The sequence below is a fragment of the Carya illinoinensis genome, chromosome 4 (genome assembly GCF_018687715.1).
Source record: "Carya illinoinensis cultivar Pawnee chromosome 4, C.illinoinensisPawnee_v1, whole genome shotgun sequence".
NCBI lineage: Eukaryota > Viridiplantae > Streptophyta > Magnoliopsida > Fagales > Juglandaceae > Carya > Carya illinoinensis.
Genome location: NC_056755.1, coordinates 23,864,914 through 23,937,002, shown reverse-complemented (window position 1 = coordinate 23,937,002; position 72,089 = coordinate 23,864,914). Strand labels below are relative to the sequence as shown.

Below are 72,089 nucleotides of genomic sequence, written 5' to 3'. Positions count from 1 at the left end.
ATTTTATTCAACTTTTTAACTTTTATCTCAACTTATTTAATCTCATCTCAACGAGATAGATGCCGTTTGGATTGAGAAACATTTTCAATCTATTTCATTTCATCGCATCTCAAATTCTAAAATAATTTAACTTTTTCAAATTCTAAGATAATAATAATAATATTATCAAAATATTTTATTTAATTTTCAATTTTGATTTAATATCATCTGATCTAATCTGATCTTAATATTTATGATTGCATCAATATGTTAAAGAACACATAGTTTTTTATGTTTTTATATTTCAATTTTCAACTCAATCAACTTAGAAATGGATTGTCTTTTTTTTTTTTTTTTTTTTTTCAGATTTTCGAAGTAATCTTTGAGTGAATTTTTTCTACATTATAATACAGTTTAGGTAGTGAATTAAGATGAAAGTTAGATAAAATATTATTTTTTAATATTATTTTTATTTCAAAATTTAAAAAAATTAAATTATTTATTATATTTTATATAAAAAATTAAAAAAATTAAAATAATGGGATAAAATGAAATATGAAAAAAGGAAACCTTCTTATATCATTTCAAATGCGGATCCCAATCATATCCGTTACCACCAATTACATCAACTGAATCGAACTGGAATCATGCAAAAAAGTGACTTTAGCTCCACAATTTGCAAAAAAGAAAAAAAAAAACAAAAGAAAAAAAAAAAAGTGCATAAACGAACAGGAACGCGCATTTGAGTTATGGCTCTTGAAGTTGCGTGAGGCCTGGGGGATCCAAAATTGCACCAGAAATTAATTTCATTAGCGGACATATGCACTGTAGTAGCACTTTTCTACATACGACTCAGTTGACGCAATGACTCTCTCCCTCCCCCACACCCCCTCTTAAATTCCCTCACCTACCCCCATCAACCCCTCCTCTGATCACCATCCCTATGATCCTCAAATATATAGACTCTCTCCCCTTCGTTCTGAAATAGCTAGATGCATAAACACTAGCTATATTTGTAGTAAATCCAAGTCTTGTGTTTCTCTGCTGACAAGTTAAACAGTGTACAGTTCGCAAATGGCTCCTTCAGTTACCATAAAACTTCTAAGAACCTTGTGGATGCTCCTTGTCCTGTGTATGTGTACCATGCTTGCTCCCAGCTCTCAAACAGATCTCTCACAGTGGGAGTTCTTAAAGGTGCCCTCGTCCGAATTCGTCGACTCTGTGAAGAACACCATCGACGCTGTACAAGAGGTGACCTCCATTTTCTCTCCCTTTGTCAATGCTTTTGGCGATTTCCGCCTTTCCAATGCTGTTTCCGACTGTCTTGATTTGCTCGACTTATCCGTCGACCATTTGAGTTGGTCTGTCTCTGCTATCGAGAATCCGGAAGGTACCACTACTTTAATCGTTCTCAGTCATTTTTGTTTATTTTCTTGTATTTATTTAATTTTATATATGCATTTATGATTATGAATGAATGAAGTGTAATGGAAGTTTTCCACCGCCACCGACGCACGACCACCTGCAATGAAAGAATTGTATTTGGGTTGGGTCATAGATGTGGATAGAGTGCTTAAAAACTCACCCAAAACTTAAAAGGGTTCGGGTCCTCTTTTATTCTATTTCCCATTAGTAAAACAAACTAAAACTGCTTATCATGAGAGAGAGGCGATATTTAATTTAATTTATTTTTTTCATTTACAGGTACTAATAATAGCACTGGAGATATGAATTCAGATTTGAAGACATGGTTGAGCGCTGCATTAGTTAACCAGGACACATGCAATGAAGGATTGGAAGGCACCAATGGCATTGTGAAAGAATTGGTGAGCGGTGGCCTTAACCAAGTGACCTCTTTAGTGCAGCAACTTCTTAACATGGTGCACCCACCAATTTCAAAAAGCCCCGGGCGTAAGCTCAAAGCAAGGAAAGACCAATTTCCTTCATGGGTAAAATCCGGGGAGCGGAAGCTCCTTGAAGCTTCAAATGGGATAAAGGTTGATGCTATAGTAGCTGCAGATGGGAGTGGGAATTACACAAACGTGATGGATGCGGTCTTAGAAGCTCCTGATTATAGCCTAAGCCGCTATATTATCTACATCAAGAGGGGCGTGTATAAAGAGTATGTGGAGATCAAGAAGAAGAAATGGAACCTGGTGATGATTGGAGATGGTATGAATGCCACTGTCATTTCCGGTAATCGGAATTATGTTGATCTTTGGCCCACATTTCGGACCGCAACCTTCGGTAAGCATCTTCCAAGTATTTACTTATTTAATTTATATTCTATTGCTGTCCCTCAGATATATATTACGTTAAATCATCACTTATATATATATATATATATATATATTTATATATATATTTTTGAAGTATTCTAATTCCCGGACATAACTGCAGCTGTCAGTGGCAGAGGGTTCATAGCGAGAGACATCACATTCGAGAACACAGCAGGGCCGGAGAAGCACCAGGCAGTTGCGCTGAGATCCGACTCAGACCTATCTGTGTTCTTCCGGTGCGGCATGAGGGGATACCAGGACACCCTCTACACGCACACAATGCGCCAGTTTTACAGAGAATGCCGCATCAGTGGCACCGTCGATTTCATGTTCGGCGACGGCACCGTGGTGTTTCAAAACTGCCAAATTCTGGCCAAAAAAGGTCTGCCAAATCAAAAGAACACCATAACCGCTCAGGGTCGCAAAGACCCATCACAACCAACAGGCTTCTCCATCCAATTCTGCAACATTTCTGCAGATTCAGATCTCTTAGCCTCAGTTAACTCAACGGCCACGTACTTGGGTAGACCCTGGAAACAGTACTCACGCACCATTATCATGCAATCGTACATGAGCAATGCCGTGAGGCCTGAAGGGTGGCTTGAGTGGAATGCTAGTTTGCATTTGGATACATTGTACTACGGTGAATTGATGAACTACGGTCCTGGAGCAACACAAGGCAGCCGCGTGAAGTGGCCTGGCTTTCACGTGTTTAACCAATCCAGTCAGGCTAATAATTTTACGGTGAATCAATTCATCGATGGGAATTTGTGGCTGCCTTCTACTGGTGTCAGATACACGGCGGGTTTCCGTGTTTAATTAATTAGCAGTCAACAAAACTTAATCCTTTGTGGTTATTTATCTTCTTCTTGTAATCATTTAATTTATAGCGGTCATAATGGAAATTTTGGGTTGATAATAATTGATTCATTAGGTAATTATGCATGCTAGTGTAAAGGACCACTAGATATATATATCTATGACTATGGCTGGAAAGAACGCAAAAGAAAAAAGACAACTAATATGACATGAAAATTCAATGTTTCATATCCATAAAAGTCCTGCCAATTAAGTACATGAATAAAACAGAACGTCCAACTACTTCTGCATATTCTCTGGCCACACCTTGAACTCTCTGACTGCAAGTGCTTGAAGGTTGGAGAACCAATATCCTCTTCCATTGCGGATCAACCACGTAGGATCAACCTCTCTTAACACCAGATATAATGTACTAAATGAAAATGGAAAAGAGAATAAAAATTTAGAGAGACAAAAAGAGAAGGGAAGAATGACACTGAATTGTAATTAAGGACTAGTACGAGGCAGTCCAACCGACTCCAACTCCAATACAACACTTTTGATTAGACTTAAAAGACACAGACCAATTTGCCACCCGGAGAATGATACAACACCAACTCTTTTACAACTCAATTATTATTACATATTAAAATAGAATAATATTAGATATGAGTCTCAAATAGACAAGTTTTATAAGAGTTATTTGTAAATAGATAAGTCTCACTAACAATAAAGAATAGTTTTTTTATACGTTTTTAAGATGGGATTTACTTTTTTACAAGGACTTGTATGAGATTTGTTTATTTAAGATCTATACAAATCATTTCTCTCTCTCTCTCTCTCTCTCTCTTTTTTACTAAATTGTAAACAACTTGTATTATAGTTCTTCATATATCATTTTCTAGTTGTTCTTATATCATTTTCCTTATATTAATACTAGTTTGACCCCTTTATTCCTTTACTGTCAAGCATCCTAGCTAATTATTCTGCATCAGTAACAAAATATCTAAACTCAAAGCCAAACATAGCAACCATCCTTCTAATTATGCGCACCGCATCACTTCAACACACCGTATCGCTTCTACTATACGCATTGCTTCATTGCCTTCGGCACTCATGTTCACACCAAGCCAACACATCATCTTGGACTTCGTAATAACCTGACACCATTCATCTTCTCGAGCCTTCCCATTGTAGGGCATAAAGAAATTAAAGTGGCTTCGAAATTGTCAATTGTCATAATACTTCCTCTCCTTTAGAGAACCTTACCCACTGGTGGTAAAACATGTGAAACTTCCAATGATTTTCACATTTATAATCATTAATTGAGTCCCATGCCAGTGAATCAAGACTTTGGTGGCTGGACTGCAATCGGTCTATTAGAGATGGCGATTAATGAGTTACTTTTGATAAGTGCACGAGATATAATTTTGTCGAGGTTGATCAGAAATTTTAATTAGGCTCATAGGTTAAAAAGTCTATTTCAAGGCCCGCCTAATTTTAGTTGATGATTTTGGATGGTATTAATGCCAATATTTTTAGGAGCACAAATAGAGATTTTATCTGTAAATTTAAACAGGTCACCGATCCAAAATTTATTAGGGTAGATTATGAAATTCTTGTCGAGCTCAATAATTAAGTTAAAAAGTCCGTTTAATTTTTATGGGTCAAGTGAGTCTATATTTAATTAATATTAAGCTTAAGAATTTATTTAAAGCCCACAAATATTTATTGGACAAGTTTGACTCATTTTGAAATCTGAAAACGATCCATTAGAATTGCTAAGTGTTACCCATAAAATTATACGCAAGCTGTATAATATAGTTGACCCATTAAACACACCAATCCATTTATTCGATAAGGATCCAATGACAAAACCCTGGACCATGAATTAAGCCCAAGACCAATGGGAAAGGACCAACGACCCAGTTGTAAAAGCCCTACCCTATTGCTATAAATACCCAAACCTGCAGCCCGCACGCTCGTTTACTTCAGTCTTCCTTATCTAGGGCTGCCACTCAATATCTTTATATGATATCAAAGAAAATGTCTTGAGTTTGACCCTCGATCTATATATTATTATATTTAATTAAATATTTCGCTTGTTTGATCCATTTATTAAGAAGAAATCTAGTCTACATGTGAGATGGAGTGTTAAGAAAAATATAAAAAATTAAATATATTCCTTCCTATCAGTAAATGTTAAGCTTTTGAGATAAGTAGAGATTTTACACTCTCTCATCTCTGTCGGTTGCCAACTTGCCATATTTTTCATAAGTCATGGCCAGACCCTCCACGCGTAGCAAGCACTACCATTTTCAGCCAATGGCGAGTGCATGCTCCATGTCTAACAACCATGAACCGTAGGGAAGCCGTGACCATGCACAAGTTTAGCCCCATAAGTACCTCAGCATTGTATAAATCACCATAAACCATGGGCCCTGCACTGTAAGCCACCGGCAACCAACAGAGTAATTATGACACCAAACTGTAAAGCCCATAACCCCTTTGTTTCTTCAACCGTAAATCACCAAGAAGCTGTCAACGCTAGCTGAACGTCCTTTCCACCATGGAAGCCATGCCTCGTCGCACTGTCACCTATTGCACTACCGAGAGACCACCGAAACCGCCGCCAGAGCAAACTAATCCAAACTTCATTTAGCCCTTGTTTTCACTCACCCAAAACAAAGCAACCCACGTACCAATCACGTCCAAACCGACAGAAATCCAATCAGCCACAACACACACCGACCAGAGCACCAAGCACCACCCAAGCCTCACGGCTAGCCACCAACTGAGAGCCACAGCATCAAACATCCCGTGTGTTGTGCAAACCGAAACGAAGCAACCTTCCTCAACTATGCCACCCTAAGCCTCCTCCACTATTAGAATACTACCATGCATAAAATATATTCATAATATTCTAGCATATGTTTAGTAATGTGACTTATTCCTTACCTTATTCAATTTATTATGTAAATCAATTAATATCGTTGATTTATTGTATTTCCATTCTTTCTCTTACTCGATTCACCTATAAATAGGAACAAATGTAATGCATTCAATAACAATTGAGAATAGCAAAGATGTAATCCTCAAATTATCTTTTCCTTCTTCTCTCTTCTATCTCCTTTTCTATTTTATTTTATTCTATACATGGTATTAAAGTATGAGTCTTGAGTTCGAACCGGATTTTATACTATACCCCCATTTACTTAAATATTTCACATGTTTGATTCACTCATTGAGGGCCCATGCGTGAGGGTAAATATTAAGAATATAATATAAATTACTAAATTTACATATTCTTATCAGATTAAACTTTTAAAACAAATGTTATTTTCATATCCACCATGGTCTTCCACCTGAACCTACAGGTTCCACCAGGTCCAAAGCTTTATTGTTAGGACTACACCAAAGCAAGGGAAAAGATCCATTCAAGAGGACATAGGGAAGGCGAAGAAGAGATCCATTCATTTCCACAAAGAGGGGGAAGATGAGGCAGCACGGCAAGCAAAGTGTAGCTAATCCAACAGAAGGGCTAGCAGGACTATGTAGAAAGCCTAGTTGACACGTCTCAAAATCGGGTCAGAAATGAATTTTCACCTTATGCTATGTAGGCAAGCACTATACTAACCTTGCAATGATGAGAATGAAGAGCTAAAGAGGTTGGTAGCCCAGATGAAGGGCGAGTTACTGGCAAGAGGCGAATAACGGTCAAGGACAAGACCGATATGGATGTAAGGGCTTTTCAAGATAGCACAGAATTGCTCAGAAGGCAGCAGTGCCTTATGCATAGGCCCATACTCCATCTTAAAGTTCACATTTGGGGTGATTCTATGGAAGAAATTACGACTTTGCAGGCCATATCATCTTATCTCAAAGGAAAGGTCCAATACCACGTGGGAGACCTTTATTTGGGGAAGGACTGTGGATTGAAACCAAGGTAAATCGCACGAACGTGCATGCCTTGTCCCATTTGCCTATCTCTACCATCTTGCAAGGCCGTAGGGCAAATGGAAGGCCGAGATCAAAAGTCTCTTATTCAAGCATATCAAAAATATTGGATTAGCTGGTAGTACTAATCCAATATTTCTGGAACAGAGCTGAGTACCTACAGAGATGCATGTATCATCGTGTAAATTACTAATAAAGCATGAACAATATAATTATAAATCTGAAATATTTAATTACTAATCTATAATTCATTAAATCCTAAAATATTCGCTTCCAACTATATCTAATATCTACGTAACTTCCCCAAACCTTTCCACATTGAATGATTTCTCCACAACTTTGCCGTTAACACTGTGTCCTCGTAATTCCTTGGTATTCCCACATAAAGTTACGTATAAGCACCCTATTATCTAAAATACATGTAATCCACCTACTATATATTGATATATAAACTAATCGATTCTAAGAGATTTAATGATAGGAGGGGAAGATATTTTGAAACAACCCGCTAGAAATTCAATGGTGGAATTTCTATAGACTTTAGGAATTTCGTGAAAACTCCATAAGTTTTTACGAATCGACTAATTGCAAAGGTTTTAGTCTGTCAATATAGTTAGTGTTATCACGCACTACAGTGTCAGAAATGTGATTTTAATTGTTTGAAATAGTTAGAAGTGTTAGAATACGTATGGTCTGCGTCACTAGACTCAGTTGATTATTTAGAATTTTATAGCGCAATAACTCATTTTCATAATTTTGGACGAATCGAAATTGTGAAATTATTTTTAGGTGCACTTTGGAGTTGAGTTTTGGTAAACGATTTTCAATGTAGGTTAATATGAATATTTAGGATTTTTTAATACTAAGTTTATCATGAATTTTTTGAAGTGAATAGTAACCTTGATAAGCGTACTAAGTGCAGTATTTTCAAAATCACAACATGCAATGTCCAAATTTAGATTAGATAAGTTTTATTTGGACACTTGGCAAGATCTTAGCCACACATAGTGAATAGTATTAGACACTTGGCACAAAGAGGAACCATTAGATGGATTTGTGAAAGAAATCAAAGTGTGAGATCATACTATCTAAGCAAAACTTTTTTTATCTGATCAACCAAATTGAGCCAGATCAAAGAGGGTTTAAACCATAGTGAAACCCTAAATTCTTGGAATCCAATTGAAACCCCAAAAGCTTGGTTGAAACTGAAACCATAAACGGTTTCCCAAACCCTAAAGTTGGCCTTCAAACCCATTTTTATCCGATTTCTAGTATTGTGTTTAATCACTTGATTAAATTACTTCCACATGTTATTAATTCATCAAATCCTTGTTATGACATCATTATCCAACATTTAAACCTTGAAAATTTGATCGGGCCAATAAAAATTGAATTTGAGCTTGATAGCATCTCAAAACCTAACCAAACCCTCTTTAAACCACAAATTGAAGTCCACTTGGTTGATGCCCACCAAGACCAACGAACTTGGCCACCTTTGTGACGCCCCCAAATTCCGTTTGGGATTGGACGGACATTTGAAACATCGAGACATATAACGCAACATTACCTGCCCCCGTTCATGACATATAAGATACAATGTTCCTAACATGCATCTAACATTATGCAATATTCGCAGCGGATAAATTTTTTCTTTAGTAATACTATGCACCAAATTGAAATATCCCAAATGCTTAAAACATACTTCATACATAAAGACCCATTGAACAACTAAGATCACAACACTAGTCCAAAATGGTTATAATCTAAAAAGTACTAGAGATGCAACTCCATCGTATAAGTAGTAATTTACGTTACTACTATATTAACATTGACGTCGCACCGTCGCTTAGTCAACTGTGTCTAGTTGGTCAGCTTCTGATTCTCCTTCAGGGCCTGTAACAAGATCTACCATTCAGGGGGAATGGTAGTTGGGACTACCACAGTGATATTTGATTACAAATCTCAGTAAGTTAACAAAAAACTTCCACATATGCTAATGATACATGGATGATAGTAAAAGCATGAATGCATAATCAATTTCATAAGTAATTAAGACATAACTTGATGTTCAACATAGCATAACTGACATAACTTAAATTGAAACGTGAACTGAACTTGACTTGACATGAACTTGATCTGAAACTTGACTTAACATGAACGTGATCTGAAACTTATTCTTTAACTGTTTAAATACATACTCCACAGTTGTTGTGGCCCTATGTATTCTACGTGTAAATACATACTCCACAGTTGTTGTGGCCCCATGTATTCTATCAGTCACAATGCAGTTAAATACATACTCCACAGTTGTTGTGGCCCTATATATTTTATGTGTCACAATGCAGTTAAATACATACTCCACAGTTGTTATGATCCCATGTATTTTACGTGTCACAATTGCTGTATCTCACGTAGTGTATGCGTCACAATTGCTGTGACCCCATACTTCGTGTGCCACAGTTGTTATGGACCCCATGAAACTGAATGTAATTCAAGATGAAACGTGATTGGAATACGAAAGGATAGAAGCCCTGACATAACATAACATGACTTGAACATAACTTGAAAGATATGACCAACTTGAGATAGGGTTATATCGTGACATGACTTAAACACGTAACATACAATATTTCATAACATGATATCACATGTAACGGAAACATACTTAACATGACATGCTTGCAACAGTGAACATGACATGAAATATATGATAACACACATACATACATTATAGTTCCTTTACTTAGCACATATACACAGTAGACTACTAGTAAGTTAAAAGTTAACTTACCTCGATCTCCGCGTTTCTTATAAAACCTCAAGCACGATCATGAGAAACTGTAATTAGTGATTCTAAAAGTTCGAACTAAATCACTAATAATTTGAAATATGGAAAATACTAACTTAAAGAGTAAAATTTCCATTTTATCGTCTACATATAGGAAAATAACCATTTTACCCCTAACTTAAGGATTTTGCATGCTAACTCTAAAAGTCACCAAAATTTACATGTCTTATGTAAATTTTATCCTAAACTTAAATATCAATTTAGAAAAATTTAAAACTAATTACAACTATTAAAACTCTATAGGGTCGAAATTCCCATATGCTATTTCCATTGATTTTTGTTTCTAACTTGTTTTGATTAACCTTTTGATCTATGACTGATCTTCAAACCAAACCATCAAATGATTTAAAAAGATGTCCTAAAACATATATAAGTTTCTAATTCAAGATCACATGGTTAAATGTTAACCAAAACATAAATTGAGCCAAGAACATCCACACTTTGGCCTATCCGAACATCTCTTTGCATAATATTTCATATCTTTGAAACTAATATCAAATATTTTCAAAATAATATTCTAATATGTATATAAGAGGCTTAAGTTCCTCTAACAAAATTATCAAAACCATTGGAATAGGTTTAAACTACCAAAGATTTAAACTTTCTCAAAACAGAAACTGTTTTTCTTCTTCCAGTTTCTAAGTTTCTAGATCTAAGAAAATATTTAATCAAAATCTTTAATCATGTAACAAATCCTAAACCAATAATCATATACACATGTTAACAATACTCCATAAAAATTTCGGACCAATATCTATCCATTAGCTTGGTCAAAACTCCAAAATACAACATATTCTCTAGTTTATCTCCCATAATGACATTTCTTGAGTTTAAACAATATTTAACTAACCAAACGATCTTTAAATGGAACAAATAAGATATCCACATAAACTAGACTAAAAAAGGAATAACTTTTATGAAAGAGACTTTATGATAAAATACTTACAAAAGCTTCAAAATGGGCGTGTAAAAGAATACTTAAAAGCTATCTGAAAGAGTATTTGGTGTTCTTTCAATGTAAGGTATAAAGGAAGATAATTTCGTGGGAAGTGGCTGGAGGTATTATGGATAAAATATGGAAGAAGATGAAGCTGGAGTGAGAGTTGAGTGTAGGTCTCTCTTACCCAGAATGAGAGTAAAGTGTAGGTCTCTCTTACCCGAAGTGAGAGTTGAGTGTAGGTCTCTCTTACCTGGAGTGAGAGTTGAGTGTAGGTATTTCTTACCCAATAATATCTACAAAAATCAACTCAAGATATTTTTACCCAATAATATCCACAAAAATCAGTTCAAGATATTTTTACCCAATAATATCCACGAAATCAGTTTAAGATATTTTTACCCAATAATATCCACAAAATCAGTTCAAGATATTTTTATCCAATAATATCTACAGTTTTGAACAAACTTTTCGTCTGAAAATATGAAAAAGAGTTATTGCGCCATAAGACCTTAACCCACCGAGTCTAATGATACAAACCATAATACATTTTGACACTTCTAACTATCTCCAATAATCAAAAACACACTTCTGATACCATAGTGAGTAATAACACTAACTATGTAGTTAGACTAAAACCTATACGATTAATAGATTTGTGAAAATTTATGGGTCTTCACGAGGTTCCTAAAATCAATAGAAATTTCACAACTGAATTTCTAGCTGGCTGTTACAACCTTGGCAACACTTCTTGAGAAGTTTCTTTCCCCACATGGCAGACCATCCACTGCTCTTGGCTGCATCCAATAATGCCTTGATATGAAGGAGAATACACCTCATCAACCTTCATACCTCACAGCTTCTACAGCACAAGCTTTACCAGATGGATGCGGCTAAGCGTTTGGAATTAGCTTCGAGCATGTTGATGGACGAGTAACGAGACGTGTGAAAGAATTTTCTTCTCAGCAATGCCCAAGATGCGCAACGTGCATGATAACGCCAGGACGACGTAAGGACCTATCTAAATGGGTCCCTAATAAGGACAAGCAAAATTTTTAGGACTTTGGTCAAAATTTTAGGACGTTAAGAAAAACTTTAGGACCTTAAGCAAATTTGTAGTACATTAGGCCAAACCTTAGGGCCTTAAGCAAATTTCGAGGACGAAATTTATTTAAGGATGGGAGATTGTAATACCCAGTCATTCTTTCTTCTTCTTTATTTATGAGCCTCGATCTACTTGTCGAACTTAGGTCAACGTGTCGAGCCTCGTTCTATGTGTCGAGCTTCGATCTACGTACTGAACCTTGTCCTAGGTGCTGTACCTTGATGGCATGTTCTGAAAGCTATCCAGTGGATTTCAAAGTAAGATAAATATTTTAAAACTTACGGATATTTTAAATATTATGGAAATATCTAAAGGAGATATTTCCAGTATTATTAGATAAGCTTGTTTTTAAAGTAACACAATTATAATATTTTAATAAGCTCTAAAAATATTATAATTGTGGATAATTACTTATATTAAATATTTTAGTTGTTTTAAAATATTAAGAGGTTTAACCTTACGTTGAAAACTCTTATTTAATTTAAATGATTTTATTCTCTTTGAGTAATTAACGATACTTTATCATTTTAAATAATGATGAAGAAATATTATTTTATAAACTTTAGTTGTTCACTTTTTCCTTATGTTTTATCTACTTTATCATTAAGAGGTTCCTCTTTACGTTTTATTTTAAATAAAACACTCGCGCATTTTCAAATTAGTGTTTAAACTCATTGTTAGATCTTTTTGAGGATCTCGAAGCGAAGAACTGGGATTAAATACCCAGGCCCCTACCATTTTCCCTTCACTTTTTCCTTTCTTCTTTTTCTCTCTTCTCTTTCCTCTCTCTTTCTCCCATGCACGTCCACCCCATGTGTTGGTTTCCCTCCACCGTTTGGTTGTTCACTCTAGCTGCCATGCCCCACCTCCACCTCCGGCATGATCCTTCCCCACTGGAGACCCCTATCTCACCGGTGGTGAGCTATATCGACAGCTACCTCTCTTCCTTTCTCCCTCCAAGCAAATGGGTTTTACACCCATTTCCTCCACCTAGAGCCACCATACACGGCCAAAACGGCCACCAAGCACCACCAATGGCTTCACCACGTCATGAGCTTCCTCCCCATGTCCTTCTTTTCCTCTAACTCCATCTCTTTCTCCGATGGGTCTCCACAACTAACCATATGGTTGCATCGTTGTGCACCACCGTACACGGCTACCCACGGTGTTTAACCACCACCACCTTGTTCCTCTCATCACCAAGACCTTCTCCAACAAAATTCATGTCAAAATGAGCTATGTACAGCTCTCACTCTCCAAGGCACGAAATTAACTTCAAGTGGCCGATCTGCCGCTGTGAGCCACCGTCTGGCCACCACCTTGCCACCGCAGCTCCACCACATCTTCCTCTACCTTTCCCTAGCTTCTCATGAAGTTCTATGGCCTTCATCCACCTCAAGCAAACTCCCACCATTTTGAATTCACTATTTAAGGCGTCATGTCGCCGTGCTCTGCCACCTTTGACCACCACGAGGCCATCATGAGCCTTTCCAAGGCCACACCTAGCTATTCTCAAGCCCAAACCACCATCTTACGTGGTGTACAGCCACCGTACGTGATGTTACCTCCACGTACAACTCCTTCTACGCTTGATTGTGATGGGCAGCGAGCGACGCACTGGTTATTCCATCGATGGTATAACCCTCTATGTTTAGTTATTTACATTTATAATAGTTGATTGGTTGGACTGTAGACTGTGGTAGTTAGTATTTGTGGAGTTCGCTGCATAGTTGTGAAGTGAAGTGTAATTGTGAAGTGTTGGGCTTGATTGTGTAGTATATTAGACTGTGCTATGAGTATGGGTGTGAGATGGATGCCGTAGTTGTGATACGGCATGAAGTGTGAAGGGAGTACGCATGAAGCATACTTTGTGTACAACAGCAACGCATCGTGTGACGTGAGTTGTAGTGACGTGTGGTGTAGAATAAAAGGAGTGCGCATGGAGCGTACTCTGTGTTGTATGGCAATGCACCATGTGATTTGCGTCATGATAATAAGTGTTGTAGATAAGGGAGTACGCGTGGCACGTACTCCATGTCGCATAGCGATGCATCATGAGGAGTGTATCATAGCGATGTGTGTCATAGTGTGGATGAAAGAGAGTTCACGTGAGTGTACTCTGTGCTATGTCGTGATACACCAGATGGCGTATCATGAAGGGTTGGATGGCGTAGCAGAGAAGTGTAGAGTGTATGGTGCAGTGTCAAGAAACTGTGTAACAATGTCCTGAAACAATGGGGATGTGGCTATAGTCCAAGGTAACGTGTGTTGCCTTGAAGTTGACTTGTGGTTGAAGGTATGTATGAAGCGGTGAAAAGGTATCAGAGAGTGCAGCGGAAGCATGATGGGCATCTTGCTGTTATTCAAGAATTTGTCTCGAGCTGCGTGATGTGACATAGGTGTATTTCTGGATGCAGTCCGCTTGTCAAGTGGAGGGAACTATGTAATAGTGTCCCAAAGCAGTGATGATATGGCCCATAGTCCGGGGTGACAGGTGTCACCTTGTGGTTGACTATGGCTAAGAGTATAAGGAAGTGGTGGAAAAGTATCGAAGTATGTAGCAGAAGAATGATAGGAATCGTGACGTGACTCGAGATTTGTTTTGAGCTGCGTGACGTGACAGAGGTGCATTTGCGTGATGTGACAGTGTTGGGCTGAACTTGTATAGGGCCGGGAAGTAGGAAAAGTCCTATTGACGGGGTCTGAGCAAATTGGTATTGGAGTATCGAGCTTGTTTATACAAGCGGGCGTTCATTAAAATTATAAGTTACTCTTAGGTGATAAAAGGGGATGAGATACATGTGCTTCTAGCGAAATACGTGTGCCTCTAGCAAAACACGTGTGCCAGATAGGTTTACCTTATGTAATGGGTAAGCTGTCCTTAGCATGGTTACATGGTGTTTTAGCCCTAGAGTTGGCTTAAATTCATGTAGCCTAACTGGTTGGGAATGAGGAATACTTGAGCTAGGATACGTGAAGGTAGTGAAGAGTATATAGTCTAAGGTTGGGACGCATGACTCTGTCAGTCAGAATCATTCGTCGGATTGTGGAAATAGAAGAACGAGACAGAGGTCTTAGTGTCTTAACCCTAAGGTGAATCACGGGGGTTCACTTTAAGGAATAAGACCCCGAAGATTTTAGTATAGTAAATGACACATAAGAGCCCATGGATGGATAGAAAGTGTTCCAAGTGAGGCATAATTCTATTTTTAGAATAGTTACTTATGCATTAGATAAATGATGACGTAAGGTTATGTGTATGCATGTAGGTTGCCATCTGACACGCACACGAATGGATTGCATGGATTGAGTATGGCATGAAGTCCAAGTAAGTATTACGTTCATACTTTTCTAGAGTTTTCTTTATACAAATGAAGAAATGAACCTTTTCTCCATGAGACATGTATTACGAAAGAATGCATGTATGTATGGATGAATGGAATGCATGAATGTATGTAAGTAAGAAAAGATGAACGTATGAATGTATGTATGTATGCATGAATGTACATAAAAAGATAAATGCATGAAAAGACTCTTTAAGAAATGAAGGCAGCGATGTGTGGGGAACTGTCTTAAAGAAGAAAGCATGTTTTAAAGAAAAATCCCACCTCGTAACATTTTCAAACGTAAAGAAAGACGTATGCATGCTAAGTACGATATGTATGTATGAAATGATAAATGCATGAATGAAAATCTATGTTATTATATTTTAACTGTATGAAGTAATATTTACAAGTCATCGACTCATTTTAATTTTTATGTGTTGCCTCCCAGGGACAAAATGAGCATGACATGAGATTTCAGTCTTCTGAGACTTGTACTGAAATCATGGATGTTTATTTTGTTAAGTATGCTTGGATTACGATTTAACTATTTAGGATATTATGAGTTTGGTGCATAGTATTGCCAAAAAAAAAAAAATTATCTGCTGCGAATATTGCATAATGTTAGATGCATGTTAGGAACATTGCATCTTATATGTCATGAATGGGGGCAGATAACTTTGTGTTGTATGTCCTAATGCTTCGGATGTCTGCTGATCCCAAACGAAAATCTGAGAGCGTCACAAGAGGCCATTATTATCACCAGTGGTAGGGCCATATCTCAGAGCAAAATAGAATCAGAATCATCGAAATCAAAATTAGAATCAGAAACAGAATCACAAAGTCATGTCAAAGGTTTTTCAAATGTCACATTATATCAAAACCGAGTACTGAAACAATTTCATATTATTTTCACATATTTAAAATAGATTTAGAGTATCTTTGCTTAACATGTACAAATTTTCATATTTTATATTCACTCTTTTTGCATAGTTCAGAAATAAAATGCCAAAATTTATTCATGTCTACACTAGGCATGATAAAAATAATTTTCTCTTTCATAAAGATTTCATGAGTAATATAGAACAAATAACAACTAAGGTTATTTCAATTTTATTTTCATAACAAAAGATGCATATTTTTCTAAAATCAACCTCAGTTAATTTCTTTTATACAAAGTCTAATATAAGAACCTCACTTACCTAGACTTCTTAACCTTTTTCTGAATTTTTTCACAATAGTGTAGAAAAAATATCAATCGTCACTAATAAAATAAATATGTATCCTGCTTAAATCTCCAAGTGCACGTATCTTGACATTTAGGCCGAAAATACTAAAATAACCCATTTTTTGTAAAGATCTAAAATTCTCATAACACCTAAAATATCATCACTTCACAAGTTTGTCGATATCCTCCTAACTTTTCCGACTAGTACCTCAACTCTAAATTATCTCTATAGAATTAAGTGTACAACCCACAAATTTACTCAAATAAAAACTAAGCCCATGAAAAATACATTTCCACATAATATTCATTTAACAAATCCCAACTCAAGCACGAATTCGACTTTTCACCAAGTTTGAACCAAATTAAACCAAACAGCCCCCTCATCCCTAAAGGTTCAGTTTTAGCAATGGACAAAATGACTATGACACCCCCAACCCTTGTTTGGGATTGCATGGTGTTTGAAACGTTAGGACATATAACACAAGGCTACATACCTCTCATACATGACATATAAGATGCAATGCACATATTGATCTAAAAGTAAGTAGCAAATCGCAGCGAAAAAATTCTTATACTACATAGGTTGCGTGGTAAAATAAATATCATGGTACCATAGCACAATTATCCTAAAAAGACTTAATCTCATAAAAATCTTCTAAAGCATAGTGGCCTTTTTTTTTTTTTTTTTTTTTTTTTTTTTTTTTTTTTTTAATTTTTATCAAAAACTCCCAAAAATATGGGACCATCATAAAAAATGGTCATAAAAACATAATCTTTCTTTTGTTGTCTCCATGATCCCTTGTCAAAATATCAACTAACTAGGCCATTCCTACTCAACCTTATCTTTGTTCAAAATCCTCCTTAACTCCTCAAAGAGCTGTAACACTTTAGTGATAAACTAGTCGGCGACTTCCAACCTATCCAAAATGGATGGCTCCAATGAGCTTATGTGACTCCTTGGGGTCTCCCTTGGTATCTGGGGACCTGGCCTCTTGCACTTTCCCATGGTCTCCTTCTTGCATTCCTGTTATAACTTCTTCCATTTCGGATGGGGATGGTCATGGAAACTATCACGGTGAGATTTCAAGAAATCTCAATAAGCGAACAAGTAACATACAATAGATATCATAATCTTACAAGAGCAAACCATAATGAATGCATGACCATGAACTTTAATTTTGCACTTTAACCTTTTAAAACATAATGTGTAACAAAGAGCTTTTTGACCTTTTCAGAAAAAATGTATTTTCATCATTTCATTCTTGGTTCTTAAACATACATATGAGCTGGGGTTCTTGATCATATAACATAGTATATCTTGGATCTCAAGGCCTTATTCTTAACTTTAAACATATGATTGGATACCTCATGGCTCCCCTATGTACCGTGTGTTTCCCGCTAGTTATCGCATCAACCAACGACCCACTTTGACTGAGGTGACTATATCTTACTCTTAAACATACATAGTACGATAGTTCGCATTTTCCCCTTCATCGTATAGCACCCACCAACTTTAGGTACAACCCTGCTCTAGTATCTTTTCTCTTTTAGGAACCATTTGAGGTCTACCGACTGTACTTCGTTGACCCACAAGCTACCACTCTATTTTAATCACTCCAGAGTGTACAGAGGAGTTCCACTAGGGCATTCTCCTATCCTAGCAATTGGGATCATGACAAAACTTTAAATGACTCTTTTATTTTAAAAATAATTTCACAAACCTAGTGCATGTGACATGGTGTCACAGTTCTGTCCCTGAATAGTGGTGGGCTCAAGTTCAATGTGGGCTTTGATTGGCTCAATCTTGTGGTTGTGTTGGCATGTGGCCATTTCTTTCATTTTATTTTCAAGTTAATATCAAGTTGGGCCATGACCCATTTACTATTATTAGAAGTGTTGAGCTGCCTTTACTTTACAATCTGGTTAAGCTGGCCCTTGGCCCATTAGTTAGGAAAATGAGTATTTGTAGTGGGACGATGAACATGTAAGGCTTCCAGAAACTTTGAATGAAAATTTTATTTGATCTTCTTTATCATCTTCTCCCTCTTATCTCTGGGTGCTCTCCTCGAAGTGAGCAATTTCAGTGTATTTTTCTTTAAGTAATTTGAGGTGTGTTGGCACATGGCCATTTCTTCATTTGTAACACACCATAAATTACTTAAAGAAGAATACATTGAAATTGCTCACTTCGAGAGGAGCATCTCTAGAGACAAGAGGGAAAAGATGATAAAAAAGAGAAAATAGAATTTTCGTTCAAAGTTTCTGGATGCCTTACATGTTTGTCTTCCCCCTACAAATACTCATTTTACTAACTAATAGACCAAGGGCCAGCTTAACCAGATTGTAAAGTAAGGGAAGCTCAACACTTCTAATAACAGTAAATGGGTAATTGCCCAACTTGATATTAACTTGAAAATAAAATGAAAGCACATGCCAACACAACGACAAGATTGAGCCAACCAAAACCCACATTGAACTTCAGCCCACCACTGTTCAAGGACATAACTATGACACATGGACTATGACACCTTGCACCTTTCATAAAACATGTACTCATGTATGGAAAGACTTAATTCAAATCATACATCTAGTAATCATGTGCAACAATATACATTTCATGTTACGGCTTGAAAATATTAAAACATTCGACCATGTTCTTATTCAATTAAACAAAGACATTTAACCAATAAACTAGGAACAAAGAAACTATACTTCCACATATACTATGCATGGCTGAAACATGGAAATCCTAATATGCATGGATCTTTATTTATTTTATGCACTTAGAGTTTCAAACATACATTGATAATGCATCACACATAGGCATGGCCGAAACATATAAACAATTATAATGCCCAAATATTCAATCTTTTCATGAAGCTGGAATCTTCTAATACACTCGATTAAGCATCACTAATAAACATACACATGGCTGAATCATACATGTAAATATACATGTGAATATGAAATCATTTCATGGACTTATATCTTGTAACAAGTTTGGCTAGGCATCAAATATCAACACGTGCATCTAAGCATGTAAATCTGAATACTAGATGTAGCATCCCAACTCATTTTCATGGTATAAATCATGTCGTAACAAACTAATCAAATAACATAGTAACAAATACTCAAAGATATAAATATATGACATGATAAAGTATCATCAAATCAAACACAACCAAACAAGTTTACATATCATATACTTGCAATATCTGAGAGTAAGTTAAAGGTCTACTTACAAAAGCCCAATATCGAATGATAAGCAAGCTGAAAATATAGTTTAAGATTCTTGAGAATTGATCTTTTAGAATGTGTGTGAGTAAGTGTTATGTTCTTGGCTTTTCTTCAAGACAAGAAAATCTCCAACATTCAATACCCTTCCATAGGTCTAAAACTTTTATAGAATAAAAACCCTAGTTTCAAATGGGTGTTTAGGCCATGGCCCTTGTCCCTCTTAGAGGCAATCATTTAGATCCTCACCTTGCGTGGCTTTCCTTGTAGATGATGTCTCTAACTTGGCAAGCAGTTGGGATGATGGTTGAGAGGATGGATGGTGTTTGAATGGAGAGACAATGGTAGAGAGTAGAGAGAAAGTGAGAAGGCAAGAATTTTCTCCAAGTGATGAAAAGAACTTCAAGGTTTTTGGCTCCTCCCTTTTCACACATGTTGGAACTCTGTGGCACTATCACATGTACATTCTTTTACATGTAAACTCATTCTCATATATAGTCATCTCAGTGAATTCAACAAACCTCATCTTGATCATTATGCTAAGGTATTCACATAATTTCTAATGCATTTATCCAAGTTTTGTGGTAATATGGTAGTTTGACACATGTATCTGGAGAACTCTTTTGCTTAGGTCTTTATGTGTGAGTTTTGAAGAGGATTGAGAGCCAATAAATGCTGAAAATTGTGATAAGCATTCATTGATTTTTTGAGTTAGGCACTTCTTTTGATAATATCATTATATGATTTGTAGTCTAATGGTGGATATACTTGGGATATAATAAAGGTTAATTTAGGATTAACGTTTGAGCCTTCAAGCCAACCCTTTGAATTATAGACCCCTAGTAGCCAACTTTGAGCCAAGAAACACATATATCATTTTTTCTTCATATACACCTACATTATCCATACCTCTCCATATTGGAGTATAACCTATACATTGATTTTTCCTACCCTTGTTACTTCCAAGTGTGTACTAGATGTGAAATTCTTTTTTTGTGAAGAATAAAAAAAAAAAAAAAAGAGAAAAAAAGGAAAGAACACGAGTTACTCGTTGTTCAAGTGAGTTAGCTTCAAGGGTAGAAATACCAAGGCTGGGTAGAAATACCAGAATACCAGGGTGACATATACTTTTTTCACCAAATTGTTAAAAAAATAAAGAAAAAGAAAATGAAAAAGAAAAGAAAAGAGATGCATTATTTGGTGATATGAAAGGCTAAAGAGTACATCAAATGAGGAATGTGATTTATTGAGATGTTTAATAAGATTCTTTAGATAGGTACTTGGAAGTTTTTGAACTCTTATCTTTCATTTTTTTTTTTCAAATAGCCTAACCTAAGCCACATTACAACATTTTGTTTTGACCATTTTGATCCCAAGTAAGCCTATGGAAAGAATGGTCGAATTCTCATTTGTTAATATTCCTATCAAAAGATCAATGTTTGCTTGTTGCTTGTTCACAATTATCTAAATCTCTACGTGATTGTATCTATACCACTTGTCAACTCTATAGAGAGAGCCCTTACACGAAACGCTATTATGTCTGTGAGTTATGGAGTTGAACCTTTTGCTTGAGATGTTCTTGACGTTGCATGTGTTGAGGTTAGTGGTAAGATGATTATGGTTTGGAGAACACACACACTCTGTGAATTGCTATAGATGGATTGATCTTGATGGGCTATTGGATTTCTTAGATTGTTTTGACATGTGAATCTGAAAAGTGTGAATCGATGGCTTGTTTTTACTGATTTTCTTTAGTCTCTTTTATCTTTTTTGTAAAGAAATTACTAGGGAATAGAAATAAGTAAGTTGGGGGTGTAATAAGTGTACGAAAGTGTACTCTAAATACCTTATTATTAGACTAAAATGCTAAAATGTAAATAAAAATCATAGAAATTAATTTATATTCCTAAATTTAACTTTTATTTATTTTGAGATATTTCTAAGCACATTTTCTATGTTTAATTGCAGAGTCCATAGTAGAGGAGGCTTTTATCTTTTGCTGAACATTAGGTTTTTGGGGGACTCACACAAAGAACGTCACTCGGTTTTCATCTATTTTTGAACAAATATACGGGGGCTTTTGGGAAAGACACACAACAATTAATGGATGCATCTCTATCACATTAATTTTTTAATTCATTTTGAATGGAAGGAGCTGCACTATTGATCCTCGTTTTGAGCGGCACGCAATCCTTTGTGCTTTTAGGTGCAACAGAGGTCTTTTGACTTTTTGATTTTACGAATGAAATAGACCAACTTTACTTCATTTCAATTTGGAGCGGCATGCATAGGACACCGAGTCTAGTAATGGAATCACAATGGAAGGAGCAGCTTAATTCCTTCTAGCTTTAAATGACACGCAAGCTTGTGGAAAAGGAAGAGGGAACACGTGGAGAGAGAGGGAGTTGTAGTTTTTATATTTTGTTGCTTTTAGACGTAGGTAAGGGGGCAAATTTGTAGAGGTAAAATGCCATTTCTTTTATTTGTATTTTTTGATTTCTTCCATAGAAAACTAATCTTGGGTAAAGCCTAGGGTGGATATTGATTGGTGAAAATATTTATTTCAATTCATAGATTAGGTTTTATTGTTTAAGATTCTAGAATTGAATTCTCTATTTGTTTTAAATTTTTATAAGTTTGAGACAATTATATTAAATCTTGCTATAGTTTTTCGTAATCTATAGTATTATGAATATATGATTGTGACTTAAACTGTTGTTTTTCATATCATTGATGTGATCTCTTGCTGTACTACTGTTTGTGAATATAGTGTCGTCTCTAGATCTAATATTTATTTTTATATATGAAAACTGTGGTTTGTAAAAAGGGAAGTGCTTAAGCGTGTAAGCTTCCCCTTTTTGCAAGATCTCGCCCCTTCCAAATGTCGTCTCTGTGACGCCCCCAAATCTCCACATACGGACACGGGAAAATCGAGACGTCCAGATGATGACAACACGGGTCACCATCCTATTGACGAGTGCCAAGTGTATGTATATGCAACAAGTGTACAAAAAAAAAAGACGTAGCGGATAATGAAAGTCATAACTAAGTACCTGAATTTTTCTTAGTTTAATACAAAGCCGTTCAAAACATACATAATAAAATATTACAACCCACAAATATAGTTTCAAACCAAACTACAAAGCATAACTCCAACTCAGAACTCCGGCGGAGCCGCCTCCTCGGGTTGAGGAGCCGCCTCCTTCTCCTCCTCGATCTCTGCATCAAAATCTACGGTACCAAAAATGGTGCCGCAGGTAAATAAGATCTAAACACCACTAGATAAAAGCATATTAAAACTCAAGCAATATGCATGAGAGAATGCCAATGCACATAACTCGTAAAATCATATTTTTCCACGCACGCCAAAAATTCCATTTGGCCCCAAAACATATTACATTCCAAATCTCTCCAAAAGTCTCATTTGGCCCAAAACCAAAACCAACACAAACCAATATCCAATTAATCCGAATGCACCATGACCTCCCCTAGGGGTCATCCGCACACCCTGGCTCCTGTGACACACCGCAAGTAACAACCACGAGTGTGACACCTAAACGAGCGATGCCCAGTTCTGCGCCTAGCGCGTTCGTAGCCAAGCATCCTCTAGCCCTCGCCAGCGAAGGGCCACGGAGTCGGTGCGAGAGTGTTATCATCCCGTCCGAGTGACCAGAGGAGCTCCACCGAGATAATACCCCATCCCGGCTTGGGGTCGTGATACACATGCACCCGAAAATCCATTTATGCCAATAAAACAGGATTTTTCTCAATTAAATAAAATGCACGTGCATGCACCATGTAAATGCAACCACAAGGCACAAACCAACCAACCAATCACAAATCAATAAACCAAGCAACTCCATCCTCATTCCATCCAACCCCCGAACACTTCGGACTCAGTCCGGAATCAACCAACCAGCAGTCAAATAATTATTGTAAGAGCAAAATATATTTAAATCTAAAAGTAGAGTTTGGAAAATACTTACAGTGCTATACAATATTTTTTGAAAGCTCGCAGCGTTGCAAACGACGGAGGAAAAGCAACGTAACAGTGTATTTTACACTTTGGCCGTGGGTAATAAATTACCCACTTTTGAACGGGGACAAACCAAGACACGAAATTGATAGGAAATGACCTTGAGATGTTTATAAAGCTAAAGGAAGTGAGCTTTGGCCGTGGGTGGTGGTGGAATGCCAAAAGGGGCTGAACGAAGTTGAACTCGTGGGAGCTGCTCCGGCAACAGATCCGGGCCGAAATTAGGTGGGTTAGGTCGGCAAGAAGTAGAAGAAGAAGTTGTGAAGAGATGGTGGCCGGAGGTGGAGCGACGACGCCGAAATCGACAAAAAGCCGTGTGGCTTAGATGGGGCGTACGGGGCTAACGGCGGCTCGGATGGGGCTGGGATTCGGTGGGGTGGTGCGCCGGCCGGAGGGGAACCGAATGGCAGGGGTGGTGTCGACCACTGCGGCCGGACGGCAGTGGGTCAGGGCTGGTCAACGGGCGGCGACGGGAGAGAGGAGAGAGCAGTCCGCGCGTGCGCGGGGAGAAAGAGGAAGAAGAAAGAAAAAAAGAAGAAAAAAGAAAGAAAAAGAAAGAAAAAGAGAAAGAGAAAGAAAAAGAAAAGAGAAAAAGAAAAAAGGGAAAAAGAAAAGATGAGGGAAAAGAAATGAGGGCCAGTCCTCACTCCGGAAACCAAAAACTGATCCGCCAAAAGCGATTTTAAAAACATAAATCGATTAAAAAAATTAAGCACCACATCAAATAAAATAAAAGCAATTTAAAATACAATAATTTAAAATAAAAGAGCTAATATATAAATAAATTAAAAACAACTCCTTCAGTGAAAATACACGTAAAAACGGGTCATCACATCCTCCCCCCTTAAAAATAAATTTCGTCCTTGAAATTTGCAAGATCAAACACCAACTTGAAACAAGCCACGTAATTCCACTGAGACCAAGCTTAAGAAACGTACCGTCATTTACTCAAACAAGTAGGGGTGCTGCTCCCTTATGTCAGCCACTCTTTCCTAAGAGAAATCTTGAGCTAACGGATCCCCCCATGCCACCTTTACCAGAGGTATCGTCTTGGATCTCAACTGTTGCTCTTTCCAATCCATGATCTGTGACAAAACAATCTCATAAGTAAGGTCCGGTTGCAACTGAATACGCTCTGGGTCGACAAAGCGTGGCTCTTGTTGTCCAAAACTCTTCTTCAAGGATGATACATGGAAGACATCATGAATATCCCCAAAATATTCTGGCAAAGCAACTCTATAAGTGACGGACCCTACCTTCTCCAAAATTTGAAAAGGGCCGACGTACCTCGGATCTAGTTTCCTTTTTTTACCAAAACGCTTAACTCCTTTCATGGGAGAGACTTTGAGATAAACCCAATCACCTTCTTCAAAAGATAACTCTCTCCTCCTGGTATCAGCGTAGCTTTTCTGACGACTTTGAGCTGTCGCCATTTTATCCCTGATGATCTGAACTTGACTTTGCATCTCCTGAATAATTTCGGGCCTAATTATCTTATTCTCCCCGACTTCATCCCAATACAAAGGCGATCTGCACTTCCTCCCATAAAGAGCTTCATAAGGAGCCATCTGAATGGTCGCATGGAAGCTATTATTGTACGCAAATTCTATGAGTAGCAAGTGATTTTCCCAACTCCCTTGAAATTCCATGACACATGCTCGCAACATATCTTCAAGGGTCTGAATGGTGCGCTCTGATACCACCTGTGACGCCCCCTCCCCACATACGGACACGGAAAAATCGAGACGTCCAGATGATGACAACACGGGTCACCACCCTATCGACGAGTGCCAAGTTTGTGTACATGCAACAAGTGTACAAAAAGAAAGACGCAACGGATAACAAAAGTCATAACTAAGTACCAGAATTTTTCTTAGTTTAATACAAAGCCGTTCAAAACATACATAATAAAATATTATAACCCACAAATATAGTTTCAAACCAAACTACAAAGCATAACTCCAACTCAACTTCGGCGGAGCTGCCTCCTCAGGCTCAGCCTCCTCCTCCTCCTTGATCTCTGCATCAAAATCTATGGTACCAAAAATGGTGCCCCAGGTAAGTAAGATCCAAACACCACTAGATAAAAATATATTAAAACTCAAACAATATGATGAGAGAATGCCAATGCGCATAACCCGTAAAATCATATTTTTCCACGCACGCCAAAAATTCCATTTGGCCCCAAAACATATTACTTTCCAAATCTTGCCAAAAGTCTCATTTGGCCCAAAACCAACACAAATCAATATCCAATTAATCCGAATGCACCATGACCTCCCCTAGGGGTCATCCGCACACCCTGGCTCCTGTGACACACCGCGGGTAACGACCACACGTGTGACACCTAAACGAGCGATGCCCAGTTCCACGCCCCGCGCGTTCGTAGCCAAGCATCCTCTAGCCCTTGTCAGCGAAGGGCCACGGAGTCGGTGCGAGAGCGTTACCATCCCGCCCTCTCCCATTGTCGCCCAGCGACAACTTAGGGGACGCCACTCAGTATATTACGCTCCTGAGTGACCAGAGGAGGTCCACCGAGATAATACCTCATCCCAGCTTGGGGTCGTGATACACACGCACCCGAAAATCCAATTACGCCAATAAAACAAGATTTTTCTCAATTAAATAAAATGCACGTGCATGCACCATGTAAATGCAACCACAAGGCACAAACCAACCAACCAATCATAAATCAATAAACCAAGCAACTCTATCCTCAATCCATCTGACCCTCGAACTCCTCGGACTCAGTCTGGAATCAACCAACTAGCAGTCAAATAATTATTGTAAGAGAAAAATATATTTAAATCTAAAAGTAGAGTTTGGAAAATACTTACAGCGCTATACGGTATTTTTTGAAAGCTCGCGGCGTTGCAAACGGCAGTGGAAAAGCAACGTAACAGTGTATTTTACACTGTGGTCGTGGGTAATAAATTACCCACTTTCGAACGGGGACAAACCAAGATACAAAATTGATAGGGAATGGCCTTGAGATGTTTATGAAGTTAAAGGAAGTGAGCTTTGGCCGTGGGTGGCGGTGGAAGCGCCAAAAGGGGCTGAATGGAGTTGAGCTCGTGGGAGCTGCTCCGGCAATGGATTGGGGCCAAAATTAGATGAGTTAGGTTGGCAAGAGGTAGAGGAAGAAATTGTGAAGAGATGGTAGCCGGAGGTGGAGCGACGGCACTGGAATAGGCAAAAGGCTGTGCGGCTTAGATGGGGCATATGGGGCTAATGGCGGCTCGGATGGGGCTGGGATTCGGTGGGGTGGTGCACTGGCTGGAGGGGAACCGAACGGCAGGGGTGGTGTCAAATATGGCGGCCAAACGACAGCGGGTCATGGCTGGTCAACGGGCGGCGATGGGAGAGAGGAGAAAGCAGTCCGCGCGTGCACGGGGAGAGAGAGGAAGAAGAAAGAAAAGAAGAAGAAAAAAGAAAGAAAAAGTAAGAAAAAGAGAAAGAGAAAGAAAAAGAAAAGAGAAAAAGAAAAAAGGGAAAAAGAAAAGATGAGGGAAAAGAAATGAGGTCTAGTCCTCACTCCGGAAACCAAAAACTGATCCGCCAAAAGTGATTTTAAAAACATAAAACGACTAAAATAAATTAAACACCACATCAAATAAAATAAAACCAATTTAAAATACAATAATTTAAAATAAAGGAGCTAATATATATAAATTAAAAACAACTCATTCAGTGAAAATACACGAAAAAACGGGTCATCACAGTCTCCTTTAATTCTTATTATTTCACCTAGCATGCATGACAAGTGCCAAGGATTTCTTTGAAACCGAATCCCTCTAGGGTTGTTGTGCCCTTCATGTCCCTTGGCTTGCCCTAGGCATCACTTCCCCATGTACTCATCATTCCCCTTTTCTGGATGCTTCCTTTAGCTAGTGACATGTGTCAAAAAGCACTTTCCTACAAACAAATCTTCTTGCATACATGACATATGGCAAGAAGTAGGTGAAATTTCAGGGTAGGCATGTGGGGTCCAAACCCTAATTTCTCTCACTTCCCTTCTGTGATGACCCGCTTTTACGTGTATTTTCACTGAAGGGTTGTTTTTAATTTAATTAATATAGTGGTTTATTTATTTTAAATTATTGTGTTTTAAATTGATTTTTAATTTATTGGATGTTGTGTTTAATTTATTTAGTCATTTTACGGTTTTTAATCTCGTTTTCGGCGGATTTGTTTTGGTTTCCGGAGTGAGGACTGGACCTCATTTCTTTCCTCCATCTTTTCTTTTCTCTTTTTCCATTTTCTCTTTTTCTCTTTTCTTTCTTTTTCTTTTTCTTTTTCTTTCTTTTTCCCTCCCCTTTCTTTCCCGTGCGTTTTCCCCCTCCCCCGTGCGTGTCTCTCTCTCTCTCTCTCTCTCTCTCTCTCTCTCTCTCTCTCTCTCTCTCTCTCCTCTCCTTCACGCCGAACGCTCCAACCACCCAGACCCACCGCCTCCGGCCACCATGTGGCACACCACCACCACCAATATCTTCCCCTCCCTCCGGTGAACCACCCCACAAATTTTCACCGCCAACAGAGCCGCCGTTTAGCCGGAAAACCATCATCAAGCCGCACGATTTTAGCTCCAATTTGCCGCCGTCGCTCCACCTCCGGCCACCACCTATTCACCACTTCTTCACCGACTCCTTGCCATCCTAACCCACCCATTTCCGGTCTCAATCCGTCGCCGAAATAGTCCCCACGAGCTAGCTTTCCGATTTGGGTATTTTGGCATTCCTCCACCGTTTTCGCCGTCACCCACTGCCAAACTCCACTTCCCTTAGCTTCATAAACATCCCTAGACCATTCCCTATCAATCCTAAGCTTTGGTTTATCCCCGTTCAAAAGTGGACATTTTACAACCCACGACCACAGTGAAATTTCACTGTTATGTTGCTTTTTTTCCGCCGTTTGCAACGCCGCGAGCTTTCAAAAAATACCATATAGCGCTGTAAGTATTTTATAAACTCTACTTTTAGATTTAAATATATTTTGCTCATACAAAAAATATTTGCTGTTGGTTGGTTGATTCCAGACTGAGTTCGAGGAGTTCGGGGGTCGGATGGATTGAGGACGGAGTGCTTGGTTTTGGTTGTTTGTGATTGCTTGATTATTTGAGCTATGAGGTGTGCGTTACATATTGCATACATGTGCATTTTATTTTAAGTGAGAAAACCATGTTTTGTTGGCGTAAATGGTTTTCTAGTGCGTGTGTCTCACAAGCCCAAGCCGGGATGGGTTATTATCTTGGTGGAGCTCATCTGGTCACTCGGGAGTGGATAATTCTGAGTGACGTCTCCTGGATTGTCATAGGGCGACGACCAGATCGCACGATACGGTAATGCTGTCGTGTTGACTCCGTGGTCCCTAGAGTGGTGGGGACTAGAGGATGGCCTGGCCTGGTACGTGCTGGGTGCGAGTTTGGGCATCACTCATTTAGGTGTCACATGCGTAGTCGTTACCTACGGTGTGGCACAGAGCTAGGGTGTGCGGATGATCCCTAGGGGAGATCATGGTGCATGCATAATTGGATCGTTTTTATGGTTTTCGGATGTGGGCCATTTTCTGGGAAAATGGTGAAGTTTGGTTTTGAGGCTTTTGATCCATTTTCTGGGAAAATGGTGGTTTGGGCCATTATCTAGCATAATGGTGAGGCTTGGTTTTAAGCGATATGTTTTTGGGTCAAATGGGTTTTTGGCGTGCGTGGAAAAAAAAAATGGTTTTACGGGACGTGTGCATTGGTTTTTCTTTCATGCATATTGTTTGAGTTTTATATGTTTTTATCTAGTGATGTTTGGATTTTACTTACCTGCGGCACCATTTTTGATTTCGTAGATTTTGGTGCAGGGTTCGAGGAAGAGGAGGAGGCTGAGCCCGAGGATGCGGCTCCGCTGGAGTTCTGAGTTAAAATTTAAGCTTTGTTGTTTGGTTTAAAACTATATTTGTGCTTTGTAATATTTTATTATGTATGTTTTAAACAGCTTTGTATTAAATTAAGAAAAATTCTGGTACTTAGTTATTGACTTTGCTATTTGCTGCGTGTTTCTCGTGCGCATTCGTTGCTTATGCACACACTTGGCACTCGTCGATAGGGTGGTGACCCGTGATGTCATCATCCGGATGTCTCGATTTCCCCGTGCCGGGCCTGGGGATTTGGGGGCGTCACACCTTCCCTTAATTCGCATCTAGATTCATCAAGTCCTAGTGTGGGTCTCAATAGATGGCATGTGGCATCAAAGAAATTAAGTTGGGCATGTGCCCTAATTTCAAAGGGTTTCAAAACCCTAATTCTTCTCAAGAGGCCAAAACTTGTATAGGCATGTGGGCCTCCCTTGTGGCCTTAGATGCCTAGTGCATCAGACCTAAGTTTCCAAATGGGTTATACCATCTTGCATGGTAAAAAAGCCATGCACCCACCATGCACCCACCTATAATATAATAAGCTAAAAGGCTTAGCTACGTCTTGGTCATCACAATGACATCAAGAAATTAAGCTTAAAACTCAACCATATCCTTACGAAACTTAGTTGAAACCAAATTGAGGACCTTGGAGTGTTCTTGGATTTTTCTACTCTTCATTGAACCACTCCACACGCCACCATCCCTTCCCTCCAATCCCTAAGAGGTCCCTCAAATAGAGTTAGCTGACCAAGCTTTCCCCATAGAAATGCCAAAAACCAATTTGCATTGGCACAAGGTTCCAGCCACTTGACAACCACCACATTTCATCTCCTATGGGCTGCACACTTGATCACTTGGCAGCCAATCCCTCTACCTTTATTCACCTAAAAGTGGTCATAAAAAATTCTCATCATACCTGCACAACACAGCCATGGAGATAGGACAAGAAGATGATAAAGGATGGATAGTTTTGAAGACCCCTACCCGACAACAATGTAGCATGAACTCAATTGCACACTTTGTATTTTTTGTTTTTATTTTCTGCACCATGGCAGCACCTACAGCCACATAACACAAGGCAGTACCTGAAATGTAACAATGATGAAGAGTTTGAATACTATTCACCTGCACAAGTGATTACACAAGCTGAAACTTGCACCTCCACACTCCACCGCCCACCTCAACCAATCCCAAGCCCCTTCTTCATCCAAGCCAACGTCCCCCACCCTACATGAATCCCTATAAGTACCTTGTTAACACTCTTGCTTCCTCACATCACTCGTCCAAGCCTTTGCTTGAGTTCTTGAATAGTCTTTGTCCTCTTAGTGTGCAAAAGAGTGAAACCGAGTGAGTTGTGAGAGTTTTTGAAGAGAGGGTGTATTGGGAGCTCAAAAGGGCATGAATTTTGTAAGTAACCTTGCCCTAACCTTTTTTTAGCATTATCATAGCATGATATGTTTTAATTTATGGCGTAGGAATGAATTTTAATTATGTTTAATTGAGAATTACCATGCTAAGTACAAATCTGGTTAATTGGGAAGTGTTGAATGCATAAATTGCATTGAGTTGAATTTTTAGTCAAGGCATGTCTTGATATGATTTTATATTATTCACTAATGTCTTGTAATAATTTTTGAAGGTTAAATTTGAGGTTGAAAGCATGCCATGGTAGGTTATAAATTCATATCTTGTGTTGATCATCAAGCATGTTTCAATTTTTGCTTGATTTAAGTTTAATTCATGAAGTTTTGATTAATTTGTGTGGGCTTGAATAATGAGTATTTAGGAAAGCCTTGTGATTGGGATAAGAATGAAAATACATGGTTTGGTTAGGTTTTCAAACATCATGCATGCTTAATGGATGATTTAGTAGTATTTTGATCTTAAGCCATGTTTAAGTGTTGGGATGAACTTGTATGACCTGAGCCTAAGTTTATATATCCATGGTTTCCATATATGAAAAGTGAGCACACATGCATCCATAGAAGTTTTAAACTTGAAATTACATTTAGGCGTTAAGTGATGCATGCCACGGGTTGGGTGTAGTTGGCATAGTTGTATTTAGATTCTTAGAACAAGTATGGCATAGATTATTTTAGAATATAGGAAATATGGGGTTTGTGGAATTTGGTGAATTTTGGGGCCCAAATGGAAAAGAGTTAAATTTAGAGCCATAGTGGAAATTTTGCTAAGTATAGGGGTAGTTTTTAAATACTGAATTTTTGAACCCTTTGGTTATGAGCATCTTCCTTAGTGGTTCAAAATCCTAACTTAGAATAACTTTGATTATAGCCGCATCGATTCTCTAACTTTGGACAGTTTGTAAGTTAGCCTTTAACTTACGCTTTAATAACTTATTTATGATTTATTGATAAATTCCACATTCATGTTATATATGTCATTTTGAGCATAAAACATCATGTTATATGATACACTGAGTACTTGACTACTTGCTTACATGACATGTCATAAAAAATTGTCACTTTCACGTGAATTATAATTTCCAAATGCTTGTCATAAATAATATTTTTACATTGCATGAAAAGAAATTTTGTCATGACCCCAAAGACTAGGATGGGGAAGTATCCAAGGAAAAGAGTAAAAATGAAGTGGTAACCCCTAGGTTGACGAATAACAATCAACAAATTCCAAATGGATTAAAGAATACTGGAACAAAGTCAAATTTTATGGCACTTAACGTTAGTAGGTGCATATGTTATGATGAAATGTTATATTACCAATACATTGAGAATGAGTCTACAGACAACATAGTTTCAACATGAGTTATATCATGGTCACCAGTAGTTACACACAATGCATGTGGGGAATTGTGATAACACCAAACGTTATGATGTTAAAGTTAAGGTTAATGTCAATGATGCCTTAATGATGATGAAATGTTATGTTTTTTGAAAGTTGAATTGAAAAATATTCTCTGTAATAAAATGTGCATCAAAAATGATTTTTTTTCCCTTATGACTCAAAATATTTTTGACAAAACTGAATGGGAGAATAGTATAGATTTCTCTACACGTATTCATGTCAAATTTATCATTTTTCATGTATAATTTATCTCTGTGCATGTTGGTTGTTAACTTACTGAGATTTTAAGGAATCTTACTATGGTAGTCCCACTACCATTCCCCCCGGAATGATAGAAGTTGTATCAGGATTCAATGAGGATGGATAGGATGAACCAATGGATTCGAGTGATTGAATAAGAGTCAAACTTCGATTGAATATTAGATTTTATTTTAATGTTCATAGCTTTAACTCTTCGTACCTTAGAACGTATGAAAAAGTTGACCTGATTAAGTGACTTGCTATATTAAGTTTTCTATAATGAGGATATGCTACCTTTAAGTTTGAACTTATGATGGTTATTATTGCTATTGGGATGTTTTAGTTCATTTTAGCATGAGTTATGTTTAGTCACTCTTATTCTGCTGTGATTATTACATACTGCGAGTTGTATACTAGGTTGCATTGCATATTAATTGTCATAGACTGGGGTATATAACTATGTGTTGCATGTCCCAATGCTGAAGGTCTCTGTTACATCCCAAGTGGGGTTTTGGAGGTGTCATAGGGTGATATTAGAGCAATTATGCTTCTGGGTAAAACCACATGGCATTAGGAATGATATGATAGAGTGTAGGTTTGAATATTTAGTTGGATAGGCTTGAATCTTCAATTTGGAGCTAGATCTGATACACGTGCTTCTCAGGATTTGGATGATCGAAATAATATGGCATGTGACAGAAGGGAAAGGAACCCTAAAGGATCCAATGCTCATAGAGAACAGGACTGCCTACTGGAAAGAGGACACGATTTGGTGGATACAATTCACCAAATGACAGAAATGATGAAGCAGAAGCAGGAGATTATCCTGAGGCAGAACCAGGAACAGCAATGCCCAAAAAGTCAAGAATGGATGGAAAACAATGGTTTCTCATTGAAAAGTTTCTAATATACAAATACCCTAGTTTCATTGGAATCAAAGAACCTATGAAGGCCAACAAATGGCTACTCGATCTCGATAGGACCTTCGAGATCAATGGCTATACTGAGGAGCAAAAAGTGCAATATATAAGGCATCTTCTGCAAGGTGAAGCCGGTATCTAGTAGGATATGAAGAAGCATCTATTGATAAAAGAATTGCACAACATTACTACCTTGACCTAAGATAGGTTCAAAGAAGAGTTTGATAATCGATTCTTCCATGAATTGATGAAGACCCAGAAGGCGCAGAAGTTCGCCGCTCTAGTACAAGGAAACTTCACGTTCAAACAATAAACTACTAAGTTTGTGGAGCTAGGAAGGTTTGCTCCACACCCAACAGCCATTTAGAAGATACAGGCACAAAATTTTCAAGGATTGCAACCACAAGCAGATTTTACATTAATAACTTTCAGGAGTTAGTTAATGTGGATGCTATAATGGAAGTAGAGCAACGAAGTATTGCCGCCTAGATTAGCTTGGAGTGAAAGAGGGCTTCTTCCTTCTCTGTAGGAGGGAATAATGCCGAAAGGAGGATAATAGAAGAAGCTAACGAGGGAAAAGGTATCATGGTAGCCACCTATAAGAAGTGAGGGAAAATTCATGGTAGAGAATGCTGAGTGGGTTTTAGGAGTATGCTACCAATGTGGTCAATTAGGCACATGATATGAGAGTGCCCACAGAATACACAAGGTGGAAGGAATGCTCCTAATAGCAGGCCAAATCAGATGTTGTGGCACCCCCAGCCCTCGTTTGAGATTGGACGATAATTGAAGCGTTAGGACATGTAACAAAAGGCTACATACCCCTTGTACATGATCGTTAAGATGCAATATACCTAGTGATCTAGCAATATACAATATATAGCAATAGAAATTTTACTTAAGTCAAATAGAATAAGATAAATATCATAGTACCGAAGCAAAAAATCCCAAAATAGCAGTTTTCATAAAATCTTTCAAAAAATATAATTGTTTCCAAAAGAACTCCCAAAACATGGGACAATTATTTAACTATCATCAAAACAAACAATCTATCTTCAAAAGGTCCTGTAAAAAGTCCCATCCTTTGTTAAGCTCAAGAAGACTCACTTGCTCTGCTGGGGTCTAGCTCCAACAATCCTAATTCTATAGTGACCTCTTCTGCTTCAACTGTGGAGTCTCATGAATGCTTAAGGTATCTTGACACAAATTTCATATCATCCTTACATTGTAAGACCTTTCTAGGATCCAGAAGCAAGGTCCTGACATCTGTCTAGTTAAGGGTCACCATAATTTTCTTGAGTCATTAGGCCATGATCTTAAGTAGGTTTAAAGTGAAGTGATGGTGAGCTTCTACGATGAACTCATCCTCCACTAACTCATTAATCCCATCCATACCTAAGGGCCCTGTGTACCTATAACAACTTCTACCATTCCGGTTGAGGGAATGATAGTGGAAACTACCACAGTAAGATTTTGAGAAATCTCAGTAAGTAAACAAATAACGTGCAATAGATATCTTAAGCATATGAAACCAAACCAAAATGGGTGCAAGGACATGAACTTGTACTCATGCACTTGACTTTTAAAACACTAGAACTTTTGTAACTTTTTCATAAAAGATCTTTCATCATTTTGTTATTGATTATTTAAAACATACATATGAGCTCTAGTTCTTGCTCATATACCATAGCATAACATGTCTTAAAGCTCAAGGCCTTATTCTTTGACTTTAACGTATAATTGGATACCTCACGGCTCCCCTATGCACTGTGTGTTCTCTACTAGTTACAGCATCAACTCCTGGCCCACTTTGACCAATGTGAGTCTTACTCTTAATCATACTTAATATGACAGTTTGCCTTTTTGCCTTCACCGTTGGGCACCCACTAGCTTTAGGTGTAATCTCGCTCTGGTATCCTTTTCTTTTAGGAGCCATTCAAGGCCTGCCGACTATACTTCATCAACCTAGGGATTACCACTCCATTTTAATCACTCCTAAGTGAACAAAGGAGTTCCACTAGGACATTCCCCTTCCTAACTTTTGAGGTCGTGACAAAACTTTAAACGACTCTTTTTCTTTTTAGAACTAGTTTCAAAAACCCAATACATGAGACATGGACTTTGAAACCTTGTTCTTTCATGAGACATATATTAATGCATGCCGAGACTCAACATAGCCATACATCAAGAAATCATGCTCAATCATATACACTTTGTGTTACATTTTGAGAATATTGGAACATGCGACCATGTTCTTAATAATTAATTCTAAGGCATTTAGAGGATAGACTCTCTCTCTCTCTCTCTCTCTCTCTCTCTCTCTCTCTCTCTCTCTCTCTCTCTCTCTCTCTCTCTCGATTGAAAAAATGCTCTCCCTTCTCTCTAAACTTTCTCAATAGATGCTGCTAGAGGGGGTGGGAGCTTTGGCTCCCTTCCCCCTCCCTCCCTCTCTCCCCCCTCCCTCCCCATCTATGTCGTGCTCCGTTTTGTGTTTTTGTGTTTTGCAGGCCAAATAAGGAAGAATCACAAATCATGAACTTTTCAATGACCATAGACTAGCACACACCCCTCCATGGTGTTACCCAGCCACTAATCTTCAAGACCACCGAATGCAACATCAAAGGGAAGGGTGAGTAGCTCGCACGTGCGGGTTGAAGTTCTCGGAGATGTTTGGCGCATGGCTCTCATGCCCCACAGGGAAGCCCTTTGCTAATGCCACACACTGTGCTTCTGGGGTTTGTGAGTCTGGGACTTCTAAGATTAACCGTCAGTTTTCCTTCCAGAGTGGCACATGTACTACATGCGACACAGCAGCCTCCTGGAGCACTGTTTTTCCTATTTTTGTAATGTTTTCCCATTGTATTCTATTTCGTGTCCTATCTTTACTCTTTAGAAAAATAAAAATCTAAAAAATAGTGCCTTCGGACCTTAGTCCGAATGGAGTGGTCCCCCCCTCCCCCCGGGGCGGTTTAAGTGGTGCTTATGGTGGGGTTGGTGCACCCTACTCTTCTCAGTCAAGGTATGGGGTTTTGTCACTTGATGTGCTTAATTTCTATATAAGTTTTGTCATACTTTTATTTTTAATTTTATGCTAGTTTGTGTTTAATTTTCTTATTTATTAGAGTTTTTATTTATTTTGTTTATTTTTGTTTAGGAATAAATAAATGGAAGGAATCATTAAGAGAATAGGAAACATTCAGCTCTCAAAATTCTTGAAGTACGCTTCGATAATTGGAGGATAAATTTTTATAAAAAAAACTCCGATAAGGGTAATTTCAGTACCTACAAAAATCCAAGAGAAAATACTTGAACTTTTGTGTTAAATCCTTGGCCAAAAACGAATATCTAGAAGGTAGAAAGGGCGCATCAATTCAAAAGTCGCAAAACTGCCGAATTCCTGAAATACCCTTCAGTATTTAGAGCATAACTTATTGTAAAAAACTCCAATAAGGACAATATCACTGTCTATGGAAATTTGAGATAAAAATCTACAACTTTTGTATTTAAGATAGGGCCAAAAACGAACATCTTGAAGCAAAAAATGGTGCTTCAAGCAGACCGTCGAAAATCTACAGAATTGGAGTTCATCAACGATAGAGATTCTTGATCTACATAGAGTTTCCTTCTTAACTCTTTAATCTTCTCTTTGTATAATTGTCATTATAAATTTCAGAATTATTATGGTTTGTTTTGATTAGATTGTGAATTAATTTCTATTGCTAAGGCTACGATGTAACCTCTCCATGACAATCCCAAATCTTATTTTGTTGTAATCATAATTTTATCATTCCTTTTGAGTATACATCATTGAGTTTAATGCCTTCAATTATTTGGTCAATAGTTGAATGATTTGTTGTGGTTGTTAGTTTAAGAGATGATGCATGTAGTTTAGCTTCGTATGATGTATGCCATGAATTGAATGAGAGACATGAATGTGCAAAAGTGATTTTGTGGCTTTTATGTGAAATATTATTCATCTTAATGTGCTCAAATACTTTTAAATTTGCATAGACATATCATGGGTTATTGTAGGTTGAGTAATTCTAATTCTACTCGAGAGAGGGTCTTAGATAAGTTAGAATATTTCGCCGTCAAATAGGATGATAATTGATTAATTGTATGGTTAGGATTTGGGATTGGATTGGTTAGGTGAGTATGATGCCTTAGTATTTTCTTCTTGGCTGAAATCTTCTTCTTTTCAAGTGTTTGGTCAATTCTTTAGTTGTTGATTTAATTTAATTTGTTTTTATCTTTCTAATTCAAAATCTACAACTTTTTTGATTTTTAAATAACTTAGAATTAGAACAATTTCAATAGTTAATAGGTAAATAGTCATCTTGGGTTCGACATCTTTCTTATCATTATATTACTTGATAAGATTTCGTACACTTGCGAAATTTCACAACAAGTTTTTAGCACCGTTGCTGGGGACTATTTATTTTCTATTACTTTTGATACCAACTACTTCTAAGTTAATTTGATTTTTTTTTTTCTTTTTAAGTCTTGATTGTTAATTTTTTTTTTCTTTTTATGATTCCAGAGTTATGCATGAGATGTACTCAAAGCTTGGATTTAGTATCTTTTGACCCTGAAATTGAACGCACCCTTCATTATTTGAACAAGGAGAAGGAGGATTCCACAATCGAGAACGAAACAATGAAAGATCAAGTTAGAAATAGGACTTTGGGAGATTATGTTGTCCCTTTGGTCACTAGAGCTACTTCTAGCATTAGACAACCTGCCATTCAAGCCAATAACTTTGAGATAAAGTCAGCTATTCTTCAAATGATGGCTTCAACAATGCAATTCAGTGGCATGCCAGATGATGATTCAAATGCTCACATAGCTAATTTTCTGGAGTTATGTGATACTTTTAAAACGTAATAGGGTTTCTGATAATGCTATTAGATTGAGACTCTTTCCATTCTCCCTCCGAGACAAGGCAAAAGCATGGCTAAACTCACTTCCACCGTTTACCATAACTACATGGGACGATTTGGCTGAAAAGTTTCTAGCAAAGTTCTTTCCCCCAGCCAAAACTTTGAAGATGCAAAATGATATCACCACTTTTGCCCAATTTGATATGGAGTCACTTTATGAAGCTTGGGAGAGGTATAAAGAATTGCTTAGAAAGTGTCCACATCATGGACTTCCTGTTTGGATTCAAGTGCAAACAACAATTGTCCACATCATGGACTTCCTGGATGCAGCAGCGGGAGGGACTTTGATGAAGAAATCACCATAAGATGCATATGAGTTGGTGGAGGAGATGGTAACCAACAACTATCAATGGCCAATGGATTGAGTAACAACAAAAAGAACTCAAGGAGTTCACAAAATTGATTATTTATCTACTTTAGCTGCTCAAGTTGTAGCTTTATCTAAGAAATTAGACAATGTTAATGTGAGTTCCGTTCAATCTACTAATGCAATTTGTTAATTTTGTGCAGGAAATCATATGGGGATAGATTGTGAAGTGGGAAATTCATTTGCCAACAATAGTTCGGAGCAAGAAAACTTTGTGTCGAATTACCAATGACAAAGCATTCCTTATTTCAACACTTACAATCCAGGATGGCCAAACCACCCAAATTTCTCATGGAGCAACTCCCATAATGTTGTCAAGCCTCCACCAAGTTTTCAAAATCAACAACAAGAGAAGAAGATGAACATGGAGAAGGTAATGGCACAATTTATGGCCAAGGTGGATGCTAAATTTCAAGAACATAACATTGCTCTAAAGAACAATGAGAATACTATGCGGAGCATTGAAAGGACACTTGGTCAATTGGCAACATTTATGTCTAAAAGGCCTCAAGGATCACTTCCAAGCACCACAGAAAACAACCTGAAAGAGCAAGTGAAGGCCATTACTTTAAGAAGTGGAAGGGAGCTTAATTTAGAAGAGAAAGAGAAAAAGAGGAGATGATTGTGAGAGTGGCATTGCCCACCCCTGTTCCTAGCCCAACAGTGAAAAACTTGAGAAATGCTCCCGAGTCTTCTTCTTTTACTTCTCATTATGTTCCACCTATACCTTTCCCTCAAAGACTTCAGAAAAATAAGCTAGATAAACAATTTTCTAAATTCTTTGATGTTTTCAAAAAATTACATATTAACATTCCTTTTGCAGATGCTTTGGAACAAATGCCTAGTTATGTGAAGTTCATGAATGAAATTCTATCAAACAAGAGGAAATTAGGAGAGTATGAGACCGTGATGTTGACTGAAGAGTGCACTTCCATTTTGCAAAATAAGTTGCCACCAAAGCTTAAAGATCCAGGGAGTTTTATTATTCCTTGCACCATTGGAAACTCTTATTTCGTAAAAGTTTGTGTGATTAGGTACTATTGGATAATAATTCTTCACATGCATAATATATTTTTAATATTCTAATCTTTCATTTTTTTAATTTATTTTTTAAGTGTGCTATTTGTTCTTCTTATTATTTTAAATAAAACTAATATATCTCTGATTTATGCACATAGCACTTTCAATGGGAAGTACATCAAGGAAACAGATCATGCTTGAAATAAAGAAAAGAGAAATGGTCAATTTGGCTCATCCACCAAGAAGATGAATATTCGTTTCATGGCAAGACCAACAAGAGCACATGGCACTATCAAGATAAGTACGCGCTGGTTTATTTCACAAGAGACAAAGAAACATGGGACCACCAAGCCATGAAGATCAAGAAAAATGAAAAAGGACAAGAGAAATGGAAAAGGATGGCAACTTCTTGTTTTTACTTATATAAATATATATAGATATATTTTAACATGAAGTGGACAAAGAATTTATTTCTCTCATAGATAAATGCACATGGATGCTTGGCCAAAAAGCAACCAGACAAAAGAAAACACCTTTATGAGTTTCAGCTTTTCACAGCACATTGGATCGTGTAATTCACTTTGGACCCTGCAGCATGTTGAAGCAAAAACCGAATGGGGTAGCTGATTTTCTGGCTTTTCGGGAACCTCACACACAAGCAAAATAGTAGATGTCCTGATGAAAAGGCAAAAGACACACTGCAAATTATTTTTCTGCTTTTGGATGGAAGCAATGCAGGCTACAGATCTTGTCTTGGTTCAATGCACAACAACTGTCCAAATGCAACTGTCCTCTTTGTCGGGTTTGGGATACAGAGCAAGCATGCTTTTTCTCGCATGGAAACATGGGCACATGGATGCACTGTTATATCCTTTGGTCTTTAATGTAGATGCACGGATAAAAAAAAGCAACCCTTCCACTTTCTTTTCTTTTGACTACTGGAAGCATGGGTTGCAGCACTTTTGCTGAGACGCTCGGTTATAAAAGGAAGGAAGTAGAGTCTCTAATGGGGAGCACAATTAGAATTAGAATAGGAGTCTTTTTTTTTTTTTTTTTTTTCCAGTCGATTTAGTTTTCTCTTAGCTTTCTTTTGTTTTTGAGAGAGCTCAGGTAGGGAGAGGGAGACAACATAGTGAAGTAACACCACTGTTGTGGTCTCCCATACCTCCTCTGCCTGTAGCCCCCCCTCTCCAATTCTTATTAATTTCAATTTACTTATTTCACTGATTTCATTTATTTTTCTTGCATTTTACTAAGGTTAAAGGTGAAGTTTAATGATGTAGATATTATTTCCAATCAACAATAGAGTTTATATTGTGAGTTTGATCAATTGAATGGTTTTATTATTAGAAACTTTGACTATCTATATATTTTTCTTGATCCATTGTGATTTCCGGATACATTGAATGCTTTAAGAATCATTGTGGTGCTCAAATGGATTTGTGAATGTTTTAATCATCAATTGTTTATGCTTAATCTTTAGTGATTAATTTTCTTGACCTTAAATGCTAAATCTTTCAATTAAACGGAATCATTATTCTAGTTTAAATTGAAGTGGATTGATTGGAGACAATATTCGAAATTATTATACGGATCCTCGAAACCTTAGTCGTTCCTCAAAATCGTAAGCGTTTTTTATATCTCTTTATTTTTTCATTTTAGTTGTATTATGCTACTTTCAAAATCTTCATTTGAGTAATTTTATCTTCCATTCATTGTACATACTACCACTTTTATCTTCTCTTTGTAAATATCTTCTACCATTGTATGAGTTTGATTTTAAGCACACTTTCCTTGTGGAGACGATTTAGAAATTTTATTTCTAATTATTACGCAAAATCCTTCTGCACTTGGGATAGCTTTTGTGCTGCTTGTTTTGGAGCGAGTTAAGTTTTTTAAACTCGTATGTTTTTGGTTATTTTCATTTTTCACTGTTAGAGAGAGAGAGAGAGAGAGAGAGAGAGAGAGAGAGAGAGAGAGAGAGAGAGAGAGAGAGAAGATGGACGTTGCTTCTCTTCATTTTGTGTGATTTCAATGGACGTTGTGTGATACCCCATTTTTACGTGTATTTTCACTGAACGAGTATTTTAATTTAATTAAAATATTAGTTCTTTTATTTTAAATTATTGTATTCTAATTGGATTTATTTAGTTGTAATATTTGTTTTGTGAAGCTTTCTTAATATTAATTATCGTTTTGAATTTAAATTGCTATGTAATTTAATTTGGTTTGTTTTTAGATTTAAAATTTAGTTGTTAGTTTTTACTAATTATTTTTTATATTTTAGCTTGATGTGGTGTTTAAATTAATTTAGTCGTTTTATAGCTTTTAAAATTGTTTTCGTCGGATCAAATTCTGGACTCCAGAGGTGAGAATTGGATCTCATTTCTTTTCCCCATCTTTTCTTTTTTTCTTTTTCTTTTTCTTTTCTTTTCTTTCTTTTTTCTTTCTTTTCTATTTTTTTCTTTCTTCCTTCCCGTTCTTCTCCTTCTGCGCGACGTGCTCTCTCTCTCTCTCCTTACTATCGCCGTTTTGCTTCTCAGCCCAGACCACCGTCGTCCGGCCACCTGGGCCTACACCACCCACCCAGTTCTCTTTCCCTCCGCCCGGTGAACCTCCCCACCAAGTTTCACCTCCATCCGAGCCATCGTTAGCCGCCATGAGCTCCTCCAAGCCGCACGGTTTTTGTGCTTTTCCGCCGCTGTCGTTCCACCTCCGGCCACCATTTCTTCACCACTTCATCACCTACCTCTTGCCATCCTAAACCACCCATTTCCAGCTCTGATCCATTGCCAAAGCAGCTCCCACGAGCTCATCCTTGTTTTTGCCATTTTTCACTTCCACCGCCAGTTCCACTGCCACCCACGACCAACTCTCACTTCCATTAGCTTCATAAAGACCTCTAGGCCATTCTCTATCAATCCCAAGTCTTGGTTTATTCCCGTTCGAAAGTGGATATTTTACAACCCACGGCCACAGTGTATTTTACACTATTACGTTGCTTTTTCTAAGCCGTTTGTAGTTCTTTGATCCTTCAAAAATTATCATATAGCGCTGTAAGTATTTTGTCAAACTCTATTTTAGATTTACATATATTATTGCTTTTACAATAAATTCATTGACTGGTTGGTTATTCCAGACTGAGTCCAAAGAGTCGGGGGTCGGATGGATTTGAGGATGGAGTTGTTTGGTTGTTGTTGATGTTGTGATTTGTTGATAAATTGTGTCTTGAGGTGTGCATTGCATGGTGCATTCATGTGCATGTATTAAATTGAGAAAAACTGGTTTTATTTGTGTAAATGGATTTTCGGGTGCGTGTGTATCACGACCCCAAGCTGAGATGGGGTATTATCTTGGTGGAGCTCCTTTAATCACTCGGGAGCGTAATATATTGAGTGACATCCCCTGGATTGTTGCTGGGCTACAACGAGAGTGGGCGGGATGGTAACGCTCTCGTACCGACTCCGTGGCCCTTTGCTAGCAAGGGCTAGAGGATGCTTGGCTATGTACGCGAGGGGCGCGGAATTGGGCATCTCTCGTTACAAAGTCACACGCATGGTCGTTACCCGTAGTGTGACGATGGGAGCCAGGATATGCAGGTGACCCCTATGGGAGGTCATGGTGCATTCAGATAATTGGATATTGGATTGAATTTGGATTTGGGCCAAATGAGACTTTTGGCGTGAGTTGGAAGGTAATACGCTTTTGGGGCCAAATGGGATTCTTGGTGTGCGTGGAAAAATGTGAATTTATAGGATATGTGCATTTGGCATCCTTTCATGCATATTGTTGAGTTTAACATATTTTTATCTTGTGGCATTTGGATCATTACTTACCTGCGGCACCGTTTTGGTACCGTAGATTTTGATGCAGATGTCGAGGAGGAGGAGGAGGCTGAGCTCGAGGAGGCGGCTCTGCCAGAGTTTTGATTTGGAGTTTTTATGCCTTGTAATTTGGTTTTGAAACGATATTTGGGACTTGTAATATTTTATTATGTGTAGTTTAAACGGGTTTGTTTTAAATAAAAAAATTCTAGTACTTAGTTATAAGACTTTTATTATCTGCTGCGTGTTTTTATTGTACACGTGTTGAATGTACACACACTTGGCACTTGGTGATAGGATGATGACAACACCCGTGTTGTCATCATCCTGACGCTTATATTTCCACGTGTCCGTATGTGGGAATTGGGGACGTCACACATTGCACCATTGGAAACTCTTATTTCGAAAAAGTTTTGTGTGATTTAGGTGCTAGCATAAATTTGATGCTCTTTTCTATTTTCAAGCAATTGGAGATAGGAAAGGTCAAGGCCACTACCGTTTCACTTCAATTGGTAGACCGATCTATTAAATGACCATGAGGCATAGTAGAGGATGTTCTTGTTAAAGTTGACAAGTTTATTTTCCATACAGATTTTATTATTTTAGATATGGAGGAAGATAGAAAAACCCCACTTATTCTTGGTTGACCGTCCTTAGCCACAAGAAGAACTCTCATAGATGTGCAACAAGGAAAACTAATACTACAGGTGCAAGATGAACAAGTTACATTTAATGTGTTTGAGGCAATGAAATATCCGTCAACAACCGATACAGGCTTCAACATAGATGTGATGGATGAACTTGTGGTAGAAATGTTTTAAGATAGTTATCCTAAGGAACCACTTAAGGCATGTCTTGTTCAATCTGGCACTTTTGATTCTGAGAATTCCAAGATAAGTAATTGTGTATACTATTTGGAAGCATCTCCACCTTACTTGCCTAAAGGGAAGTCGAAAAACATAACATTGGGCGAAAGCCCTACTCCACAAAAGCCATCCATTATTGAGGCCCCTTCTTTAGAACTCAAACCTCTTCCTTCTCATCTTAAATATGCTTATTTACATGATTCTTCTTTACCCGTAATAATTTCTTCATCTTTGATAGGTCTTGAAGAACAGAAGTTACTTCGAGTTTTGAGAGCTCACAAGCAAGGTTTGGGATGGACTATAGTCGACATTAAGGGAATGAGCCCTTCACTTTGCATGCACAAGATTTTAATAAAAGACAATTATAAGCCTACGGTGCAGCCACAAAGGAGACTTAATCCAAACTTGCAAGAAGTTGTAAAAAAGGAAGTTCTCAAATTGTTGGATGCCGAAATTATTTACCCTATTTCTGATAGCTCATGGGTAAGTCCGGTACAAGTAGTGCCTAGGAAGGGAGGAGTGACAATGGTAGAAAATGAAAATAATGAACTCATCCCAACAAGAACAGTCACGGGTTGGAGAGTGTGCATAGACTACCGCAAGTTCAATGATGCCACATGAAAAGATCACTTTCCACTTCCTTTCATTGATCAAATGTTGGAACGGCTTGCTGGTCATGCTTATTATTGTTTCCAAGATGGATACTTGGGATACAATCAAATCCACATTTCACCAAAAGACCCCATGAGAAAATACTACTTCCACTTACTTGTATGGAACATTTGCCTACAGAAGGATGCCCTATGGTTTGTGCAATGCTCCAGCCACATTTCAACGATGCATGATGGCCATTTTTTTGGATATGGTGGAAAAGTTTATTGAAATTTTTATGGATGATTTTTTTTTTTTTTGTCTTTGGTTCTTCATTTGATAATTGTTTAAATAATCTATCTTTAGTTCTACAAAGATGTGAAGAAATTAACCTTGTTCTTAATTGGAAAAAATGTCATTTTATGGTGCATGAAGGAATTGTACTTGGGCATAAAGTTTCTTCCAAGCGCATTGAGGCATTTGCACATTTGAAGAAGAAGTTAAGTTCAGCCTCAATTATATGTGCACTGGAATGGGCACTTCCATTTGAATTGATGTGTGATGTAAGTGATTACGCAATAGGAGTTGTGCTTGGACAAAAGAAGAACAAGGTTTTCCATGTTATCTACTATGTGAGTCATACCTTGATGGATGCCCAATTAAATTATGCTACTATGGAATAGGAATTGTTAGCCGTGGTCTTTGCTTTTGATAAATTTAGATCATATTTTATTGGGTCAAAAGTAATTGTTTACACTAATCATTTTGCTGTTAAATACTTGTTAGCTAAAAAGGAAGCTAAACCAAGGTTACTTAGATGAATTTTACTTTTACAAGAATTTGATTTGGAGATCAAAGACAAAAAGGGAACCGAGAATTAAGTAGCCGATCATCCCTCTAGACTTGAGCACACAACCGAAGAGGGAGCCCCACTTTCTTCGATAAATGAGTGCAACTCCGTGCCGCTATGCTAGAAGAGCTTTCCATAGCATTCCTTTGAAACAGACCCAGGCGCACACACTTGAGAGCCAGCACCGCAGCGCCCAAATGATTGCCTCAAATGTTTCCCAGACCTAACATTGTACTCATGCAACATTTTCAAGGAACTTTACTTTTATCCTTTCAATTTGTCATCTCTTTTGATTCTTCACATTGGGGACAATGTGTTCTTAAGTTTGGGGGTAGGTGTCATTTATTTTGGGAGTATCTAGTTATTTTCACTAACAAAAAAGGAAAAAAAAATTATTGAAAAATTTTGAAAATAACAAAAATATTTTGCTTTCCTTTTGTTTTATTTTTGGGTTGATGACCACAACCCTATGATATTACCTGATTGAAATTGAGTTTGATTCTTGGAAAATGCTAAATTTGTCTTGTTTGTGTTTAATTCTTGTGTTAGCTTGGGTTATTTGAATTCCTTTGAACACTTTTGCACAAAACCATAATCAATAAGTTGCTTTGTTGACTTAGTGCATATTTATGTGAATTAGATATTTTCTAAGATCTCACTGAACTCTAAAACCTATTTGATAATTTCTTGAGGCGAAATCCTAGACAACACACCACTAGACAAATGATCTAGGCCATCTTTGGAACATTTAAGCTTTTATAGTTTACCCTAATTATCTATCTCTAGTCACCCCTTTGAGCCTTAAACACATTGGCCATTTTTCTTTCATTAACCCGCATTTACAACACCTTTTTTAACCCATAAACAATCATCCTACATTTTCAATAAAATTTCTTACTTGCTTAATCATTGGAGAAGAGAAAAAGTTTGTTAAAGAGTTAAAAGAGTAAGAGCAAGTTTTGTTTTCTATCATAAAAATATTAATAATAATAATAAAATAAAAAGAATGAGAAAAAATAAGACAAATAATACAACCCGAATTACAAAAAAAAAAAAAAAAGGTTTGGGGGTAGTGGAAAAAAAAGAAAAAAGAAAAAATAAAAAAGAGATGAATAAATTGCTCATAAGTTTCTCTATGAAGTAGATGTTAAACTTTGTCTCTCTCTTCAGTGGATAAGCTTGTGTTGAATTTTCTTGTTTTGAATTTCATACCAATTTTTTTCTTTTGCCATCACCTTAAGCCGAACATCGCAAGCTTTTATTAAGACCTTTTGATCTTTGGTGGTGTGTTTAAACTACATTTGTGGAGAGTTGATTTGAAAAATAGGCATATGAAGTTTGAGAATCTCATTCTCATAGAAATCAATCATAATTCAATCTAGTTTGCATAAATTAATCCGAGTTAATAGAGTAGCAAGTCGAGATTGGTTACTCATACACACTCAAAAGTTTTCTTGTAGCCTAAGCATGCTCTTGAATTAATCTAAAAGCTTGTTAAATGTTTAGAATTTCCTTGGATCAGTTTCTTTATGCAATCCATGAGGCAATCATTGTGAGAAATCAACTTATTCTATTTTTTTAATTTCTTTTTCTTTTTTCTTTTCTTTTTGCTCAAGGACTAGCAAATCTCAAGTTTGGGGGTATTTGATGTGCTTAATTTATATATAAGTTTTTTCATACATATATTTTTAATTTTATGCTAGTTTGTGTTTAATTTTATTATTTATTAGAGTTTCTATTTATTTTGTTTATTTTTGTTTAGAATAAATAAATTGAAGGAATCATCAAGAGAATAGGAAACATTCAGTTCTCAAAATTTTTGAAGTACCCTTCAGTAATTGGAGGATAAATTTTTTTAGATAACTCCAATAGGGGTAATTTTGGTGTTTATAGAAATCCAAGAGAAAATCCTAAAACTTTTGGGTTAAATCCTTGGCCAAGAAATGAATATCTAGAAGGCGGAAAGGGCGCATCAATTCAAAAGTCGCAAAACTGCAAAATTCCTAAAATACCTTTCAGTATTTTGAGCATAACTTCTTTTATAAAACTCCAATAAGATAAATATTAGTGTCTACGGAAAGCTAAGATAAAAACCTACAACTTTTGTGTTTAAGAGAGGGCTGAAAACAAATATCTTGAAGGACGAAACGACACTTCAAGTAAGAGGTCAAAAATCTGCAGAATTGGAGTTCATCAACGATAGAGATTCTTGATCTACATAGAGTTTCCTAACTCTTTAATCTTCTCTTTGTATAATTCTCATTATGAATTTTAGAATTATTATGGTTTCTTTCATTAGATTATGAACTAATTTCTATTGCTAAGGCTACGATATAGCCTCTCCATGACTATCCCGAATCTTATTTCGTTGTGATCATAATTTTAGCATTCCTTTTAAGTTTACATCATTGAGTTTAATGCTTTCAATTATTTGGCCAATAGTTGAATGATTTGTTGTGCATGTTAATTTGAGAGACGATGCATGTAGTTTAGTTTCGTATGATGTATGCCATGAATTGAACGAAAGACAGGAATGTGCCAATGTGATTTATGTGTCTTTTATGTGAAATATTATTAATCTTAATGTGATCAAATGCTTTTAAATTTTCATAGACATATAGCGGGTCATCGTAGGTTGAGTAATTCTAATTCTACCCGAGAGAGGGTCTTAAATAAGTTAGAATATTTCACCGTCAAATAAGATGATAATTAATTGATTGTATAGTTAGGATTTGGGATTGGATTAGTTAGGTGAGTCGGATACCTTAGTGTTTTCTTCTTGGGTGAAATCTTCTTCTTTTCAAGTGTTTGATCAATTCTTTAGCTGTAATTTAATTTGTTGCTGTTTTTCTAATTCAAAATCCATCACTTTTCTTGATTTTCAAATAACTTAGAATTAGAACAATTTCAATAGTTAATAGGTAAATAGTCCTCGTGATTTCGACATCTTTCTTATTATTATATTACTTAGTATGATTTCATACACTTGTAAAATTTCACAACATCACTTGGTTATTGTTAACTTGGTCATGGATAGAGTTTACGACAGAGTGGTGCTATATCTTAGACTTAGGTTTTTAGAGTGCCGTTTGGACTAGACCACATCAATTACAGAAGTGTACTGGAAAGCTATTAACATTTGTAACTAGCTTGTTTTCAAGTCAACTTTGTATGTCCTCTTTTAATGAATGGAATTTGGTCCATTCTTATCAAATATAAAAAATAAAAGAAAATTAATTCTAAGGCATTTGGACAACAAACAAGAAACTAACATTCATAACTTCACATATTATGTTTGAATATAATATGTTATGGAGCTCCCCAGTTGAACCATATTATGTTTGCAGATGACTGTTTGCTGTTTTGCAGGGCTAATGTCCAGACTTGTTTGAATATACAGCATCTACTTGGCATTTATGAAAGGGCATCTGGTCAGAAAGTCAATACAGAGAAGACCTCAATGATTTTTAGCAAGAATGTGAATCAAGGTACCCAGCAGGAGATCATGGACTTATGGGGAGCTCAACATTTTCAACAATATGACAAATATCTTGGCTTACCACCTATAGTTGGAAGAGGGAAGAAGCAAGCTTTCTCTAATCTCAAACATAAAATTTGGCAGAAATTGAAAGGATGGAAAGAGAAGTTATTATCTCAAGGTGGTAAGGAAGTGCTGTTAAAGGCTGTTGTCATGGCCATTCCTACCTATACCATGAGTTGTTTCAAGTTGCCAGCTACTCTTTGTAGTGAGTTGGAACAATTAATGGCAAACTTTTGGTGGGGTCAGAAGCAGGAGGAACAGAAAATCAGATGGGTAGGATGGAAGAAAATGTGCAAGAGAAAGGTGTTAGGAGGGCTGGGTTTTAAAGATCTGAAAATTTTCAACCAAGCTCTTCTTGCAAAACAAGCATGGAGGATCATGACAGAGGAGGATACACTTCTGCATAAGTTATATAAAGCTAGATATTTCCCCTCCTCACATTTTAATAATTCAAGCTTGGGTTCTAACCCTTCATACGCTTGGAGGGGTATATGGGAATCAAAAGATGATATGTTGAGGGGCTGCAGATGGAGAGTTGGGGATGGTAAGTCAATAAAGGTTTGGAAAGATTATTGGATACCTGGTTATAGAATGTTGCTTCATTCGACACAAGCAAATATTGATGAAACACTTATGGTTGAAGACCTTATTGATGAAAACACAAGAGGGTGGGATATAGGAAAAGTTAGAAGGCTGTTACCACCTGCTGAAGCAGAATCTGTGTTGAAAATCTTGATCAGTAATGATGTAAGGTCTGATTGCATTATATGGGACAATGAGAAGAATGGAGTGTTTAGTGTAAAGAGTGCATATGACTTCTTTCAAGACATAAACAGACAAGAAGGGGAGTGTTCAAATGCTAGTGATTATACTAGGTTCTGGACAAAGTTTTGGAAGCTGAAGCTGCCCAACAAAATAAAGATCTTTGCTTGGAGAACTTGCAAGAATGGTCTCCCAACCCGTGCCAATCTTAAGAAGAGGTTTGTTATTATTGAAGATCAGTGTGTATGGTGTAGTAATGAGGAAGATGTAGGGCATGCATTATGTTATTGTCCAATGATAATTCAGTCATGGCATAAGCATTTCCCAGGTTTATTAAATACTGAAGTGCAGAAGGAGATCATACAGCTTGCAATGGAGGTTATGGAAAAGGGAAGGCTTGGTGATCTTGAAAAATTCTTCCTTATAGCATGGGGCATGTGGTATAGGAGAAACCAGCAGAATATAAAGAGGTTAGAGAAGTGAGGCATCCGAGAAAGGTTAAATACTCTTGTTGGCAGCCTCCACCTTCAGCTGTTTTGAAGCTCAATGTGGATGGAGCTATTTTTGAGGATCAAGATCGTGCTGGTGTGGGAATGCTGTTGAGGAATGATAGAGGAGTGGTCCTGTTTTCAGCAAGCAAGAAGGAAAATGGGGTGACAGATCCTATGGAGGTAGAGTTGCTAGCAATATTGAGAGGTTTACAACTATGCATTCCAATGGGCATTCCAGATTTGCTTATTGAAAGTGACTCTTCAATGTTGGTAGAAGAGTTAAACAATAGTTTGGAGTCAAGGTCAGCGTGGGGTAATGTAGTTCATGAAGTGAAAGAGTTGATGAAGAGAATACCAAGATGTTCAATTCAATACAAGGGGCGCATGGCAAATGAGGCAGCTCACAACTTAGCTAGATATGCTAAGCATCTAGAAGATTTGATAGTTTGGTGGGATTCTTTTCCTGAATGTATCTCTCAAATTATTTGGTCTGAAGCTATGATGTAATTTTGCTGTTTTAATGAAGAAAGTGCTATGTTTCTTATCAAAAAAAAAAAAAAAAAACATTCATAACTTCACATATACTATGCAAGGTCGAAACATATAAACACTAGCTCGTGTGAGAATTTGTTTTATGACTTTAGATCCTCAATCACATAATGATAGCACTTCATCCATGGTCATGGCCGAGACATAACAACCTTGAAATACACATTACGCCAACTCTTCATGAATTTAGAATCTTCTAATGTGTTTAATGGAACATTATCAATGAACATATATGTGAAGCTAGAATTATACAAGTGAACACATATGGAAAAGCAAGTATTTCATGAGCTTAATCCTTTAAAAGATTTGGTCATGCAATATGTATCCATGAACATGTCAAGAACATGCAACTCCAAACCCTAGATGTGGCATCTCGTTTCATTTCCATGATATAAACTAACAACAATAAACCATTTCAAAAATATGGTGAGCAAACATACAAGAAATCGATTATATCAAATGGAAGAATATCATCATCTCAACTACAACTAAACAAGAAACAAGTTCACATGACATATACATAAGATATCCAAGTGTATGTTAGAAAGCTACTTACAAAAATCCAAAATTGATAAGTGAGCATGCTAAAAACGTAGTTGAAAACTCATTACGATTGGTCATCCAAAAACCCTAACTCGTGTGTGTGGGGGTGAGTGTTGTGCTCTTGACTCATGAAACATATTTCCGAAACATGAAATAGTCTTCCAATATTCAGACTTTGCTTCCTCAAGTTTGAAAACAATACCCTAGTTCATACAAATACTAAAGCCTTGGCCTTCCTTCCTCAAAATATCATGCTCACGAGCTTAAAGCAAATGGAGTTTGAGTCTACATTTCTTTAAAAGAAAACTCTAGTCTAGCCAAGGCCGTGTGTGTGTAAGCTCATGTGAGAAACTTCATGAAAATTGAAAACGATATTCTTCTTGGTCGTGTGTGTGGAGTAAGGAAAAAATGAGTGTTTTGCTTCTTACCTTATGTGACTCCCCTGCTTAGATGGTATTCTCTACCTTTGCTTGCACATAGAATTGTGTTTGAATGAAGTGATAGTGGCATGGGTGGTGTTTGGATGGAGAGGAAGTGATGGAAAGTAGAGAGAAAATGAAGTGGCAAAAAATCTCAAGAGAAATCTATCAAGTGACTAAAAAATATTAGGGCTTTTGGCTCCTCTCCTTTTATAGGCATGCTTCTTGAAAAAGCTAAAGCTCCCTTGCATGGATGCCATTTGCCATCATTGGATTGTGGTGGGAACACAATAAAACTTTTTGAACAAGTGGTGCCTCCCTCTCAAAAAGGAAACTCCACTTCCCTTTTTACACTTCATTTTGTGTCTTGGTTCTTTGAGACCTCGTTTGGTTACATAGTTCAGTTGAGATGAGATGAGATATTTTGTTGAAAATTAAATAAAATATTGTTATAATATAATTTTTTTAATATTAATTTTATTTTAGAATTTGAAAAAGTTGAATTGTTTATTATATTTTGTATGAAAATTTGGAAATGTTGTAATGATTATATAAGATGAGATGAGATGAGATAGTTTGATATTTGATAACCAAACCAGGATCTTGTGGCAAAATGGTTTTTTTTCTAACTAGGATCTTCCCTCAATCCTCTACAAGTGTGCATGCTTGCCATGTGGCACGTGAGGAGTGTGTGAGTGTGTGGTGGTCAAAAAGCTCATCTCCTTCCCAAGAAGATCATTCTTCTACCAATGTCTTGGACATTGTGTGATTAGTCATTGTGGGTGGCAAAATGCACAAATTCCCTTTTTCCCTAGCCCTCCACCTCAAGTGTGCCCTTAACAATATTCTTCTAGCAAATTCTTTCCCTTTCCAAATACAAAACTCTTCACCTTTCATTTGCATGCATGACCCTTGGCCAAACCAAATCCTCCCTTTCCATGGTTACCGTGTATGGCCTTTTGGCTTCCCTTAGGCTCCAATTTCCATAGCCTCTTCATCTTCTTTCTAGAATCTCTCTCTCATAGTGACAAGTGTCACAATACTTCCACCTTACAAGCAAGCCTTCTTGCATGTACAACACATGGCAAGAAGGGGTTCATCCCCTAGGATAGGCATGCGCCCTAATTCCAATAGGCTTCAAAACACTAATTCTACTATAAGGGCCAAATCACTCATGGGCTTGGACCTTACTCAAGACCTTAGATGCCTTCTTTTCTATTCTAGTCTCTAAATGGGTTACTCCTGCTTGCTTGGCCCAAAATAATGTACTAAAATAACTACGAGACTTAGCTAAATTTCTGGTCATCACATCTTACCCCGCTAAGAACAAGATTTCATCCTTGAAATTGGCACCGTAGTCAAAGAGATAAAACTTTTGACAAGAAAATCAATTTTGATCGATACTTGCACTAGCTGCTATAGAATCCTCATATGATGGTGGATGTGGTATTTCGTCTTTTCCTTTAGTCACCGAATCTTGCAATAAATAAAATATCACGTCCAAGTCATAATCATAATACTTTTTTACTCACATCTCATTTAACTTACGCTCAATATCAAGCTCGGTATCTTCAATGGGCTATCCCTCTTCACAATAACAAATACGATCAGTAGACATATCTAAAGTCTCAAATGGCTCATATCTCATTGCACATGCTTCTACAACGCAACTAGATTCTGCCTCAGGATTAAGTCTGAGCAGACCTAACCTTCGTGCATCTTTCCATACCAATCGATCATGTAGGGGTTGTCACTCTTCATGAGGTAGGGCTTGCCTTATAAAAATATTGCCTTAGAAATATGCATCCAACACATGAGTGCGATGATGCTCAAATCTTTCCATCTACTGCCAATAAGCAGTCATCAATCGATCCTTCCTTGCTCATCGGTTCTTGTGGTTGCATTTGCATCTTTCTCTAATATGCCCTACCGAGGATATAGACATGCATGAGGTTTTCCTATTATGAGCCATGCTCTATTCATGGATATGGTAGGTGCACACATCGTCACTAAAAATCCACAGATAACACAGACATTCACATAAAGTAACCAAAGTACAATTAATCATACACAAGATTCATGAATACACAAATTCTAAGTTACAAACAAATGAGGATATTTAGTCCTCATCAAAATCTTCTCTTTCCCATGTTGCTTCTTGAATGGGTTATTCCAAACCACTTTTACCAAAGATATCATTCGACTCCTTAGGTCTTGCTCTTTGCTATCCACAATTTGTACTGGCCACTCTTCATAGGATAGGTTAGGCTAAAGTCGTATACTACCGAGTTCCATTACTATAGGGTACTTTTCCCCAAAGCTCTTCTTCAATGATGATACATGAAAGAAATTGTGCACTCCTTGCATTTTGGCCTGGAGGTCCAATCGATATGCCGCCCCACCAATTCTTTCCATAACTTCAAATAGTCCTACATATCTAGGACTCAAATTTCATTTCTTTCCAAACAGTACAACTCCCTTCATGAGTGAGACTTTAACATACACCCAATCTCCTATGGCATATTCCAAATTTTTTCGTCGTTTATCGACATAACTCTTTTGACTACTTTGGGCTGATTTCATCCTTTCCTGGATTAGTGCCACTTGCTTTAGTATGTCCTACAAGTACTTCAGTCCTAAAAACCTCCTTTCACTGACTTCATCCCAATATAGAGGGGATCTACACTTTCTTCCATACAATGCCTCGTAAGATGTCATCTGATGAGGTCCTTGGCAAAACAATTATGAAATCCATAGACACATCTTCCCACTTCCATTCTGGGATCGGTAGTGGTTGCAATTCTCCAGCTGGTCTCTGATGCTCAACTTGTACCAGTTGCCAAATTGAACATCTCGCAACAAACTCTACCACGTCTCTTTTTATTCCATCCCACCAAAATTGTCCCTTCAAATTCTGATAAATCTTGGTGTTACCAGGATGAGCAGTATAAGATGTGCAATGGGCATCCTTTAGAATATTTTCCTTTAATTCTGAAACATTAGGAATCACTTTCCTCTCCTTGTAATATAGCATTCCATCTTTACCAATCGAAAAGTGCTGCGGTCCTTCAAATATTAGAATCTTCTGTCAAAGCTTCTCCAATTTATCGTCCTTGCCCTATCCTTCAATAACTCCTCCTCAGTTAATGGTACAATCTTCTGCACCACTGTTAACATAGAACCTCTTGGCGGCTTACCAGTCAGAAACTCCTGCATTCCTACTAAAGCAATTGCACATCAGTCTGAGTCTTATGACTAAGGTCATCTGCTGCCACATTGGCTTTTCCATGGTGATATTTATTTTCACACTAGTAGTCACTAATCATGTCGACCCATCTTTTCTTTCTCATGTTTAAATTATTCTAACTAAATTGATACTTGAGACTTTTATGGTCAATCTAAACCTCACACTTTTCTCCATAAAGATGATGTCTCCAGATCTCCAGTGCAAAGACTACTGCAATGAGTTCCAAGTCATGAGTTGGAACTCCAGATCTCCAGGTAACTCCACTCGTGGTCGTGGTCCTTTAGTTGTCGTGATGCATAAGTGACGACTCATTCTTCTTGCATTAATATGCACCCTAAACCCATCTTAGAGGCATCACTATAAACCAAATACGAATTATGAGGATCAAGTAAAGCCAACACAGGAGCCGTGGTTAACCTTCTTTCGAGTTCTTGGAAACTCCTTTCACTCCAAATGTACTTAGCATTCTTCTTCATTAATGCCATTAATGGATCAGAAAGTTTAGAAAATCCTTTGACGAATCTTCTGTAGTATCCTGCCAAACCCAGAAAACTACATATCTTGTAGGCATTGGTCGGCTGCTGGCATTCCATTCCTAAAATAAAGTCAAATTCCATCAAATGAAAGACAATCAAATCCACGGTCAAGGCTAGTCGTACGACTTCCAACGAACTATCTCTAACTATACAAGTGCATCCAACTATCTTCCCAGGAATAGCTACTAAGACTTTCTGAGACAAGGATTCTACACTCAACTTATATCCTCTAATGCAACCATAAGACACAAAAGATTGCGATGCTCTAGAATCAAATAGAGCACAAGCCATAGGATGCAACAACTTAACCTTACCTAGAAGGGTTACTAAGGTTACTTAGGAGTGTTACCAGTGATTACTCTGGAATTCGTCACCTTCTCAATTTCCAAGTCCAGTTCTCCTAGAGTGATTGCATAGACTTTATCCTTTATGGGGGTTTTCCCTTTGTTTCCTGGCATTGTTGCTCTTCTAGGTGTACTATGTGGATAGTCTCAAATCATATGGCCTGTTTAACAGCATCTAAAACATGCTCCTGTGGTGAATCGACATTCCGCACTATGCCTTCATCCTGGACTACGACAAGGTGGTGGCATAATAGACACCACATTTCTGACTACCTTCCCTTTTCCTTTATCCATAGTATAAGGAAACTTCTTCTTCCCCAAATTATTTCCTAGAGAGTAAGGCATTCCTATCATTTAATCATTATGAGCTTGATAAATTAGACTCCACTGCTCTGCCTTTGCTATCGAAGCAATGTTCACCAATTCTTAAAAGTTCTTAATTCGTAAGCAAGCAACTTGGTTTTGGATCCTTGGTTCTACTCCATCTTGGAACTTCCTAGCTTACATTTTCTCCATCCTAATCAAGTGGGGGAAAAGCTTCCTAACTCTACGAATCGAGCTTCGTACTCTTCTACCGTCATGTTACCTTGTATCAAGTTCGCAAATCCTAACGTCATCTACCACTTGACTGTTTCTGGAAAGAAACGACTGTTGAATTCCTTCTTAAAGTGTTCTTAGGTGAGAGTAGGGACATCTCCCAACTCTCGTTCTAGAAGTTATCTCTTCGTGTCCCACCATATGCAAGCCTCTCCCTAAAGTAGGTGTTTGACATACTGGATCTTCTGTTCCTCTGTGCATCCACTGATGTTAAAGGTTCTATCTAAGTTGATGAACCACTTGTTGGCTATTAGAGCTCCCTCCGTACCCATGAAATTTGGATACCTATATACCAAAAGTCGCTCAAATGGATATCCTTGATTCTTGCCTCTAGGCGGCACTTGCCTTACATGATGTCCTTGTTCCATTTGGTATGTCACTACCTCTGTCATCTATTGGATAGTTTCCACGATTGCTTGACCTCTTTCTAATGGAGGGTTCCTAGACTCTTGATCTCGTGACCTTGGAGAAACATCATCACATTGCTGACACACCATTTGGTCTTTTCCTCCTGAAACACACAAAAACAACGCTCATCAGCTTCTCCCTAATGCAGAATTTACTTTTTCTCCACTTCACAATTGGAGTTCAAACTGCATACTTATCTTCCAAACATGCCCCCTTAAGGATTCAAACCTATAACTATAAGATTCAAGCTTACAACTAATATATTCCAATTTTAGCATCAGGTAGCATGTATTCCTATGACAACTTGTGGTTTACCTAAAGACATAATTGCTTTGATACCACTACTTTGTGACACCCTCTACCCCGCTTTGGATTGGATAGTGACTAAAGCATCAGGACATATAACACAAGGCTGTATACCCCTTGTACATGATAGTTAAAATGCAATGCACCTAGTGATTTAGCAAGTATGCAATATATATCAGCAGAAATTCTATTTAGGCCAAATAGAATAAGATAGATATTCTTCACAATATTCTTCTACAATCCTCATAGGCATGTAGGTCCTTCTCTTCCCAAGCAAGATCTTGCTCTTTACCAAGACAAAACTCTTCACCTTCCATTTGCATGCATGACACTTGACCAAACTGAATCCTCCCTTTCGATGGTTGTCGTTCATGGCCTTTTGGCTTCCCCTAAGCTCCAATTTCCATAACCTCTTCATCTTCCTTCTAGAATCTCTTTCTCATAGTGATAAGTGTCACAATATTTCCACCTAACAAGCAAGCCCTCTTGCATGCATGACACATAGCAAGAAGGGGTTCAGCCCCTAGGATAGGTGCGTGCCCTGCTTCCAATAGGCTTCAAAACCCTAATTCCACTATAAGGGTTGAATCACTCATGGGCTTGGGTTCTCCTGAAGACCTTAGATGCCTTCTTTTCTATTCTAGTCTCTAAATGGGTTACTCTTCCTTGCTTCGCCCAAAATAATGTTCTAAAATAACTATGAGGCTTAGCTAAATTCCTGGTTGTCACAGAGGCCGCCTGCTCAAGCCCATGTCTATGCTATCACCCCTGGTGAAATAGATAAGGAGGCACCAGAAGGTGAAGAAGCGGGAGTTACTACTGATATTTTATCTTAGCACCCCCTCTTTGTTGAAATTAGCTTTTATAATTTAGTTGTTAAGTATATGGTAGTTGAATGCACCTTAGGTAAAATCATGTTATGTGATTATATGGCATGTACCTTATTTGATTCCAGCGCAACCTTGGTCTTTTGTGTCAGCGGCATTTGCATGAACGTGTAACCTGCCAACCAAATCATTACCTTAAAGTAGAAGTAGTCTTGATTCCTAACAGGAGTACAATCATCTGTACTCAAGTCCTTAAGGACTGACCACTGAGTGGAAGCAAACTTGATCATCTTCAATTTATTGGGGTTCAATGTGATATAAGGGATGAGCTGGTTGTCCAAGCACTAAGCTAGGATAGATTGCCAAAGTATGGATATTATTTTCAATCCACCAAAAGTTAGTTAGATTCATTATATGAGAGGGACTGTTGAGGCTACTCCTTCTCTAATCTAGGCATTGCAAGCAAATAAATGCATCACTAGTGGTGCTTTGGCTTATCTAGTGTTCATAGTAGAAGACTCTGGTAGAAATAAGGAGATTCAAAGGATATCCATAATTTAGGATTATCCTGAGGTTTTCACTGGCAACCTACTAGGATTACCCCTTGAAGAGAAATAGATTTCATTATAGAGCGAGAACTTACTAAAACCCCTATTCATAAAGCAACGCATCATATAGCCCCATTAGAGATAAGGGAATTAAAGAAGCACAGATTTTATGCCAAATTTAGCAAGTGTGAATTTTGGCTTAAGGAGGTAAAATTTTTAGGGATGTGATCTTGAGTGAAGGAGTAGCGGTTAATCCAAGCAAGATCAAAGTTGTGGTGAATTGGGAAAGGTCGACCAATGTACATGAGATCCAAAGTTTCCTAGGGTTAGCTAGATACTATCGAAGGTTTGTATAAGGTTTCTCTAAGCTTTTTGGACCACTCATGGCCCTAACCAAGAAAAATGCTAAGTACGTTTTGATGGAGAAGTGTGAGCAGAGTTTTCTAATTCAAGGAAAGGCTCACAACCACACTAGTATTAGCACTACCTGAACCACATAAGCCTTATGTGGTATACAACGAGGTGCCTAAATTAGGACTTGGATGCATGCAAATATGCAAGAGGAATGATTTGTCACCTACACTTTATGTCAAGTGAGTAATCATGAGAAAAACTACCCCCCCCCCCAAAAAAAAATAGCTTAGAACAGCTGTTGTAGTTTTTACCTTGAAGATTTAGAGACACTACTTGTATGGTGAAACTTAAGAAATCTATACCGACTATAAGAGCCTCAACTACTTGTTAGCCAAAAGAATCTAAATATGAGATAACGAAGGTGGCTGGAAACGACTAGTGACTACTAGTGTGAAATCAAGTATCACCCTAAGAAGGCTAATATTGTGGCAGATGCGCTAAGTTGTAAAGTACAAAAAGAAGATTGTTCATAATCCACCTTGGGAATGAAGTCACTTTTGCATAGCATGAGGAGTTTGTTAATTAAGGATGTCCATCCTAATGCAACTCTTGCTACAGTACAAGAATTTGTACTAGTGGAATGTGAGGAAGTAAAGAAGCACCAGATGGAGGATCCCAAGTGGGCAGATATTAGACAAAAGGTATAAAAGAAGGAAGGAATATAAGGGTTCACAATTGGGAATGATGGAGTAATACTATTAGAATCAGAAATCAAATGATCTTGAGATCAAGGAGACAATATTGGGGGAAGCTCATCATACTTTGTACAATGCCCATCCAAGGAGTACAAAAATGTATCATGGCTTAAAACAACACTTTTGGTGGGAAGGCATGAAAAGAGATGGGGCCGAGTATGTGAATAAATGTTCTGTATGCAGAGTAGTCAAAGTAGAACATCGAAGGCACACTGGAGAATTACAACCACTTCCAATCCTAGAATGAAAGTGGAAGGATATTTCAATGGATTTTGTGATTGGGTTACCAAGAAACTCATCAGAAAATAACTCTATATTGGTTGTGGTCGATCGCTTAACAAAAAGTGCCCACTTTTTGCATATAAAGAATACCAATCCCATGGAAAAAGTTACCTTGTTGTTCATGGCAGGAATAGTACAACTGCAAGGAGTTCCTAAAAGAATCATATCAAATAGGGATATGCATTTTACTTCTCAATTTTGGCAAGGTCTTCATGAGGCAATGGGCCCCAAGCTAAGATTCAATTGTGCCTATCACCCTTAGACTAATGGGCAAACTAAACGAACTATCTAGACTCTAGAAGACATGTTAAGAGCCTGTGTCTTGCAAGGAAAAGGAGATTGAGAAAAGTACTCGTCAGTAATAAAGTATGCTTACCACAATAGATATCAGGCCACTATTCAAATGGCACCATATGAAGCGTTGTATGGATGAAAATGTAGATCTCCCTTATAATAGGATGAAGTAGGAGAAGGAAAGATTTATGGCGTTGAGATTTTGCAATACATGAGGGAACAAATTTTGTTAATAAGGGAATAGATTTATGGCGTAGGAGAAGCATCAAGATTGAAGTTGGTGATTTCGTCTACCCCAAAGTATTGCCAAGGAAAGGAGTGGTTCGATTTGGAAAAAAGGGCAAGCTAAGTCCCATATATGTAGGACCATATGAAATACTAGAAAGGGTAGGTTCAGTTGCATTTAGGTTGGACCTCCTAGTTGAATTTCTAGGAATTCACAATGTATTCCACGTATCTTCCCTTAAGAAAAGCTTTGAGAGTTAGTCACCAGTAATCATAAGTGTAGAAGATATTTCATTATAACCTAACCTAACATATGAGTAAAAATTCCTATTCAAATTATGGATTGGAAAGAAAAAGAAACTAGGAATAAAAAAAATTCCTCTAATAAAGGCACTTTGGCAAAATCACGACGTTGAAGAAGCTACTTGGGAAAATGAAGATGAAATGAAAACCAAGTACCCTTATTTGTTTGGATTGTAACTTATGTGGCATCACATTGTATCATAGCATCTGCATCCATGCATGTACTCGTGGCATCCTGACGCCAGACAGAATAGTGATTATTCTGTAGGTTAGTTTTAATAAATAATTCATAGGAAATAATACAATAGAATTGTCCAAAAACACAAAGAAACACCTCTAATGTTCAATTCAAAATTATCAAATCAAAGAATATAAAAAATTAGCCCACAAATTGAGCTGTATGGTTGAAAATCGTCCTCATAAGAGTTTTACCAAAAATAGAAAAATACCAATAATCATGCCAAAATGAAATACGTAATAAAAGAAGTAATTTGCCAAAAATCTAGCCCAAATCGAGTTCAGAATCACTTCCTAAACGATAAATGAAAGATTACCATAAAATGAAAAAAATAACTAAAAATGGAGATTTGAAAGGGAAAACAGTGGATTTTCACATTGGAAAACAAGTGCACCAAGAAAAGTTAGGTGGCCACGATGTGCGTTCCAAAAATGAGCTTTCAGAATTAGAGTCATATGTGTGGTTCTGAAGAGTGTACGAAAGTGCACTCTAAATACCCTATTATTGGACTAAAATGCTAAAATGTGAATAGAAATTATAGGAATTAATATGTATTCCTGAATGGAGTTTCTATTTAATTTGGGATATTCCTAAGCAGAGTTTTATATTTAATTTCAGAGTATATAAAAGAGTAAGTCAAAGCCCAGTCAAATTCAAATGAGCACGTTCAAGTGGGCAAGTGGTTGGAACAACCTAAGAACTTTTAATAAGTGTAGGACTCTTCAAATAAGAATAATGATGGTATTTAAGAGAAATTTGGATCAGGAAAAAAAAATCTCAAAAGGAAACTGCAAGAAGTCCAAGTTCAAAATTCGCTAGGAGAAAGCTTGGACATTCTTTAGTATTTTGATTGTAAATTTCCACTCACATATCGGATTGATACGATTCTTAATGCATTGAAAACCTATCTTAAAGGGATACAAATATGTGTGTAATAAGAATTTCTTAATTCTAACTTCTGAAGTGTGTACAGGGCTGCTAAAAGTTAGGTGATTTTTCAAACAGGAATCAGGAAAACATTAGAGTTTTTTTCCTACCCTATATAAGTATATCATTAGCACAAAATTGGGAGGGATGAGAGGCATAAGAGGTAGATATATTGAGAAAATCATTTTATTTTTGTACTTTTAACTTCTCCCATGGAGAACTAATTCTAGGATAAAGCCTAGGGCAGAAATTGATTTGTAAAAATACTTTAACTTTATTTCAATTCATATATTAAACTTTATTGTTTAAGATCCTAGGATTCAATTATCTATTTGTTTTGGATACTATAAGTTTGAGAAAATTATATTAAATCTTGCTATGGTTTAATTTGGTTGAGCTATAGGATTATGAATATATATTTGTGACTTAAAGATGTTTTTCATGCCTTTGATGTGATGTTCTGCTGCACTATTATTTGTGAACATAGGTCGTCTTTAGATATGATATTTCTTTTTATACATGAAAACTTTAGTTTGTTAAGGGGGAATAGATTCTACAATTAAATTTGAGAAAATAAATGCATATAATGTCATATTTTCTGATTAAGAATTTGATCCTATAATTCTTAATTGTGTACATAGTTTGGATTGAAAAAGTCAAGCAATTAGATTCGATTGATGGAAGCCCAAAGCTTTACTTACCTTTTCATCCATGCCCTAATCTCATTTGAATTACATGCTTTAAGTAGAATTTCCATATTATTGTCATTTAATCTTTTCCCTTAAGCTTAGATCTCGTAGCATTTCTTCCGACTCCCTATGGATCGACACCATGAACTATACTATATGACCCGCATAATAGTTTGAGCATAATCAGGCTCTGATACCTATAGCCAAGGCTATGGCCAAAATATCGAGACGCACCCAAAACTGCCCCAATTAGGAAACGATCACAATTACTTTTCATCTTTGCACAAATCTGCCAACTCAAGGTATTTCAGTGCCATCAGCGTGCCATCTGATATGAATCCTCATACATCATCTGACATAGATCCTCTTGCATTAGTAATCTTGAGTTGGAAAGAACTCGTCCTCAAGTTCACAATAGCTTCATCAGAATCCACAAAACAAGGACTTAGGTGTTTCGCATTAAAGACATTAGAAGTCCTCAAATGACTGGGGAGGCGCAGCCTGTAGGTATTATCATTGATCTTCTGCAAATCTCACAGAGTCCAATCTTCCACTCCTTAAGGTTATTATAATCTCCAACAGGAAAACGATATCGAGTTAATACGGACCAAACAAAATCACCAACATCAAAAAGTACTTGACGACAATGACTATCGGCCTGAACCTTGTACTTGGCATTGCTCTCGTGAATGGCCCAACTTCACCTGCTCATGGATGCCTTTGAATATGTTCTACCATATCATCTACCTTGCGACTCAAATGACCTACACATGGAATAGTGGCTAAGTCAAGCACCCCAAATGGATTTTGACCATAGACAATCTCAAATGGGCTCATTCTTGTGGTTCTATTCTTGGGTCTGTTATAGAAAAATTCTACCTAAGGTAAACCCAGATCTTACTGCTTCGATATAGTTCCTACAAAACTCCTCAAAAGGTTGTCCAAACTTCGGTTCACCACCTCGGGCTGACCATCTGTTTGGGGGTGGTAGGCGCTGCTGAAATTCAACTTTGTCGTTAGTTTCTCCCATAAACTCCTCCAGAAATGACTCATGAACTTGGTTTCACAATCTGAAGTAATTGATCAAGGAACACCATGTAAATGCACAATCTCTTTGAAGTAAAGATGGGCAATTCAAGCATCATTCATTATTTTCCTATAAGTTACAAAACGGGCCATTTTGGAAAACCTGTCAACAGAATCCAAGGCTCATTGGGTATGGGGTAAGCCTAACACAAAGTCCACACTAATATCGAGCCAAAAGTCTTCAAGAAAAGGTAAAGGAGTGTACAGGCCTGCATTAGTAAGAACTCTCTTGGACCGTTGATGCACATAACAATGCTCCACATAATGAGCCACGTCACTGGTCAATTTGGGCCAATAATAATTAGAAGAGATTAGGGCCTATGTCTTATCTCACCCAAAGTAACCCTTGTTATAAAGTTCACTAATAATATGCTACCTTAGTGAACAATTTGAAATGCACAACTGTAATCCATGGAACAGATAACCATTATGCAAAATAAAATAATGTCGTTGGCCATTAGTTACCTCTTGAAGGAAGGACCTGCTGCATACATATCAGTGACAGCCTCAAATCTTGCAACTCTGGTGCTCATGGTGGTGAGGAGTAACGTACAACAGCTCAGGGCATCTGCAACACAGTTCAAACTCCCTGCTTGGTGCCTTAGCACAAATGTGAAATCCTGTAAGTATGCCACCCACTTGGAATGTATTAGGTAGTGACGCCAATGCTTAGGGGACTGAACTACGGCATATAACTCTCGATCACAGGTGGAATAATTCTTCTTTGACCCTAATAGCTTCTCAATGAAAAAGGCTATTGGGCACCCTTCCTGACTTCGAGCAACACCAATGCCAACCTCAAATGTATCACAATTTACCTCAAACACCATTTCAAAATCAGGAAGTGCCAAAACTAGTGCCTCTGTTATCTTTTGCTTAACTAATTGAAAACTGGCCCCAACCTCCTCAAACCATTGGAAATCACATCCCTTGAGGCACTCTTTGATAGGAGCAATCAGAGTATTGAAGTTTCTTATGAACCAGCGGTCAAAGGAAGTCAATCCATGGAAACTTCTAACATCGTACAAGGTCTTTGGTTTGGGCCACACCAAGACCACATCTATCTTTGACTAATCTACATGAACACTATCAATAGACACAACAAAACTAAGAAAGTTACAAAAGTAGTGAAGAAAGAATACTTCTTTTGATTGAAGAATAGGCACTTTGTCCTCAGCATATCAAAAACGACAAGGAGGTGATCAAAGTGTGAAGTCAGACTATAAATGAGGATATCTTTGAAGTAAACTACAAAGAATTTCCCCATTAAAGGTCGTAAAACCTTATACATAAATCTCATGAATGTATTGGGTGTATTGGACAGCCCAAAAGGCATGACCATCCACTCATACAACCCATGTTGCATCTTAAACACTGTCTTCCACTCATCTCTAGGCCTTGTTCTGATCTGGTGGTATCCACTTTTAAGGTCAGCTTTTTAGCAGACCTTAGAACCGACAGCTGATCTAACATATCATCTAGGTGACTAATTGGAAACCTGTACTTCACTGTAATCCTATTGATTGCTTTGCTGTCAACACACATACGCCAAGAGCCATCTTTCTTTGACACCAGCAAGGCAGGGACTACACATGGGCTCATGCTCTCATGGATGTAGTCCCTCTCCAACAACTCTACCACCTATTGCTACAACTCTTCAAATTCCTTGGGATTGAGGTGATATGCCTATTGATTTGGTTAACTCAACCTTGAAACAAGGTCGATCTTATGCTGAATATCCCTCATGGGTGGTAGCTCAGAAGGAAGTTCCTCTTGCGTCAAATAAGAAAACTCTACTAGCCGCTACTGCACCTCTACTGGTAAACCTAAATCCACGTCTACTGCACTTTTCCCACAAGGCAGTAGAGCATAAACCACATCTCCAAGCTCAATATCAATTAAAAAACTGGGCATAGAAAGTAGGTTAGTATTATTGGTTATTAGGGTAGGAGTGGTTCCTTTCTGGCAAGGTGCCAACACAATCTTCTTCTCATTAATGCTAAGTGAATATGTATTTTTTGACCCATAATGAACTACAGTACGATCATACTGCCAAGTGATATGACCCTGTGGGAATGGAATCCTTTGAACCCATAATCAATTTGAAAACTATCCCAACAAAGCCAATATCAAGTCAATGGAAGAACCTAGACCTGTTGAGGAGCTCATTTCAGGAACCTAGATTATAAGAAAATCTATACCCGTTGAAAAACCTATCTCAAGAACTCAGATTACAAAGGAGGAATGCCACAAAGGTTATGATTTATCTTTGATAAGTTCAAAAGTTCAATCAAGAACAAGAGGACATAAACTTAACTCACAATGAATAAAATTCATCAAATTTCATAAACACCCATAAACTTCTTAAAATGTGGCCACAAAGAGTATTTAAATATGCATTCCCAAAACAAAGCCCTAGAAAAGCAAAAATAAGAGTCTTCCAAAAATACCCCAAGTGAATAGTGCATGACTACAGTACCACTACAGTAACTTAGCCTCTTGAAACCCTGACAAACATCCTCAATTCCAATTATTATAGACTAATCCCTATAACTAATTGAAAGCTTTTTAATGAAATAAACAAGTCCAAGACCTTTAATAAAAGTACGCCCAAGTGAATTGTACTCATCCTTGCATAGTTTCCTTGATCTTGTGATTGCCTCATCTGAAACTTGCAAAGGATCTTTAAAACTTGATACACCTTAGTGCCCATCACCAAGGCCTGCCTAACAATACATGAAAAGCATCCATACATACGACATCAAACCAAGCATTATCAAAATATTTCCTATCGATTGTAAAAGACACTAAGCATCACCTATCTACTGTTACCTCACTGCCTTTATTCAGCCACAAAAATTGATATAGCTTAGAATGACGATCTATCTACAATTGCAATTTTTGTATAGCCTCTTCAGTCACCATGTTCTCACAACTGCCATTGTCAATGATCATCTTGCAGACTTTATTTGCAACTGTGTAGGTCGTGTGGAAATATTGGTTCTCAACCAATCGCCCCCTGAATTACCCTTGGGAGTCAGTAGACCCTTGTCAATGACCAGAGTCTGATGGCCATTACCATAGAACACATCTCCATCTTCATCACCATCATACACAGGCTCTCCAGCCTCCTTAGTTTCATCTACCACATCTTCCTCAATAAGCTAATTTTTGCCCTTTTGACTAACAAGCTTCCTGCACTTAGTTGCTCTATGGCCCTATTCACCACATCTAAAACATTTAATACTAGAGTTAGAATTACCTTGTGACGGCTGCTGGGTAGCATAATATTCTTGAAGGTCAACTGCTTTGATCAATTCTGATCACTAGCCTCCTGTTCTGCTACTTTTCCACAAAAACGGTCCACATTGATTCTTAGGGCTATCGTGATCCCCTCAAATACCATGCCACCATCTTCTCTTCCATCTCAGACAAATCATTAAGGACTATCAATTGATAGAACTCTTCCGTGTAATCATCAACCGATCTCATGCCTTGCCTTAATGAATGAAGTCGCTGAAACAAGGTTTGAGTGTAGCCGAAAGAAAGGAAGTGACCCTTCATCTTCTTCCTCATCCTCTCTCAATTAGTGATCTTGGCTTTTCCTTGCCTATCTCATGATCACCTCAACGGCTCCCACCACACAAATACTCTGCCTTTGAGTTTGATGGTGACTAGTTTCACTTTCACACGATCTGGGACTTACTTATAATAAAAAATTCACTCTGCTTGATTCAACCAATCAATGAATCATTCGACTTGTAACATAGCAGAAAACTCGGGCAGATCAACTCTAAAACTGAGGTCTCCGTCACGATCCTTCCAACCATGGTGCTCCTAAAATAGAGCACAATTGTGATACGGGTTTTCGAATTGTGATATTCTATCTCATGATCTTTGAAATTTGTGCTGTTATATGTCGGGTTAACTCTGCAACTTGCCTCTGCAAATCCATAATCATCACATCCTTAATGCTATGATCATGGTGTGAGACTTCCTCATTCAGAACCTGTCCACGAGGAAGATGCTGAAGCTCTAATACTAACTGACGCCGGACATAATAGCGATTATTCTGTAAGCTAGTCTTAATAGATAATTCACAGGGAAGAGTACAAAATAATTGCCCAAAAACACAGAGAAACACCTCTAATATTTAATTCAAAATTATCAAATCAAAGAATGATGAAAATCAGCCCACAAACTAGGTTGTATAGCTTAAAATAGTCATCATCAAAATTTTAACAAAAATAGAAAAATCTCAACAATCATGCCAAAATTAAATACGTAATAAAAGAAGTAATTTGCCAAAAATCTGGCCCAAATCAGCTTCAAAATCACTTCCTAAATGATAAATGAAATATTACTATAAAAGAAAAAAATTGACTAAAAATGGGGATTCGAAAGAGAAAGTAGTGGATTTTAAACTCAGGAAAGATGGGCATCAAGAAAAGCTAGGTGGCCATGACGTGTGCGTCGAAAAGATCTTTTTGAATTGGGGTCATATGTGCGGTTCTGATACTCGTAACCAAAGTTATGGGCAAAGTACTAAAATGCACCCAAAGCTGCCCCAATTAAGAAAAGATCACGATTAATTGTCATCTTTACGTTGATCTAACAACTCAAGGTATCTTAGCGCCATTAGTGCGCCATCTGAAAACTTAGCATCATCTGACTTGGGTTCTCTTGCATCACATCCTTATCTTTCACGCTAGTAAATCTGAATCCTCTCGTTATTTATAGTGTCATCATGGTCAAAAATAGAAAAGCTGCGTAGTGATTCTCTTTGATGCCTAGTCAAGTTTGGAGGATTAAAGCCAAGCAACAACAAAGAAGATTGAATCATATGGTTGATACCTACTAGACCCAGCAGGAATAACTATATCACCGGACTCACATTCTTGATCATGATGGAGGAGGTAACATTAGGACAAGGAGAGCCTTACCCCATGAGGAGCGACATCCTTTCAATCCCACTAGATGGATTGGTGAGACTAGGACCCATTGGCTTGGATGCCAAAATAGCTCAACTAGCCCCACTATACATGACAAGCCTGAGTCCAATCAGGCAGCAGATTTACATCAAGTAGAGTGAGAACAACTATATCTTGCTCCCCCTTCTAGTGATACTTTAGAGTCGTCAGATTCTTCATCAAGTCATGTGTGCTGCCACGAGGAAGGAGATCCCAAAGTCAAGAGTATAGAAATTAGGCAATGGAGGATGATTGAGGAATGAGTGAATGCTTATTATGACTCTGATGAGGATGGGTACTACTATCACACGCAAGACGAGCTAACACTAAATTCTCCTCTTTGAGCTCCGAACCATAGAGTCATTGGTAAGCTTATGCTTAGCAATTGTATGTTGTAGGTTTGTGTTTTTAACAACTAAGACCCAGATTTCAAGGATGAGATATTATTTTAAGGGGGCAAGTATGTAACACTTCACTTGAAAAGCCCATTAAGACTTGACCTTAGCTCCCATTATCCTAGTTAGTGTAAGATGATGATTATTTTTAGGGAAAATTTTAGAGATTAATTTTTTTTTAGAATGAGAATCACACTTTGGGTTCAATTAGAATTAGTGGGAGAGTTCTAGTACTTTATGTTTAGAATAACTACCAAAAGGCCAATAGTGGTATGACATGTGGCATTATTAATAGGCCAAGCAAAAAAAGGCTAAGTATGGATGTATTTAAGGGTAAGCCTAAGAGTGTTTAATTAAGGGCCCTCAATCATTAAGGATGTGATGGGCTAGGAATAGCTGTCATTAGCCTAGACCCAATTGGAATATATAAGGTTTTAGGCCCTTCTTGAAGAACCTTAGAAATTAAGCACAATATGTAGTAAGCATGAAGCCTATGGGCCTAACTTGGTATGAGTGAAGACCTTTGGCCCAAACTAAGAAAGGCTTTTTATTAGGACCCAAAATTAGTAGGCCTTTGAGGCCATAGATAAGCCCTCAAATTGGACATGAGGTCCATATAATAACCTACTCCAAAGTCCACACCCCAAGGCTTAAACAAATGGCCCAACAAGCCCAACCCATAAGGCCCAAAAAGCCTTATCTTTCATTTTATCCTTCTAATTCAAGCCCGCATACACCGTACCATTGGTTTTTCTCAAGTCCAAGAAGTTCCACACACCCCTAGGGTTCCCACCTAACCTTGATTAAACTTCTAACTTGAGTTAAGATGCATTGATCAACTCGCACTTGATTAGTAACCTTTAAACCATGTTGTTAGTTTAATTTTTATTTAATTTATTTCCCACATCTATATTCTGAAATTTTTGGTTTTTATTATTTATTTCCATTCTTATTAGACTAACTTAGAAGTTTAGGCTTGACTCAACACATGTCATTAAGAGCCAAGCCATGTCAATGACCAAATCACCACCACTCGGCACCTAGGTGCACCTTCATGTGCATTGCACCAAATCATCCCCTAGACCACAAAATCTCCACAATTTCTCAAGAAAAAGTTCAATATTCACACCTCGCCTCACCCCTTATGGTTTCATTTTAGCAGTGGACGAAATGGCATAACAAAATCAAGCTTAAAACCCAACCATATCCTTAGGGAACTTAGTTGAAGTTTAGCCGAGGACCTTCGAGTGTTCTTGGATTTTTCAGCTCTTTATTGAGCCAATCCACATGACACCACCTCTTATTTCAAATCCCTTAAACACTCATGAGGTAATTGACTAGGTTTTCCCCATAGAAATGCTAAAACCGGTTGGCATTAGCACAAGGTGCCACTCAGTAACCACCCCATTTCATCTCCTCCATGGGTTGCACACACTTGATCACTTGGTAACCAATCCCTCCACCTTCCTTCACCTAAAAAATGCCATTAAGAAGAATCATCATACCTATACAACACATCCATGGTGATGATGATAGCTAGAAGACTTTGAAGACCCCTACTTGAAGACAATGTAGCATGACCTCACTTGCATACTTTGCATTTTTTGTTTTTATTTTCTTAACCATGGCACACCTATACCCACATAAAAAAAGGGTGCACCTGAAATGTAAAAATGATGAAGATTTTGAATATGATTCACCTGCACAAGTGATGCCACTGCCCACTTTAACCAATCCCAAGCCCCTTCTTCATCCAAGCCAACATCCCCCACCCTCCATGAAGTCCTATAAATACCTCCTTCACCCCCTCACTTCCTCGAACCACTCATACAAGCCTTCTCTTAAGTCCTTGAAGAGCCTTTCTCCCCTTGGTGTGCAAAAGAGTGAAATCAAGTGAGTTGGGAGAGTTCTTGAGAGAGGTTGTTTTGGGAGCTCAAAGGGCCACGACTTTTGTAAGTAACCTTGCCCTAAAATTTTTTCAGCATTAGCATGGCATGATAGGCTTAATTTGTGGCATAGGAATGGATTTTAATTATGTTTAATTGAAAATTACCAAGCCAAGTACAAACTGGGTTAATTGGGAAGTGTTGAATGCATAAATTGCTTTCAGTTGCACTTTTAGTCATGGCATGTCTTGATATGACTTTACATGATTTAATAATGTTTTGTAATTAGTTCAATGGTTTAAATTTCAGGTTGAAAGCATGCCATGACAGGTTATAAATTCATATCTTGTGTTGATTATCAAGCATGTTTCGGTTTTTGTATGATTTAATTTTAATTCATGAAATTTTGATTAATTTGCTTAGCCTTGAATAATGAGCATTTAGAAAAGCCTTGTGATTTGGATAAGAATGAAAATATATAATTTGGTTAGGTTTAGAACATCT

The 72,089-nt window shown here is 37.6% G+C and overlaps 2 protein-coding genes and 1 non-coding gene across 3 annotated transcripts; 2 read left to right on the top strand and 1 right to left on the bottom strand.

The window, feature by feature from the left end:
• The first annotated feature begins 885 nt into the window (after positions 1–885).
• LOC122308373 (pectinesterase/pectinesterase inhibitor PPE8B-like) lies at positions 886–3,180 on the top strand. Its single transcript, XM_043121658.1, has 3 exons — positions 886–1,369; positions 1,684–2,226; positions 2,380–3,180. Exons 1-3 carry the CDS (start codon positions 1,054–1,056, stop codon positions 3,075–3,077), a joined length of 1,557 nt encoding a protein of 518 aa, XP_042977592.1. The 5' UTR covers positions 886–1,053; the 3' UTR covers positions 3,078–3,180.
• A 35,470-nt stretch (positions 3,181–38,650) lies between these two features.
• On the bottom strand, positions 38,651–38,757 carry LOC122308636. Its single transcript, XR_006242155.1, has one exon. It is a non-coding gene; the product is annotated as a small nucleolar RNA R71 (small nucleolar RNA).
• A 519-nt stretch (positions 38,758–39,276) lies between these two features.
• LOC122306377 lies at positions 39,277–51,364 on the top strand. The gene is made up of 4 exons (XM_043118806.1): positions 39,277–39,487; positions 39,736–39,946; positions 49,433–50,744; positions 50,813–51,364. Exons 1-4 carry the CDS (start codon positions 39,277–39,279, stop codon positions 51,362–51,364), a joined length of 2,286 nt encoding a protein of 761 aa, XP_042974740.1.
• Positions 51,365–72,089: the final 20,725 nt, after the last annotated feature.

Coding starts and splice junctions, on each gene's coding strand:
- LOC122308373 (XM_043121658.1), top strand. CDS start 1,054: ATGGCTCCTTCAGTTACCATAAAACTTCTAAGAACCTTGTGGATGCTC. Junction 1,370..1,683: donor TGCTATCGAGAATCCGGAAG/GTACCACTACTT, acceptor TTTCATTTACAG/GTACTAATAATAGCACTGGA. Junction 2,227..2,379: donor ATTTCGGACCGCAACCTTCG/GTAAGCATCTTC, acceptor ACATAACTGCAG/CTGTCAGTGGCAGAGGGTTC.
- LOC122306377 (XM_043118806.1), top strand. CDS start 39,277: ATGGAGAAGGTAATGGCACAATTTATGGCCAAGGTGGATGCTAAATTT. Junction 39,947..49,432: donor GTAAAAGTTTGTGTGATTAG/GTACTATTGGAT, acceptor GCTGTTTTGCAG/GGCTAATGTCCAGACTTGTT. Junction 50,745..50,812: donor TCATACAGCTTGCAATGGAG/GTTATGGAAAAG, acceptor CATGTGGTATAG/GAGAAACCAGCAGAATATAA.